Source organism: Prunus dulcis, chromosome 3, assembly GCF_902201215.1.
Source record: "Prunus dulcis chromosome 3, ALMONDv2, whole genome shotgun sequence".
Lineage (NCBI taxonomy): Eukaryota > Viridiplantae > Streptophyta > Magnoliopsida > Rosales > Rosaceae > Prunus > Prunus dulcis.
This window is the reverse complement of record NC_047652.1, coordinates 13,851,549-13,911,779: the sequence shown is the minus strand read 5'-3', so window position 1 is coordinate 13,911,779 and position 60,231 is coordinate 13,851,549. Positions and strand designations below refer to the sequence as shown.

The 60,231-nt window shown below is 36.5% G+C and overlaps 4 protein-coding genes across 7 annotated transcripts; 2 read left to right on the top strand and 2 right to left on the bottom strand.

Moving 5' to 3' along the window:
- Positions 1 to 6,967: 6,967 nt before the first annotated feature.
- On the top strand, positions 6,968 to 27,890 carry LOC117620692 (THO complex subunit 2). 2 transcript variants are annotated; one of them, XM_034350844.1, is made up of 32 exons: positions 6,968 to 7,318; positions 7,411 to 7,536; positions 8,873 to 8,914; positions 9,266 to 9,325; positions 9,451 to 9,513; positions 10,234 to 10,314; positions 11,395 to 11,463; positions 11,543 to 11,590; positions 11,893 to 11,961; positions 12,057 to 12,190; positions 13,274 to 13,349; positions 13,845 to 14,038; positions 14,749 to 14,829; positions 15,094 to 15,304; positions 15,408 to 15,644; positions 15,737 to 15,817; positions 15,955 to 16,074; positions 16,192 to 16,251; positions 17,359 to 17,486; positions 19,939 to 20,035; positions 20,128 to 20,256; positions 20,474 to 20,577; positions 20,983 to 21,163; positions 21,435 to 21,616; positions 21,759 to 22,365; positions 22,537 to 22,641; positions 23,398 to 23,553; positions 23,639 to 23,719; positions 23,798 to 24,262; positions 25,100 to 26,221; positions 26,949 to 27,259; positions 27,484 to 27,890. In XM_034350844.1, the coding sequence occupies exons 1-32, from the start codon at positions 7,178 to 7,180 to the stop codon at positions 27,545 to 27,547; spliced, it is 5,625 nt and encodes a 1,874-aa protein (XP_034206735.1). In that variant the 5' UTR covers positions 6,968 to 7,177; the 3' UTR covers positions 27,548 to 27,890. The 2 variants fall into 2 exon arrangements, with proteins under 2 accessions (XP_034206735.1, XP_034206736.1); XM_034350845.1 differs by lacking the exon at positions 22,537 to 22,641.
- A 2,043-nt stretch (positions 27,891 to 29,933) lies between these two features.
- Positions 29,934 to 34,395, top strand: LOC117623194 (integrin-linked protein kinase 1-like). The gene is made up of 11 exons (XM_034354080.1): positions 29,934 to 30,197; positions 30,969 to 31,058; positions 31,178 to 31,264; positions 31,606 to 31,697; positions 31,833 to 31,953; positions 32,255 to 32,334; positions 32,711 to 32,773; positions 33,030 to 33,118; positions 33,197 to 33,285; positions 33,607 to 33,719; positions 34,131 to 34,395. The coding sequence occupies exons 1-11, from the start codon at positions 29,934 to 29,936 to the stop codon at positions 34,249 to 34,251; spliced, it is 1,209 nt and encodes a 402-aa protein (XP_034209971.1). The 3' UTR covers positions 34,252 to 34,395.
- Positions 34,396 to 35,082: 687 nt separating this feature from the next.
- On the bottom strand, positions 35,083 to 36,004 carry LOC117623029. The gene has a single exon (XM_034353865.1). It carries the CDS (start codon positions 35,826 to 35,828, stop codon positions 35,235 to 35,237), a length of 594 nt encoding a protein of 197 aa, XP_034209756.1. The 5' UTR covers positions 35,829 to 36,004; the 3' UTR covers positions 35,083 to 35,234.
- Positions 36,005 to 38,753: 2,749 nt separating this feature from the next.
- LOC117622801 (elongation factor Ts, mitochondrial) lies at positions 38,754 to 45,646 on the bottom strand. Of its 3 annotated transcripts, XM_034353575.1 has the most exons (12): positions 45,399 to 45,646; positions 45,266 to 45,311; positions 44,691 to 45,160; positions 44,350 to 44,445; positions 43,765 to 44,178; positions 43,496 to 43,668; positions 43,162 to 43,251; positions 42,329 to 42,503; positions 41,904 to 42,088; positions 41,211 to 41,336; positions 40,212 to 40,300; positions 38,754 to 39,137 (listed from the first exon to the last, which is right to left on the bottom strand). In XM_034353575.1, the coding sequence occupies exons 5-12, from the start codon at positions 44,126 to 44,128 to the stop codon at positions 39,092 to 39,094; spliced, it is 1,248 nt and encodes a 415-aa protein (XP_034209466.1). In that variant the 5' UTR covers positions 44,129 to 44,178; positions 44,350 to 44,445; positions 44,691 to 45,160; positions 45,266 to 45,311; positions 45,399 to 45,646; the 3' UTR covers positions 38,754 to 39,091. The 3 variants fall into 3 exon arrangements, with proteins under 3 accessions (XP_034209466.1, XP_034209465.1, XP_034209467.1); XM_034353574.1 differs by lacking the exon at positions 45,266 to 45,311; XM_034353576.1 differs by lacking the exon at positions 45,266 to 45,311 and having other exon boundaries at positions 44,350 to 44,401.
- Positions 45,647 to 60,231: the final 14,585 nt, after the last annotated feature.

Genomic DNA, 60,231 nt, shown 5'->3' with positions numbered 1-60,231 from the left:
ATGTATATGTTATATATGCACCTAAAGGTAATTCCAAAAGAAAACTGATATATTGTACTTGTCTTGGCAAGGAGCTTTCTATCCCATCATTAGATAGTCCAAGATTTGCTTGTGCCTACGAAAAAAGATGAAAGTATATTTAATAGATAGGCAATGACAATATGAGGAAGTAGATCAATATATGCCTTATGTACAGGAAAAAAATTTAAAGCATACCTTCTTTGGCTTCTTGTTATATTTTTTACCATTCGAGTTCTGATTCTTCACCCTTTTCGGGGCTCCTTTTGTATTTGAGACTCTTGGATCAAGCACATTGATATCACACAACACATTATTATTAACATTCTCTTTATCAACGCTGTGAAAATCATATGATGTGCCATTGAGAGAATGATTTATGCTTGCACATTGTTTCAAGGCTTTCTCCAATGCATGATTTACAATATCATAACTCTCTTGAGATAATGACCCCTCTTCAATCAATTTATTGGCTTTTCGAAACAAGTCATTGAAATGCTGTTTTTTGGGGTCAACTTCTTTTGACATATGTCTACTGGTGTATCCATTCCTTGCATCTTTTGTCCATCGTTTTAATATGTAATGACTTGGAATTCTAAAAACACCAGAAGATTGCAGCATAGCTATTGCATGCCTACAAAGAAACCCACTATATTCAAACAGCCGACATACACAACAGACTTCACATTTTCTTCCATCAAAGACAACCACAAAATCTTGCTTCTTTTCAAAATCTTGAACTTTAAAATTATTTTTCATACTTTCCTCCTTTTCTTTTATAGGATAACATGCCGATACTCCTAAAACTTGCAGTTGAAACTTCCTAAAAATTTCATGTGTGTAAATAACTGACATTTGCTTCTCAAAAGGTGATGGAGATTTTAAAGTAGGCTCTTTATGTAATGTCTTAAAATCTGCATGGGTTGCTGCTTCTTCTCTATCTTGTAAAGCCACCTTGTATTTCTCAACAAACTCTTTCAATGTAGTCTTCTTGTTTACATATTTATCAAAGAAAGAATTGATACTTTCAGATCTCTGAGTTGTAGACATTCCAGCAAAAAATGCATCTCTCATGTAAGTGGGAACCCAAAACTTGCGGTCTTCGAACAAAGATTTAATCCACTCATTGTTATCAAGCTCAAACACTTCAACCATATTCTGCCATTTTTGCTCAAAGTCCTCTACTGTCCATGAATTGTAGATGCAATTATTAAACATTCCCATAAAATTTCCATGCTTTCTCAAAACTTCACCAAGCTTTTGAGGGATCTTTCTCAATATATGCCATAAACAGAAACGATGACGAGCATTTGGGAAAACCTCCGTAATGGCTGCTTTCATAGCTTGATCTTGGTCAGTTAGTATAGCACTAGGAGCTTTCCCACCCATAGCTCTAATCCATGTCTTCATTAACCAAACAAATGTACAAGTAGTTTCATCCGCAAGTAGTGCACATCCAAGTAATGTAGACTGAGAATGATTATTCACTCCAATAAAAGGAGCGAAAGGCATCTTATATTTGTTGGTGATATATGTTGTATCAAACGAAATGACATCACCAAAAATTTTGTAGTCTTCTCGGCCTTTTGCATCGACCCAAAACACATTTACCAAACGTTGTTCTTCATCCAAATCCATTGCATAAAAAAAGTTAGGATTCTCTTCTTGCATTCTCGTGAAAAGCTCAAGCATTGCCTTAGCATCCCCGGATTCTAGTGCCAAACGACGTTCCTTATCTAGATGATTTCTAATGTCTTTTTCTAAAAACCCAATTTTCTCATATCCTCCGTATTGTTTGGCCATTGCAGCAAAAATTTTACTTGGCTTCACTTCAACTGAATGCAAAGCATTAATATTATACTTGTCAGCACTGTTGATTCTTCTATTACTTGGAAAGTAGTGTATATGCTCTGGATAGAGATCATGGTTATGCTCTCTGACAACATTACAAACAAACCATTTTCCATCATACCTTCTTTTGACTTCCAAGCTTGCTTTGCAATCTATTTTCAAGCAAGGCCGTGGGTTAATAGCATCAGATTTTCGTTTTTAATACCTCGTACAAGCAAATTTTGTATCAATCCATTCTCCAGATGTCTTTGACCGACAACAAGATACCTTTGAGGCAGCAAATCCTTTTTGTTTGGCATACTCTGAATAAATTCATACGCCTTGTCATCTGAATGGAATTCCATTTCACTAAAGTCTGTGTCTTCATTAATAAAGCTTGCACTCTTAAATATATTAGTGTTATCTTGACTCACACCATCAACATCTTCTTCGGGCAAATTCAAGTCAATCTCGACTCCCATGGACACCTAACAATATAGGCTTGAGATAAAATATATAGAACCAAAAGAATAAAAAATCACCAAAATCGAATTCAATATGAAAACCTAAATATATTACAGTTTAGATTAACAAAAGAAATACCCATCAACCTAAGAAAATACTTCCAACAGATATCAATTTTCAGCACAATAATACAGCAGAAATGAAACCATACCTTTGACCAAGACTTGGAGCAAGAGAAGCTGAACAAGATGCTTTAGCTTTTGTGGTTGAGCCTGAGAGTTGAAAGGCAGGAGCGTCTTCTGAAAGATAAAAAGCAAAGAGAAGACGATTTAGCTTCAAGGGCAAATATGGAAATATAATTTTTGTTTTTTCTATAATTAGTAGCATTGTTTAATGTATAAGGAAAGTGACACGTGTCAAGCAAAGAAGGGAGAAGGTCCAAAGGAGAAGGTTAGAGAGAATGTTGCTAGCATTCCCCTAAAAAATAAGGGGCTCAAATTTGGGAAAACCCAAAATTGGGGAGGAATATCAGTCCACTTATTGCTTGCATTGGATTTTTTTTTGGTGGAGCCCACTCAGCCATGATGAAACCCATGTGCAAGGAGGAAACAATGGCCCCGCTCTGCTAGTGCTGTAGAAGCTATTGCTCCAGGTGTTGCACGCTGGTGTAGGGATGGCAACGGGTCGGATAGGGGCCGGGTATGATAATATCATCTCCATCCCCACCCCCATCCCCATTTAACAGGTTTCGGGGAATCCCCGTCCCCGTCCTCGTTCCCGTCGGTGGACTATCTCCCATACCTGCCCCGAATCCCCGGATTTTTTTTGCATAAAAAATATTTATCATATATTTTAACATAAACTTTAATATTAAATTATCTTTCAACACATCCAAATTAACTATAAAGTCCAACTAAACTATTCAAAATCACATTAATACGAAATTCCAAAGAAGATAAGGAAGAATTAGAATATGGAGGTTTATTTAGGGTTAAACATAAATATTATAATTAATAATTTATTTATTTAAATATAAACATATATATTTTCGGGTTTGGATTTGGGGATGAGGATGTAAATATCATCCCCTCCCCATACTCATCGAGGATTTTTCAAGTTCGGGGATCTCCGTCCCTGATACTCGTTTTGTAATAACCCAAAACAAAATATCTAAAAAAGTAACAAAATATCTAAAAATTAGGATTTCTTTATTCTAGCAAAAAGACGCTTTTGCCCTCGCATTATTTAATAGGAAAAAAGTTGACTTTTTGATCGAGAAGGAATTTGGCAATTCCACTTACGCCATTGCGTAGAGCACGGCGAAACGAGTCCGTAGACACGGAGTAGACTCGAATCGGAGTTGTAACAAAGAAATTACGGTCAAAATACAGCGAAGGGCAAAACGGTAATTTGGAAAAAAGCCAGATTTTTATCTCTTCTCTCTCTCTTCCCCCGTCAGTTTTCTCTCCCCTCCCGCGCGACTCCTCCCCCACCTCCGCCCCTTCGCGTCGCTGCCCCGGCCACCACAGGCCGTCTTGATCTCCGTCGTGGGTACCGTCGGAACCGTGACACCCTCGCCGTTCTTCCCCTACCGATCTCAGCCACGGCGCCGCTCGGAGTTCGCCGAAAACTGGCGAAAACTGTCGGTTTTCAGTCGAAACTTCTCTCCTCTCGATCTCCTTCGTTTCTCCACCAAATCGTTCGAGTAAGGTAAGGATTCTCACCTATTTTTCGTGTTCTAGTTGATGGTTGGCTGGGTTTCGATCAATTTTGGCTCTAGAACACTCGATTTTCAACTTGAAAATCGGCCAAACTTCGGCCGCCGTGATCGGCCATTTTCAGCCACTTTTTGGGGTATGTCCAAGAACAAAAGTGACTCCAAATGGGGTGTTTTACCTAGGATAGGAGTTTAGAGTCTTGATTTCGAGTTTTTCCGGCAACCCGTAATCGCTTTGGACACCCAATACACCTGCGCGTGTGGCGGCGTGTGGGAGAGGGTGGTGAAGTGACTCTATATATTTTTGCGATCCTCGTATTGTCACTAGCGCATAGGATTTCGCGGATCTCGATTTGAAGTCCGTTTGAGCCCCGAACGGATTTTCCATATTGCGCAATCCTTGGGGGCAATGTCGTCGAGTCGTTGGATCGTACTCAATTTTGGATATGTCGTTCTATATGATTTCAGGATCGTGTAGGATTCGACGGATTACGAATCGGAGTCCCGGATACTCCGAAATCGCGAACCCTGGGGCTAGGGTTTGGATTTTAAGCGATAACGCGATTTTGGCTAATCCGACAGTCCGTTTCGGACCAAATTCGCAGAACGTGGTTCTTTCTCAGTGAGAAACCTTTAGAGAAGCCCAGATTGGCCATCGGAGATCGTGGACCTCACGGGGTCCCGGATCGGCCGGTCTGGCAGTTTATCGCTCAGTAAAACTTCGGGTCTTTCAAGGCCGTTCTAATTGTCTGAAAGGCTAAAGTGGGCCTAGGATTGACTTTAAAATGAGTGCACACATTTCTAAGAGCCGGGGCAGGGTGTTTAATTTAATTCTTTTATCAAGCCGTTTTATTAATTTAATCTTTATGGGTAATCGGGCACCAGATGCCCGACAGAACTACAGGAGGGACCTTCAAGAGGTCCAGCTAGCTCGGACCAACAGTGAGTGGACTTTCTTTCATAACTGATTTTATATAAATGAGTTATATAAATGATTTATATGAATGAGTTTACATAAATGAATTTATATTGATTTTATATAAATGAGTTTTTATAAATGAGTTTCTCTGAATAAATTTCATTATTTGATCTTGAATAAGTTTTATTATGGTTCCGAGCATGATTAGTACAGTAAAAGTTCTACAAATCGGTGCTGCTTATTTACAGAGTTATAGAAACAGAGTTTGAGGTTTGAATCAGACGAGATTGCAGCATAATTTGAGATTTCAGTTATTAATCAGATTTTTCTAAAGGAATTTATTTCAAAACCACCACGTACCCATTTTTATTTGGTGATTACCCACAGTTGGACCGATGTCTACGGACATCTAGTCTAATTTCAGTTTCGTCAGTGCACTTGACTTTGCCTCACGAGTTTCGGGGACGCTCGGACCGTGAGTGCCAGGATTTGCGGCTCGGCAGACTTGGTGTCCGGAGACCTGCCAGGATTGCGGCTCGGCTGACTCTGTGTCCCCGAGACCTGCCAGGATTGCGGATCAGGCTGACTACGGTCCCCTGTATCCTGCCAGAGCAGCTCAAGTTGACTTGGTATTATCGAGACCTGCCGGCGGATCAGGCTGACCATAGTCCCCTGTATCCTGCCAGTTTGCGGCTCGGATAGACTGCGTGTCGCCCGAGACCTGCCAGTGGAATTGACGGATTGACAAGGGTACAATTAGGTGGTAGTTTTAAAGGAATTTGAGCACTTTTATGCAGCTATTGATTTCAATCATTTTATATCAATTTTCTCATTATTCGTGCATGTTTTATATCTTCATATAATTGTTCAGTTTTACGAATTTATATACATACGATTATATATATATATTTAGATGAATACCTTATATTAAACACAGTTGAACTTTAGCTTTACTTATCAAGTTATTTTTACCATGGGGGTTATTATGATTGTAAACTGTTTTCAAGAACCTTATGTTTGGTCCACTCACATTTTCAACTTATTTTTCGCCCCCAGGCCGTAGAAGTGCGCAGGATCCACCACCGGGCCATTCCTAGCTTCCGCGCCACCAAGTAATGTAGAGTATTGTGGAAAAGTCCTTGAAACCCTGTAAACTTTAGAAAATGCTCTGATATCTAATTTTAGTGAGAAACCTGAACTGGTGAATGGTTGTTTGGATGTCTTCTGGCAGTTGGGTGAATTAATTTACTTGTTTCACAGGCGGAAGATTTTGGGTTTGATCAAAATACAGGGGAGACTTTGCCGAATTTTCGGCAGGAGTTCATAGGAAGTTTTAATCGTAACTGTAGCAGAAAGGGTAAAATGGTCATTTGTGCCCGACCGTTGCCAGTGTCGGACACGCACAGGGTTGGTTCGAATTCCAAAGTGGAATTGGGATCGGGTTCTGTCACGTTTGGTCCTGAAATCTCCTCTCGTTAGGGTTGGGGATCTGACGGGTACTCGCCCCTGCGGGAATTTTTGCCATCCCTACGTTGGTGTCGCAACATTAAAAAAAAAAAAATTATTCTAATAGTAATCCAAATCAATGATCCATATTAAATCCAAGCTATTTTAATGGTAAAAAAATCCAACAAATAAAATTAAAATTTAACTCTTAAAAAATATTTTAAATTAATCGAAATCATATCCAAACTCTGTAAATACTTACATATTTTTCAAATAAAATTATTTTTATGGAATTTTAATTTTTAAAAGTCAAATTGTTTAAAAAAATTAAATTATGAAGTTATTTAAAAATATCAATTGAAGAAAAGTTATTCATGAAGAAAAAAAAAGATTTAAATCATTCTTAAATAATTTAATAAAGTTACAGACTTCAAATTTGAGTCTGAAGAGTTTGGAGAAAAAAACAATTTAAGTGGGACAAAAATCCAAATAGTTACTTTTTGGAGGGACATTGGGTTTACGACCAAATTGGTTGAGAAAGCCCTAATCCATCGCTACTGCTATCTGGGCCGCTCCATATTTTCACACCGAGCCCATTATCGCACCACGATCTTCCTTCGTCGAAATCCCTAGGTTCCTCCGTTGTCGTTTTTTCCAGTTGAACCAGACCGACCTGCCCTCCCATCTCTTCTTCTTTGTCGTTGTGAAAAACGGGTACGCTAAGGTACTATAAGGTTGACGTTGAACTCGACTCACAGTGTCTGTAGGGTTTTGCAAGCTCTATGAGCATGTCTCTCCCACCCGTAGAGCGTGCATACGTTAGAGAGGACTGCGTTCGTGAATGGAAGAATGGCACCTCTAATTTCAAGCTCGCAGACCCCGTTCCCATGCTTCGATTCCTCTACGAGCTCTGCACCACCATGGTCAGCTCAAGATGCCCCCTTTTCTCTTTCAATATGATTTTTAAGCAATTGGTAAGGGTTTTGGTTTGAATTTTGTGTTTTTTGGTTGTTAGGTTTCTGGGGAATTGCCATTGCAGAAGTGTAAAGCAGCGTTGGATTCAGTTGAGTTCTCTGATAAGGTTTCGGACGAAGAGTTGGCTTCCAGTTTTGCGGATATTGTCACCCAATTGTCTCAAGATGTGAGTTGTTTATTATTTGCTTGAAGTTTGTTAGTTTTTCTTTTAAACAGTGAAATTAGATGAAGAACTTTGGATCTTGAACAATTGTAGTTTAAATCCTTAGGGAACTGAATCCTAATATAAAGGGACCCTACCGCTCTATGTAATATCGATGGGATTAATTTAGGGCTGAGTGTTTGTGAATAGCAGGAACAAACATGCCAGAAAACACTACACTTGAAATTATTTTTTGCATTTGATTGTCCTAACAACGTGTGGTGCAATTATGATCAGAAGCCTCTTTCTTGAAATGGGCTTTTGATGGCTTCCTTCTTAAGCAGGCAAGTTCTAGTGGCTTTAGTTTCAAGTGATTCTTACCCATAGGTATCATTCCATTGTTGTCTTTTTAGTATTAAATTGTACAATTTGGTTTAGCAGAACCAGTGGATACAATTTGCAACCCTATTCACTACAAGTTTTGCTTGTACTTCAAACTTTTGATTGAGAAATTTGGTCTACACTATATTAGCGTCTTATGTAATCTCTTGAGATTAGTTTAATTTGGCCACAAATGAGGTTGGTGTGGTAGATTTTGGCTGTATTCCTCCTACTACATGTGTGGGATCACTTGCAGTGCTTCTATAAAATATTCTTTTTGAAATGGATTGTTTCCATAAAGCTTAAAGCTGAGATTGTGCTGGAGAGAAGCATGAGTTTTGTTTAGAAATTGAAAACAACTTCTGTTGGCTGTTTTCCTACTTCATTTGTGGTATCGCTTACGGTGCTTTTGTAACATTTCCCTTTTAGAGTGGACTTCTTTCTGTAAACTCTGAGATTGTTCACTTAATGAATGGATGGGGATGTATAGTTTTGATGTCATTTTAATTGGATGCTAGTGCTTGATCTTCAGATGTTTGGATGCACATCTTGATATTATTTTGATGCTTTAATGTCATTGATCCTTAGTATCATTTGTAGGAGAAATTGTTGCAAATGGTTGATAATAACAAGTAGTATTACGAGAGGGATGTGGCTGCATGGGTGCAATTTGTCTCTCTTATAAATAAACTTTGTTGGAAAAGCAAGGTAAACTATTGAAAAAGAGGGCTTTGAGAAAGCAACTATGAGGAAGTTGGATTTTTAACAGTTTCTGCAAGCTACTGCATGTGTGGGTTCTGCTTAATTGTCGGAAGATAACGATTTTGGTGTTCCACTGTTGCCTTTGATTTTGTTTTTTTGTTTTTATGGCCTATTATGTTTAAGCTTAATGTTATCATTTTTTTAATCAATGACCCACTAATATATGATGTTTATCTGGCTGTTCTTGCTGACATGTGGAAGTTCACTTAATTTGCAGATTAGAATGCCTGGAGAGCATCGTGCTCGTCTTATAAAATTGGTTAGTACTTGGTTAAAAGGCACTACATTCGCAATCAAATTTACTTGGATTTGGAAGGCCAAGACTCCTCTGAAAGTGTTTCTATTCAAAAAAAAAAAAAATGTTTCTGGAAAAATGATCCTTACAATTTGAATGAAAATGTTTCTATTCAAAAAAAAAGAAAAAAAAGGCACTACATTCGAAACAGGAGTCTTGTACTTTATTGGTGTTCATTGTCTTCTTCACTATGCATATTGGTTGTTGGAGCATCTTTTCTATTTGTCCACCCTGCCCTTTCCTTTTCTGTTTGGGATTTTATCTAGATTTTTCTGAGCCTGGTTACTTATTGTTTAGTTGTTTTCTGTTTCTCAGGCTAAATGGTTGGTGGAATCTTCCTTAGTTCCGTTGAGACTTTTCCAGGAACGCTGTGAGGTGAACGCTTATCCTTGTCCTAGTTTACCTGATGGTTATCTGGTCATGGTTTTTTCTTCGTTGGCGCTGTTTTCAATCTTCTTGTATGAAAAAGAACTTATGCATATATACTTCACAAATTGTAGGAAGAATTTTTGTGGGAGGCTGAAATGATCAAGATAAAGGCTCAGGAATTGAAGAGTAAAGAGGTAAGAAGATTATTAGTGTGTAGCTATGTGCTCATATGATGGTGGCCTTGCCCAAAATATGAACCGACTTTGTGTTGTAATTGTCCTTTTTAACAGTATCATCCTGATGAGTTTGTGCAAATAGAATCTTGCATGCCATTGGTGAACTTTAAAATTTTCTTTTATCTGGTAAAAAATCCCTGTTGATGTCAATTCATATACTTTATAATGTATTATTATGGGAGACTTTGGAAAAAACCAAAGGAGAGAGAAAAATTTTAAAAGAAGCCAAAATGGACAAAATTGCCCTTATTTATTTTTTGATTTCCAAAAGAATCCTTTACATTTGCATGTCTTTGGTTTGAAAGTTGAGAGATTTTTCTGTCTTTTTTGAAAAAGCTTTGGCTTTTTCCAAAAGTGAAAGTTTTTTTATGGGCAAAACCTAAATTTACTTATTATTTATATGTTTTCTTGTCAATTGTTAATATCATTAGGTGTACATTAACGTTAGTGTCAACCTTTGCAACTGATTGTTATAGGGAGATCTAAATGCAATAGTTTGTTTCAACAAAGTGAGGCTTGGAATTGTGTATAATGATGTGCATGGTTCCTAACAAAATATGGCAAGCATAAGTTTGCCATGAAAAGGATAGAAAAAAAAGGTTTAGCTTGAAATAATCAATATGTTGAAGCAGGAATCTTGAATATGATCTAAGTTGGTGTGCATGCTTTTAATTTCAGGTCAGAGTAAACACCCGTCTTCTATATCAGCAAACAAAGTTTAACCTTCTTCGAGAAGAGAGCGAGGGCTATGCCAAGCTAGTAAGATTATTATTGATAATATCCTTTGGAAGTTTATTCAATGTGCTACACTAGTGGGAATATTATTGATAAAAAAGAAGAAGACATTTATCTTGTTAATTCTTTTGCTGGTATTTAGCTTTTACGTGCCCGCACTTTATTCTTGTTATGGAACTTTTATTTTATCAATTGATTCAACTCATTGTTTCCAAGATAAAGATCATCATAAGTTCAGAGTTTATAGTATACATAAGTTAAATTTTAATGCAACCAATTAAATCTCAATTCTTGTTAATTCTAGTTTTATTGAAAGAAATCCATTATTTGATGAGTTTGAGTGCAGCTGCTTTCAGAATCTCCTAAACTAAACTACTGCCTTTAGGCATTTTATGTAGTTGTGAATCTAGTGATTAGAGTCGGGTATTCAGGTTGGAGGTTTAGCATCACCTTCGAATTTATAGATTGAATCTTGATAAACTACATGTATCTAGAAGTGTGTAGTTGGTAGTCTGTGTACTATCTCCATATATATGATTGGAGAGATATAACTGTTCTGAGTTTCCACATAAGCTAGGTAATATGTTTATTTAGTTAAAGTCTGGTTTTACTGAGTCGGCCATCGGATTTTTGCTTGGTAAGTCATCACGTTTGCAACTTCATGAATGAATGCATTGCAAATGGGTAAGACTTCATTTTTTTAAAAACAATTTTTATTCTACTTTTTTAACTTTCTGATTCAGTCATCATTGCAACTATACGATGTTATGCAGAGAAAATGTTCTATTGTATTACATTTCCTTTTTACTTCTGTTTCAACATCATGGGAGAAGTCCTCGCATGTATTCTTTTTTATATTTTGTGACTCATGTTATAGTTGGTTGGATTTAGCTTAAGGTACTTTGTTAGCAGTGTGTTTTACCATTTTGTTTGCTTCCATGGTGAAGTCACATTTAAGTTATCACTTTTTCTTCCCTTTCATGAATATAAAGTTTGTCGTGTCCTCTCTATCTAATGAGGGACATCTTGGTTGAAGCATGTGGTTTAATTTCAGTAGGTTTGAGACATGTAATTATGTATATTTATTGCCTTGTTTATTTGTAGGTTACCCTTCTTTGCCAAAACTCAGAAACTTCATCACACAATGCAGCAGCAACAATAGGCATTATAAAGGTTTAGCTTTGATATATTTTTCTCCACTCTTTTTTCTTCTATATACTTTTCATCTTCCTGATTAGACTGATCCTTGCAGTCATTAATTGGACATTTTGATCTGGATCCAAATCATGTCTTTGATATTGTAAGTTGTCGCTATTTACCTTATTTGTACTTATTTTTCTGTACAGCCTGTATTTTCTTTTTGGACAATGCTTGGATCCTGATGCATCAGGAGGAACTGTTTGTGTTTGCTTCAACTTTTTTTATTTTATATTTTAATTGTGGACAGGTGTCCACTACTAGATGAGTCACATCTCCATATAAGGAGGAGCTCCTCCTGATCCTGATGCATCAGGAGCCAAGTATTGTCTTTTTCTATGCTTTTACTAAGAATTTGATGTTCTATGATTCACTATTTTCTCTTCAATACTTTTCTTCGGTTAGGTTTTGGAGTGCTTTGAACTTCAGCCAGATAGTAATGTATTTTTGGAGCTGATACCAATTTTTCCGAAGGTAAGGATATTCTATTTACCAACTTAAACTAGCATGCTATATTTTGATTATTTTGATTATTTTGATTTAACTCACTACTTCATCATCTTTTGCAGTCTCATGCTTCACAAATCCTTGGTTTTAAATTTCAATATTATCAGCGTTTGGAAGTAAATAGTCCGGTGCCATTTGGACTTTATAAGCTTACAGCTTTGTTGGTGAAGGAGGAATTTATTGATCTTGATAGCATGTGAGTTTTCCTTTGGTGATTTTTGTATTTGTTGGGATTTTTAGTTGAGTTTAATTATTTTGATTCAATCATGGATAATGTTTCCTCTTGGAACGGATGAAGTTGAAATGGTAATGTCATTGCCCGTCATGTGGGAGCATTGACTTAGCACCCACAAGCATGTGTTTAGTTAGGTAAGCGCAAGGGCAGACTAGTGTGCTGTATATTCTGAGATCATCATGGATAGTACAAGATTCATGGGTTTCTGTGGTGCCGCTATGGGCCATTTGTGACTATCTTGGTGTAGCTTGGATTCAGCCTTACTCATAATCACATCGTTAGCTGAGATGCAGGGTAATTTCTATTGAAAGGCTAGTGACTATTAAATTTCATAGTCTGCCGGCAATCACAATGTTTATCTAGCAACCACACTTATGGGTGAGTCTGTGTGCCTTGTCATGGGCTGTTTCATAGTGCTTAAGTACAGTAGCTGGTAAGCTTAAAGATTGGCTTGCAAATATAGAGTCCTTGGGGAGTGGTGAGACACATCTACAGATGCTAGTGATGCACTTCTAAGGTTAGGGATCAATGACTCTAATATTGAGACACATCTTGCTTAGGGATCAATGACTCTAATATTGAGGGAGTGCGGTGCTAACTTGAACTTGATTTTGGTAATTGTGTGCATGATGCACTCCTAAGATGCGTAAACTGTGTTTACAGTTTTTTGATTGAAACCTTAACAATGATCAAACCTAAGGGTGTGACAAGTTCTGGTACTGTGCTTGAATACAGTGAGGCAATTGCATAATAGCATGAGTGCAAGATTTATAATGAATATTTCTTAGTGGTAAATACTGGATGGAGCTACAGGAGGATTAAATTACATGTAAACCACTGCTGGAGTCTGGAATTAGTTCTTGTTTATACCTTTGACATCTTTTAATTGTGGTTGGTTAATTTATATATGTTTTCTTATCATTTTTATATGTGCTGTTATGCTGTTCATTATCTGCCCATGTATTCAGTTTCCTTGATGATCTGAATTAGAGTTCTATTTGTGCTGGGCCTCCTGGTGATTTTTTTCATTAATGTCTTTGACAGATATGCTCATCTACTTCCCAAGGATGATGAAGCATTTGAACATTATAGTGCTTTCTCTTCCAAGCGACTTGATGAGGTATAACTTTATTGTCTGTATAAAATATGGGTTATAACTTTGTTATCTGATCTGTAACATCTGTTATTGCGGGAGTTTTTCTGCATGGTTACTAATGTTTGAGGCGACAACTTATTTCCATTGCATATGCTATGTTTCAATTGTATGTTATGTGATGTGTAACATCTGTTATCATGGGAGTTTTTCTGCATGGTTACTAATGTATGAGGCTACAACTTATTTCCATTGCACATGCTATGTTTCACTTGTATGTTATGTGCTTCCCTTGCCCAGCCTATGGATTTTAGGGCATTGGTGGACAAGAAAATTGTGTATATTGTGTCAGGTGGATGCTATGTTATTTGATCATACCTGATTTTTCTGTAGAGAGCGTTTCAAGTATATTTCTTTTAGTTATGGTAGCGGCTTTACTTGCTTATGCCTTCAAAGTCTGTTTACTCTTATATGAAAGGCTATGCTTTCCATTTTTACTTGTATATCTGCTAATATTTGCAGGCTAACAAAATTGGTAAAATAAATCTTGCTGCTACTGGGAAGGATCTCATGGATGATGAGAAACAAGGAGACGTGACAATAGACCTCTTTGCCGCTTTAGACATGGAAACAGAGGCAGTTGGTGAGCGGTCTACAGAGTGTGAAAATAATCAAACTTTGGGCTTGCTCACTGGTTTTCTTTCTGTAAATGACTGGTATGTTTGCTTGTACTTGGGATCTTCTGGTTTCCAGCCTTTCCCCCTTAATGATTTCTGAGTTCTGTACTTATTTCTTCGTTTCTTGTTTACACTGGTTATTACTCTATAAGTGATTGCTGCTTGCTTAAATTGGTAATAGAGCTCTTGAACTGGTTGCTTTCATGTATGCACTGTCCTTTTTTGAGCCAGTTCTTTGTCTGTTATGCGGTCTTACCCTACAATATTATCTTTCCAGTTATATTATTTCTGTGATGAAATTCGTTTATGAACTAAAGGTCCTTTTGCTGCCTTCTTGATGATCATTCTAAATTTTTGTCATGTCAAAATTCTGTAAATGTATGGTTTACTATGTTTGCAACAATGATGGTGATCTGTTGAACCATGTTGTACTTATTTGATTTTGTTAACCTAGATGCTTTCAATTGACTGGAATTTCACAACACCAGGGCTTGGGAATTATGTGAAAAGGCTAGAATGGTTTATGCTTGTCCTAACCAATTCTTTGTCAGCTGTCTGCATAAAGATTGGTATTTGATTTTTGTTTGTCATGCATATATACAATTAGAGGTGGAAGTGTTCAAGTTCGTTTCAAAATATAATGAATTCAGCTTGTTTGAAGTTTTGAACTGATGTTCAGTTTTGTGCAATAGCCTTTATTTTGTGTAGATTTTAAAGATCTCATTTGTTATTGAATTTCCGCTCATCAGGTACCATGCACATTTGCTATTTGAGCGTCTCTCACCTCTACATCCTGTTGAACATATTCAAATCTGTAATAGCTTGTTCAGGTAAATCTAATGTATTTTATTCACTCTTCTTTTGTTTTATACTATGAGCTACTTGTGACTTGACTGAATGTGCTCTCATAGACATGCATGCACAAACTAAGTGCAGATGGTTGGATGATTGTGCATAGTTGTTTTTGAGTGCATTTGAAGAGTTTTAACTTGGCTTTCTCTAGCCTCCTCCTTTTGTGCATGCCCATTCTCAGCTTTGGCAGGGGCAGGGCATCTACTTTTTCTTTCTAATAATTATTTGATATTTGTGTCCAGGCTCATTGAAAAAACAATCTCTTCTGCATATGACACTGTTCGCCGAGCACATCTCCTAAGTTTTGGGTCTTCCTCAGGAACCAGTGTTGATGTAATTCATACAGAAAATTCGTCAGGACATGGATCATTTGTTGACCTTCCCAAAGAACTTTTTCAGATGCTTGCTTGTGCTGGACCCTATCTTTATCGCGATACTTTGTTGCTGCAGAAGGTGCAAATTTTATATCTTATCTTCATGTATATTTTTTTTCTTTTTGAGATTTTATCTCCTTATAACTTAAGGATTGACTGATTCTATCTCATTTTTGGTGTAGGTATGTAGAGTATTGAGGGGTTATTACTCGTCTGCACTTGATCTTGTAAGCAGTGGTGAACGAGTCGTGGATCCCAGTTATGTTTTTGTCGGGAATCCTCGTCTGCACCTTAAGGAAGCAAAGTCAAGGATAGAGGAAGCCTTGGGAACATGTCTACTTCCTTCTTTACAATTGGTACCTGCAAATCCAGCCGTTGGACAGGAGATCTGGGAAGTGATGAGTCTACTCCCCTATGAGGTTGGCCTTGCATCAAAGATATTTGATTCTTCACTTTTGAGAATTTATTTTGTATGGTAGACACTCTTGCTAGATAAATCTCGTCTGCTTAGGTGCGGTATCGTTTATATGGTGAGTGGGAGAAAGAAGATGAACGCATTCCTATGGTTTTAGCAGCAAGGCAAACAGCCAAGGTACAACAAATATTTTCTTCTTGAGTCTTCCCTGCTTTCTGAATATGCTTGGATTTACACTTTTTTCATTGTTGTATGTTGCATGCTTAATGCCCTAAAAGCATCACTGATACGTCTTTTATTTTTCCTCTTTATAGTTGGACACTAGAAGAATTTTGAAACGCCTTGCAAAAGAAAATTTGAAGCAGCTAGGTCGGATGGTTGCAAAGTTAGCTCATGCAAATCCAATGACTGTACTTAGAACAATTGTTCATCAGGTCTTGCCTTATTAGTGATTATACTTTCACTTTGTCTTTTGGAATCTTTGATAGTTTGTTTTTTGTATTTTAGTGTTTGTGCACAAGCAATTGCTAATCTGTTGATATTATGTGCAGATTGAGGCGTACAGAGATATGATTACTCCTGTTGTAGATGCATTTAAGTATTTGACTCAGGTATGAATTTCTATTTTGTTGTGTTAAATTTTTTTTCATCATCTTTTTCCTTCCCTTCTATGACTACTGTTAAGACTGTTGATTTGAATGGGTGTAATCGGGTTGTATACCAGCTATCTGTTTTGCCCCTCCTGTTATCTTACTCAAAGTGTTGTCCTCCATCATTGTAGTTGATTATGAGACAACCTGTGGTTCTGTAGGACAATTTGTATAAATTTTCTATGTTGGGCACATTAGGATACAGCACTGGTGTCCGTGTGTGCCCATCTGTATCCAACTTTTATACATTTTTTGTCAAAATTACTTATATTTGGTTACTATTTTAAAAATTATTTTGACACTGTTCATAAGCTCTTGATTGACAGTGAAACAGCTTTGACACGTCTTCATACTAGTGAATTTTTTGTCAGTGTATACGAGGCAGTGGAGGCCTATATTTTGGTCTATGTGTTCTACCTAAAAGATTATGTATGACGATTCCATGGCCAGGCATCCTCTAAGTGATCTTTAATCAAGCTTTTGATGGAAATTTTCTCTGCTCCTTGTAAACACCATATAGGAGTAGTTATTGTACTACGTCGTCATAGTTACCTTTTTGTGTTCTGAAAGACCACTTGGTGGAATTTAGAATTAGTTATGCTTATCATTTGGTGCTTAAGAATTACCAGGAAGATACTTGGCTGGAATAAAGTTCTGTTGTGATTTTATGAAGTAGTAGTCGTAGCCAGTAATTTAATCAATAATCTTTTAGAGTCTTAAGTAGGATCCTTGGAAATTACAATGAGTGCTTTTTTTTTCCTTCTCCAGATTTGGCCTTCTGGAGAGATGGTTTTCAAGTTTAATGCCCTAAGCATGATATTCGGTGATCTTAACTTTTGTGGTTGGTTCTCCGTTTTCCAGCATGATATTCTAGTGCATTTCTTGAGACTTTATACTCCAGCATGAGGCACCTTTCTTTGCAGAATAGCTTTCACTCTATTTTGCTACTTTATGATGTTGCTTCTTGGATTTGGCTTTCGTGTGTGGATGTATATATAAATGTTATATACATATTTTTATGCCCATGCTTTCTTTGCTAATATTTTTATATGCGTGATTTCTGTCCAGCTGGAGTATGACGTTTTGGAATATGTTGTGATTGAGCGTCTTGCACAAGGAGGGCGTGATAAGCTAAAAGAGGATGGCCTTAACGTGTCAGACTGGCTTCAATCTTTGGCTTCATTTTGGGGTCACTTGTATGTCTTTTTCGTCTTATGGCTTCTATATGTATTTTTGATATGCTTATTTGGAATTACCCTATTTGTTTATGCCATATAGTAGTTGATATGCATTGTCCTTAGTTGATCGCTTATTTTGGGTTTGTACGATTCGGTTACTCTCTTGAGCTTTATTTGTTTATTTTTGTTCATCCCTTTCCTTTTCCCCTTTTGACTTTTTGGCATTTATTTGAGTCATTCTGCATGTTTGCACCATTATACAAAGTCTAGATATATACTTTGATTCTTCACTTCAGTTTCCGGGTTGCAGATTAGCCTGGGATTGGGGGAAACTATTGAGGAGTAAAGCTTTGCTAAGAAAATGGCTTTGGAGATGCCATTTGGAGAAGAAATGTTTATGGTATTCAGTGGTCAGAAGCAAATATGGAATAGGCCAGGCTGGGATTCCAAGCTGGTGGAAAGAGGACCAAGTCGGAATCCATGGAAAGATATTTTTTCAAGTACTCCATCCTTTTTTATCATGTTGCGAGTTTGGTGCTGGTAATGGTTTAAGGGTAAGTTTCTGGAAGGATCTCTGGGTAGGGGAAAAGCTTTGCTGAGAAAACGGCTTTGGAGGTTCCATTTGGAGGAGAAAGCTTTATGGTATTCAGTGGTCAGAAGCAAATATGGGATAGGCCAGGCTGGGATACCAAGCTGGTGGAAAGAGGATCAAGTTGGAATCAATGGAAAGATATTTTTCAAGTACTCCATCCTTTTTTATCGTGTTGCGAGTTTGGTGCTGGTAATGGTTTAAGGGTAAGTTTCTGGAAGGATCTCTGGGTAGGGGAAAGAGAACTCTGGGAAGCCTATTTCAAATACTGTTGCACTTGACATTAAAAGATTCAAACATTTCCAGCCTTGTGATTTGTTTTACTTCTCCATATAGTTGGGACTTTGGTTTCAGGAGAAATCTGAATGAGGCAGAGGTGGAGGGGGCTATCTGCATTACTGCTGTTAGAAAGTGTGCACCTTTCACAAACTAGACTAGATTCTTGGAAATGAATGTTAGATCCTGAGGAGAATTTTGTGCAAGTACTTTGTCAGATTTCTTTATGACAAGCCTGAACATCTTTCCTTTCAGCCTTATTGGCAGTTTTAGAAAGCAATGGTCCCATCAAAAGAGAAAATTTTGGCGTGGCCTGTGGTGTATGGTTAGTCAATATTTGCGATATGGTTCAGAGGAGGAGGCCTAATTTTTGTTTTTCTCCTCAATGGTGTGTTATCTGTGAAGGAGGTGGGGAAAGTGCCAATCACATGTTTTTTCACTGCCCGCCTTTTATTACTTTAAGTCTATGATGGAGGTTGTTCGGGGAAATAACTTTGAGTTGGTTTGTCCCGAGAGATTGTTATTCCTTACTGTATGAAAAGCACAAAGTGGCTGGGAGGGGTAAAAAAGCTAAAGTGATTGGGGTTTGTATTGTGTTAGCTGTAATGTGGGTGGTTTTTTGGGGACAAAATAGAAGAATATTTGAAATTTTTGAAGGAGTGGGATCGGGGGAGCTCTGGGAGAAAAAGCAAAGTTTTCGGTCTTTCTTTTGGCCTTCAGTTCCAGTGGAATTCAAGGAGCTTTCATTTCATTCTATCTATTTAGATTGGAAGGCAACTGTGAGTTGATGGTTAGAGTTGTTAAACTCGGGTCTGTGGTTTAGTTGTAATTGTCTCACGTTGTAGCTTCTATTTGATCATTCTTGTTGAAATAAGAGTTTTTTTCGTTTCACCTGTTTTGCTGTCGACTGCTTGTTCGCAGATTGTAATTTCCTTTTCATTAATAAAAATTTGTTTCTTCTCTGAAAAAACAAGGCTGTATGAATGGAGCTAGGAAATTTGTGGACATTGAAAGGGAGACTTTGATTGACGGTCAGAAAATGTTACATTCTAGATTGTCTGAATAGACAAAATAGATTCAACAGATGATGCTTGATTCCTTTTTTCTCTTTTATAGTGATGTTTTGTCCATCTTTCCATGGTGTATGGGTGATATAATTTCTAATCACTGATCTGAGGACATAGAATTCTTTTTGCATAATTTAGTATAGCAATATGTTTATTTTGCATTTGAGATACTATTCATAGTCGCTTAAGGACGTCTTTTATTTTTTTTTTTCAATTTATGTATTTTCGTCAGAATTGTGTCAAGTTATTCTTAACTGTCACTTTGGTATGTAAATTTTTTGTTTCTTTTCTTGATTTATCTCTGTTGAGTTTGATAATTTCTCCTTTTTAGTTGCTTCTGAATTTATAAATGAACACTGATAGATTTAGGTGAACAATGTTTAATTGGATTGGTTGTTCTTTTTATTTTCCCTTTGGTTTTATGATTGTTGTTATTTTATTAAAATTTTAATTTCTTCCTGTTTTTTCTTTTTAGAGTCAAGTTTGTAATCTTTTAGCTTTTAAGAAAGCTGACCACCTCAGTTTTTTATTTTCTTAGGTGTAAGAAATACCCATCTATGGAATTGAGGGGCCTTTTCCAGTATCTTGTAAATCAACTGAAAAAGGGCCAAGGAATAGAGCTGGTTCTCCTTCAGGTATTTTCAAGGTTCAATGGTTATGCCTGCTATTCATATGATTTGTCCTCAAGCTTTGATAAGATTGAATTATATTTCTATGATTATATCAGGAGCTTATTCAGCAAATGGCAAATGTCCATTACACCGAGAATCTGACTGAGGATCAGCTGGATGCCATGGCAGGCAGTGAGACTCTTCGTTATCAGGCAACTTCTTTTGGTGTTACTCGCAATAACAAGGTGCCTTGTAATGTTGGATTATTTTCTGTCATTCAAGTAGGCAAGTAGAATAATCTCTTAGATGTTATTTTACCAATATTTGATATCTTCTGAATGTTAAGTATGTTTTAATCTTACAATGTTGCTTAAGTTGTTAAGTTTAAAGCAGTAATGCATGTTTTGGATTTTGAGTTGCCTAACTTTGAAGATGTTAATGTTGATTTTAATAATGTTACAGGCATTAATCAAGTCCACTAACAGGCTAAGGGACTCGCTGCTCCCCAAGGATGAATCGAAGCTGGCAATACCCCTTTTGTTACTTCTTGCTCAGCATCGTTCTGTGTAAGCTGTAGATCTTATTTGCTTTCATTTGTTATTTGATATCCATCATTATATTTCTATATGATTCTTTTCAAGAAACATTTATGTTTGTTTGTTCCAAAGATGATTGGTTGCAAGGTGTCTTGAAGTTGTTTATGGGCTGGTTCATTCTGTAGGTAGACCTGTTCTGTAGTCTCTTTTTTTTTTTTTTTTTTCCCTTGGTTTGGGTGTGTATTAAGAGGAACAGCCAATGGCATTTATCAGTCCTTTTAGGGGATTTATGCAATGCTTCTAATGTCCTGATAAAGCATCTGTCTTTTGTGTTCAGCCTGAAACAATTTTGATTCTGTGGATGAACCATGGGGGCACTGTTTTATCTGAGGCAAGCTCAGTTATGTACTGACGAGATTTGTATATTCTCTGCAGGGTCATAATAGATGCTGATGCACCTTACATTAAGATGGTTAGCGAGCAGTTTGATAGGTGTCATGGAACTCTCCTTCAATACGTGGAATTTCTTTGCAGTGCTGTGACACCGACATCAGCATATGCTCAGCTAATTCCTTCGCTTGATGATCTTGTCCATCAATACCACCTTGACCCTGAGGTCTCTCTCTCTCTCTCTCTCTCTCTCTCTCTCTCTCTCTCTCCCCCTGTTAAGTGCTTTGAATATCTAGTTATTTTAATTATTTTCTTCCATCTGTACTTAATCACAGCACCTAATTTGTAAATTCTCATAATAGTGAACTTTGTATCTATTTATGGTTAAGTGTTTTTTTTTCCTGAAAAGTTATGTCTACCTCAGTGGCTTACAGCTTTCACATAACATAAATTGTGAACCTGAATAGTCTGTTAATTGTATTTCCTCCATGACATAGGTTGCTTTCTTAATTTATCGCCCTGTAATGAGGCTCTTCAAGTGCCGTGGGAGTTCCGATGTCTTCTGGCCTCTAGACAATAATGACACTCAGGGTATCACCTCTGCAAATTCAGAGTCTGAAGCTGCAGAGCATTCTGGAAATTTGGTTCTGGATGTTGGCTCTCCATCGAAGCCCGTAACGTAATTTTTCTAAAGAGTACTGTCTGGTTTATTGCATTTAGACATCTCTTGATGTGAAGCTTATTCTTGTCTAGTTACTTTTGACATACCCTTTTTTCTAATTGTGTTGCATTTCTTTGCTGTTTTTGTCTAATTGTATTAGGTGGTTGGATCTTCTTAATACTGTTAAAACGATGTTGCCTCCAAAAGCCTGGAATAGCCTCTCCCCTGATCTCTATGCGACATTTTGGGGTCTCACGCTCTATGATCTTTATGTCCCTAGAAATTGTTACGAGTCTGAAATTGCGAAACAGCATGCTGCTCTTAAAGCTCTGGAAGAGCTTTCTGATAATTCAAGTTCAGCAATAACCAAAAGGAAGAAAGACAAGGAAAGAATTCAAGAATCCCTAGATCGCCTGACTAGCGAACTCCGAAAGCACGAGGAAAATGTTGCATCTGTTCGTAAACGTTTATCTCGGGAGAAGGACAAATGGTTGAGTTCTTGCCCTGATACTTTGAAGATCAACGTGGAGTTCCTTCAGCGTTGTATATTTCCACGCTGTACTTTCAGTATGCCAGATGCTGTCTATTGTGCCATGTTTGTGCACACTCTTCATTCCCTGGGGACACCATTTTTTAACACAGTCAACCACATTGATATTCTCATTTGTAGAACCTTACAGCCTATGATATGCTGCTGTACTGAGTATGAAGTAGGTAGATTTGGGAAGTTTCTGCAGGAGACGTTGAAGATTGCGTACTATTGGAAGGTGAGACAACTTTATGTTTTTTGGTGGTTTAGTTTTTTTTAATCCAATCATACATTCAATCACACTGATCATACAAGTCCTGGACATATAAGAGGGTCTAATGGGCATTTGAAACTGCTATACTCTTTCCCCATTTTTTGATTGTTCTTGCTGAACCATGCTTTTTTCCAGAAGGATGAATCTATTTATGAACGCGAATGTGGAAACATGCCTGGCTTTGCTGTATATTATAGACATCCAAATAGCCAGCGAGTTGCCTATTTCCAGTTCATGAAGGTGGGTCCATGGCCTTTTATGTCTAAAATTAACTTCTGCTATACCAGAAGTCACTAAGCTCAAACTGAATACTACAGGTCTTCATGTAGAGGTCTTTTAGTTTTCTTTAAAGGATTCAGCTAAATCTTGTCCTCCCAATTAGTTATTCTGTTTCTCTAATCTTTTGTTTATGTATAAACATCTGTTTTATCCGTGTACTCTGCGTTTCAAGTTTCAACTGTATAGTTCAGTTGGACACTTGAACCTTTCCCAAAGGAAGGGTACTTCATGATTGATCTTATAACCTCAACTATTCCATGGCCATTTCGTCCATGTCATGGAGCTCTTGCTTGGACAGACTTTCAATTTTCAAATCGTTTAGGGCATGTTTGATAACCATTTGTTTTTAGTGTTTAGTTTTAGTTTTAATTTTTTTGTTAGAGGGAGTGGGAAATATAAGGCAGAAGAGAGAGATGAACAAGGGTGGATGAATGGTAGTGGGAAGGAGGATGTGGAAGAAACGTAAATGGCACACAAAATGAAAACTAAAAACTAAATCTGAAAACAATTTTAAGTTTGTTTCTTTTCTTTCTAGTTTTTGTTTCATACATTCCTCTTCGTTTCTATCTCCTTCCTCCCATCAACCTTGCTTCACCCTTGATTTCCCTTTCCCCCATATACTTTCCCTCTATCCCTAGCAAGAAAAGTGAAAACTAAAAACCAAAAACAAAATTGTTTTCAGTGTCTGATGTTTTCATTCTTTTAACTTTCTTATAGGTTCACTGGAAGTGGAGTCAAAGGATTACAAAGTTATTGATTCAGTGTCTGGAATCAACTGAGTACATGGAAATTCGTAACGCACTCATACTGTTGTCAAAAATTTCAAGTGTTTTTCCAGTTACCCGAAAGACGGGTGTAAATCTTGAAAAACGGGTGAGAACTATTTTGAATAGTAATTTTTATTTAGAATTTCACTGGAATCATTATGCGCATCTTCCTTTTGACACCTCCCTTGCAGGTTTCCAAGATAAAGGCTGATGAGAGAGAAGACCTTAAGGTGTTGGCAACTGGTGTTGCTGCTGCTTTGGCTGCTAGAAAGGTTTGTCTTAAATTTTGGAGCTTGCTTTTCAGCTCAGATATGAAGGTATTTAATTGTTTTTATCTTTCCCATTTGCAGTCTTCATGGATTACAGATGAAGAATTTGGTAATGGATATCTTGAATTAAAGTCTGCACCACTTGCTTCAAAGTCTTCGGCTGGTAATTCAGCAGCCACACACAGTGGTTCTACCATTAATATTTCTCAATCTGAACCTATAGGAGGAAAAGTGGGAGCCCTTCCCTCCCAACACCCAGAATCATCAAACTCAGTCAAAGACCAGATTTTAAAAACCAAAACCTCAGATGGGAGGTTGGAAAGAGTAGAAAGTATCTCAACTGTAAAATCTGATCAAGGGCATCTAAAACTTAAAGTTGGCTCATTGGTGAGTGGCTCCGATGCTCAGTCACCGATGCCCTCACCTGCTTTACAATCTGGAACATCAAGATCTATGGAAAATAAAAAACAAGTGAATGAATCCTCGAATAGAACCTCAGATGAAAACATGGGAAAAGCTGCCCCGAAGAACTCTTCTGAATCTGAGGTATTATGTTGACCAAGAAAAAAGAACTTTTCTGTTTAACTTTTGTATCATTGGACATGCTTCATTCCACTCAAGCTGTAGCGTAATTAACAGCGGGATGACCACTTTTATTGGAAGAAACTAAGGGTATGGTGGCAAAATGCATTTTGCACTCGTGTGGATGTGTAGGAGACAAGCATTTTTAATTTAGTCTTATTTTCATTTCCTTCATTTAATCCTCCTCGACATCATTTTTGTCATGTTCGCTAAATCAATAAACGATATCAAAGTAGTATGTGGTATTTTGCATATGGGTGATGGAGAAGAATGATATTGAAAATACTTGTTAAACACTCGAGGCTGAAATCACCCCACAGAAGTTTGTAGGGTTCTGGAGTAGTCCGAAGCTCCAGAATTAAATTTAGATGCAACTGATAGAAGTCAGATGTTCTAATGATCTATGTAGTTTGTTTTTATATTGATCATTAGAGCATCTGCAATCATGTTGTATCCCTTCTACGGACCAAAACATCTACTACTTGAGTTTGGGATGAATGTTGACCTACAATCTCACTCTGTTGTGGTGCTTCTTGCAATTTTCTTTCCAAAGCCTGGTGCCTATTCCTGGACCCTGATGTTCACGAATATGGTATGTAAGTTTTTATGGCCAAAAGATAAAGAGCTAAATCTAATTTTTTAATGGTTATAAGAATGATATAGTTCCGTGGAATTAGTATCTCTGTTTGTCCCTGTTGGGCATTTCATTATGATGTGGTCAGTCATTTTCTTGCTACTGGCTTTTATCATCTTGCTTTTCTTTATTTTTTTCCTTAAAATCTGTTTTCCATTTGTTAACAGTTGAGAGCCCAAGCAAAACGGTCAGGTCCTGCTGGATCGCTTGCTAAGCCACCGAAACAGGATCTTGCAAAAGATGATGGTAGATCTGGAAAAGGAATTGGCAGAGATGTCTTGTGTCATGCATCAGCTGTGCCTACAAATGTTTCTCCTGCCATCGCAGCAAACGGTAATACAGTTTCAGCATCAGCTAAAGGTTCATTTGCGAAGACATCAGTAGAAATTCATGGTATTGATTCAAAGGTGGATGTTGGAGCTGCAAAGGCTTCCAATACAAGGGTTTCTGCTCCGAAGGAAGATGGTCCTGAAACTTCTGATGCACTGAGGCCCCATTCCTCTCGACTTGTTCATTCTCCTAGGCATGATAATTCTGCTAGTGCTTCAAAGTCTAGTGATAAGCTGCAAAAGAGAACCAGTCCTGCTGAAGAAACTGACAGACAAAGTAAACGGCGGAAAGGGGAAACTGAAATGAGGGATTTTGAGGGCGAAGCTCGATTGTCTGACCGAGAGAGGTCTGTTGATGCTCGACTGTTGGATCTTGACAAATCAGGAACTGATGATCAAAGTGTTTATAAGGCCACTGATAAGCCTTCAGATCGGTCCAAAGATAAGGGCAGTGAAAGACATGACAAGGATTACAGGGAAAGGTTGGATCGTCCTGATAAGTCACGTGGAGACGATTTAGGTGAGAGATCCAGGGACAGGTCAATGGAGAGACATGGAAGGGAGCATTCAGTGGAGAAAGTTCAAGAGAGGGGTATGGATAGGAGTGTGGATAGACTCTCTGACAAATCTAAGGATGACAGAGGTAAAGTAAGGTACAATGATATATCAACGGAAAAATCTCATGTTGATGAACGGTATCATGGGCAAAGCTTACCTCCGCCACCACCCTTACCTCCTCACATGGTTCCGCATTCAGTTAGTTCTGGAAGAAGAGATGAAGATGCAGATAGAAGGTTTGGGACCACAAGGCATACTCAAAGGCTTTCTCCGAGACATGATGAGAAGGAGCGTAGACGATCTGAAGATAATTCTTTAATTACACAAGATGATTCAAAACGTAGAAGAGAAGATGATTTTAGAGATAGAAAGCGCGAAGATCGTGAGGGGCTGTCAATAAAGGTATGTGTATCAGCACTAGTTTATATTTTCATTTGGGGAACTTCCTTGCAATATGTCATATTAAGTGGTTCCTTATTCAGGCATTGTTAACTGGTCCCTTTTCATTCTAATTAGAACAGCGTATGTTGGTAATGATGCCTGAAATAAATGTGATTAGTAATATCTTGGTTTATAGAAGTATTTTGGTAATAGTCGAAAAAACATGTGCTTACGCCCCATATATTTCATGGGGTTGGCCAAAAGGCCTGGCTATTCATGAGTTGTGCAAGTTTACTAGTGTGTGGGACAATCATCTGTAGTAGCTTCACTATCATGGCAGGGGCTCTGTAACGTTTAGAGCTTTTTACATGGCACTATTCTTCTTCAATAGGGATTTTATGCCCAGATAAGCTTCAGTATGCACATTGAGAAATAAACTTTCTATTCTTTCACCATGTCAAGTTGTGTACACATCCGCCACTTCTTCACGAGCTTAATAGGTCTATTATCAGTTACTTATCAGTCTTTTTTTTATTTGTTTGCATTCCACGTCCACTATTAATTTCTCAATGTCCCAGACTTTTTATGATTCGCTGCTTAGTAAATATCATGAGTGCACCTGTCAGAGAGGGGTTTAAATTTTCTCTTTCCAATGCATTTATTGAGCTCAAACTTCAAATGGATTTCTCATTAGTTTCATTGTATATTACGCATATGATGTTTATGCTTTAAGCTTTGCTGTATATAGGTGGAGGAGAGGGAGAGGGAGCGAGAAAGGGAGAAAGCAAACCTCTTGAAGGAGGAGACAGATGCAATTGCAGCTTCGAAGAGGCGGAAACTTAAAAGAGAGCACCCGCCTTCTGGGGAACCTGGTGAGTATTCACCAGTTCCCCCTCCGCCACCTCCCCTTTCTATTAGTTTGTCCCAGTCATATGATGGAAGAGATAGGGGAGACCGGAAAGGACCCCCTGTCCAGCGTGCAGGGTACTTGGAGGAACCAAGTGTGAGGATTCATGGTAAAGAAGCAGCCAGCAAGATGACTCGTCGTGACCCTGATCCGTATCCTTCATGTCTATTTTTCATGTCATTGTGCATTGCGTTTAATAGATAATTGCTAATTGCCGACTGAATACACACATGAACATATTGTCATGAAATTTTAAAAGAAAAAAAGATGCCCAAATATGTTTACGATGAGCATTGACATGCGTATATTGTTGGTCATTTCAGTTTCAGTTGTACAATTGTGTATTGGAAATTTGGACTCCTTAACCAGGTTGCAGGATGTACGAATGGGAGGATGAGAAAAGGCAAAGAGCTGAACAAAAGAGAAGACACCGGAAGTGATGTACTGAGAGTTTTCATCATCTACATGCTCTTGTTGTAGTTCACATCACTATCAAGTCTTTTCGGTTTGTAACAAATCTGTTGTAGTAAATTCTTTCATGGCCAATGGTCTTTCATCCGATGATCCCTTGATTGGGCAGTGATAGATTCATTCATATTCCGATGTACAATATTGTAAATTTCTTAAATGTGGCCACAGGTGTACAGAGAGTTGTTCAAGTAAAATTATTAGGTTCAAAGAAAAACTTAAGATATTTTTAGAATTCTGAACTTCAGAATTTAAGGGAATTTAAAGAATCCCAAAATTTTTGAATGGGAATTCAGAGAAATTTTTTTCGCCAAATACTTCAGATGATGCTTGGATCGTAATGGCTATCACTATGAATGGTGGTGTTTTTTTATTTATTTATTATAATATGGCAGGCACCCTAGTTAATGTTTTCACAAAATCCCTTCTGAGGTTTCAAATTATTTTCGTAAAACCCCTTTTGTTGATTTTTACTACAAAAGTTTAAGTCATAATTTTTTTAATAAAAGATAAAGTCAACCTCAAAGATTGGATTGCACATCCACTCTAGAGGTCTAATATTTGAGGACACTTTTGTCATTTTAAGAAGTTTTTTTAATTACACCAACAATTGTTGGACGGAAAATTATTGGAAGAGTTTTTGTGAGAACAAATTGAAATCTCATGTGTGTTTTAAAGCCTCACGGGTTCAATCAAAAACACCAAAAATCTCAATGTGTGTCAGTGGAAATATCTCATTCTTATTTAGGTTACTGTTGCATGCTCTCTAGGGGCCCGGAAAGCAACGTCTTCCTATTGATCGTGGAAAAGGGGTGTATTGTTATTGTTATAGCCAACAAATTCATAATATGAAGATATATGAATACTAAAAGGGGCGTATTAACCTAGCTTACCGGTGTATTACCCTGAGTTTTATGATTTATGATTTAATTCACGAATAAAGCCATTAGACACCATGAGTTCTGATTTATGAATCCGGATTCTCCACTTTGATTTTTTATGCTAGGATTTGCTTGAGTGCAAGAATTAAAGGACTAAACACGTCAACACTCCTTCCAAAATATGTACCCTCAAACCCCAAATTCTGAAACTTGAAGACCCCATTGTATTTTGATTCCCATGGTCATGAAGAAATTTGGTTGCTTTGGAGTCATTGACCGCATAAATTTTTTCAATGATCGCAACATCCTCCATCTTGTCACTACCGCATCTTACTTACAATCCCCATCGCTCTCGAGAAGTATTCATCAACAGACTCTTTTGGTTTCATGTGAAGAGTTTCAAAATCTCTCCTATGTGCTTGAAGTTGTGCATATTTCACCTTGGTTGAGCCTTGACACGTTTCTTCGTCGAATCTCAAATCTTCCTGGAAGTGTCCTTTGGAGAATGATCTCTAAAATGCAACAACCAATTGAGCAGTTGAGTCCTTAACTTATATATAAATTGAGGAATTCCTCATGCATCTGAGAAGAAAGAAAAAAAGAAAAACGGAGAGTTAAAAAGCTTAAGTAAGAAGAGAGAAAAATTCTATCAGAACTCTGAGTTGTAGTATCACAAAAATAAATATAATTCTACTATCATATATTGTGGTGCTTTCAGTTTATTTTAGAGATATTTAGTTATATATCTGTTCTTAGCATTAATGATATAGATAAATCCTACATCATTTTATTTTTATAAACAAACACAAAAAACACATAAAAAATGACAGTTGGCCCTATTGAATTTAATTTTGATTATTAAATTACTTTGATACCCTATTGAGTGTTTTGGGTTTTTTTTTATGAGGTTATGGGGTTGAGCTTGTTTTAAGAAATTCATGGCAGTTGTGTAATTTATAAGAAGTTAAAAACCTCTTTGTTATGTTGTAAATGGAATTTGATGTGTGTTTCTAAAGTCCATTTCATATTGAATTTTTTTATAATTTGAGTCTCTATATTGAGTATAATAATAAATCTCCCATCATTTTACAACAAGACAACCCTGTAAGACAACCCTTTTGTGGGTTCCGGGGTTGCTTGGATCCTACGGAGCAAATCAAATTTGTAACTTGGACAAACATGGAATAGTGGATACACCTTTTATCCAGCGCAAACCCGCCCATGCTCATATAGATAGATATAAATATTTAATATTCAAATATAGTGGAAAGGTGATCGTTATTGCCGAAGCCTCCATATCATCGGCATAACCGCCCATTTCTGCCACCAAGAAACGTCACTGGGAAAAGATGCTGCTGTGTCCTGTTGCTGTATGCCTCCCTATCTTCTTTCAAAGCCTCTGTTTGGTTCCTCAGATTCCGCAGGAAAACAAAAGAAAAAACAAAGATAGATTGTGTTGAGAAAGAAAGAAAGAATCATGAAGACGATGGGTGAGATTCTGAGTGCCTACTGCTCGGATGATTTCGATATGCAGCTGATAGGGAAGTTCTTGAGTTTTGCTTCAAGAGGTGACAGAGTTGGACTGAACCAGATGTTGATCAAAGGCATATCTCCTGATGTGCAAGACTATGACAACAGGACTGCTCTGCATCTCGCCGCAAGCGAGGGTCACACTCCCATTGTCGAGCTTCTTTTGTGCTACAAGGCCAATGTTAATCTCAAAGATCGATGGAAACGGACTGTAAGAACAACCAATAACTCATGTCACATTTAACTTCTCATTTGCTTTATATACCTAGACATTCTTTTCTTAATTAGCATACCTATATCGATTTTGACCGCTTAACTTGAAGTAGCTATAACTCTTTATCTCTTTATTTGGTCACATATCAAGAATATAGCATGTGATTACAAGTCCTTCAAAATGGATATTATGCTTGTCCAAAATTCATCATATGCTTAAGGATTTTGGAGCATGCAGCAAGTTTGGCTCTTGTGCTTGCCAAATTTCATCTCTAGCTCCACAAATTTAGATAGTGTCTGCAAAAAGTACCATAATTGGTTGAAATTATATGATCTTTGAGAAATCCCAGTAAATTTATATTGCTAAATGTCATTGGCAATTGTTTCCATACATCTGCTTTCCATGCTGGACATGTCTTGTCCAGGTGTTAATTGATTGGACTGACTTATCAGAAGAAAATAAATCATGTGTCAATAAAATCTGTCATGCTTTCTGCTGTATGTCAATCCAAAATGTCTGAGTGGTCTATATACATTATTACTCTGGTTCGTAAAGTTTACCTCATAATTGTAACTATATATACATAAATTTTTTAAACTGCTTTAATGGTTTACACTTTTAGTGATATCTTTCTGTAAGAGTCAAGATTTCTTCTATTCATAGTTGTTGACTGTTAACGATGCTACAATCTCTCCTCGCCGGTGTTCTTTGAATGACTTGTTAGGTATAATAGCTAATAATTCTACTTTCTTTTTTCCTGATGTGAAGCCCCTGACAGATGCGAGACTCTATGGACATCGAGATATATGCAGGATTCTTGAAGTAAATGGAGGCAATGACCTTACCAATGATCAATTCGTAAGTGAAATATCATTATAGAACACACAGATGTACAGTGAAAAGTCCTTCATGGGTGGAGTAAAGTGACATTTGTAGATATTCTGTTGTTGACTTCTCTTCATGCATTTTTTGCACAGACGGTTCGACATGAGCAAGAAGATTCGAATGATGTGAAGTTTGACATGTCAGAATTAAAAACAGAGCATTCATCAACCATTCAGCAGGTATACCAAAGTAAATGGGAGAGAGAGGCAGAGATCATTTTATGTGTTTAACCTTAAATTGCTTTCATTTACTAACCTGCAAATTTCCTATATATTCAAAGAAAAAAAAAAATCAAAAAATCTCATCTTTTGATGAACTTACAGATAAGGAACTAAGAAATCGAAGCAGGTATCATCTTATATATATGGTTTCTATAACCATTAAAAAAAAATGATTTCTTTAAGAGAAGCAGAATTTTATTATTGTAGACTATGGCATGTGAGATATTCTTACTTCTTCCACAGTGTGTCTACCTAGCAGCTTCTCTATCTGAAATACTCTTGTTTTCTTAATTTTTCAGGGCTCATTCAGTGAATCCGAAAAGGTCAAGTGGCGTGGAACCTGGGTCGTCAAAACTGTTATAAAGAGACACATATGCAATCCTGTAAAAATGTATGCTTGATATGGACTTTTTTTTTGGTCCCTTTCTTGGCCTCTAGGTTTAGTTATTGTTTAAACCAGTAAATTTAGGTTAAAACTTTGGACAGTGTTAGATAACAATAGCTTGCTTCTTCAATCTTGGTACAGGATTCTCTCTGCTAAGGACAACACTCGCCTCCGGGAACTTAGACATCCCAATATTTTGCAATTTCTCGGTTCAATTGTGCAGCAAGAAGAGATGGTTCTGATTACTGAGTATCTACCAAAAGTACATTGTGCTATGTCCCAATCATATGTTCTTATTAGATTTTTGTTAATGGTTCTGTTCCATCTTACATATTTGGAAAATTTTATTTATACTTTCAAATTCTCAAAAAAAATCTTTAAAAAATGTGATCTTTATTGAACAATTAAACTAAGAATGAAATGAAGGTCATCAATGTCAAATATTCTTTTCTGGATCATACATTACCATTCTGTCTGTCTGGAAATGGAGGCTAATTTTGAGAATCTTCGTATCTTTCTTGTTCTTTTTAGTTATCAAAATTTCTACTTTTGTGCTATTCTAGGGTAACCTGGAAGATATTTTGAGGCAGAGAGCTCGACTTGACGTGCATACTGCTCTACGCTATGCACTTGACATTGCTAGGTAACTGATTTTGGTGCTGTTCAGTAATTGGATTTGACATGTGAAGGAGTTCGTATCCCTTCCATGTATCAGAATTATTTCTATGCAATGTTCAATACACATGCGTACTACGAAGCATAATAATATTATTTGTATTGTTAGTATTGGAAATATTTTAACTCCTACTCCTAAAGAGTCTTTCCAAATCATTCTCCTCCTCTCTTAATCACACTGATAATGACTCATATACTTTGTAATTCAGTACTTGCTCTTCAGAATGCTCGTCTTGTAGCGTAGAAGCTTCTAATTCGTACACATGTTTGTGACAAATTTGTTAGAAGTACTTATCATATGAAAAAAGGTGCTTTTAGATTTTGACATGTAAAAGTATTTGCAGGGGAATGAACTATCTTCATGAGCACAAGCCCTGCCCTATAGTTCACAACCATTTGGATACCAGGTAGGCCCTATCCAATAGAGAACATCTCTCTCTCTCTCTCTCTCTCTCTCCCCCTTAGTTTCTGTAAATTCCTAATTCTCTAAACCCTTTTTGAGAATCCAATTTGCAATATTAAAGACAAAAATTAAATAGGTTAATGCCTTCAAAGGGTTATTTGTTCTCTTGGTCTGTTACTATTATTAATCATATATGCTTCAAGAAACCTTCCATCCCATATGATACTGAAACTAATATTGTTTTTTCTACTTCCGAGCAGAAACTTGTTGCAGGATGAAGGCGGACACTTGAAGATCGGCGAGTATTGGGTTCAAATGCTGCATGAGCAAATTAACCCAGATCAAAATGGTTGTACATGAACATCAAATTCCTTTTGACTTGGTTTTGAAAATCTCTGTTGTCCTTCTAATCAATTTCTTTTCACAGGGAAAAGAAGTGGCAATCCTGGTAACAGCACCAATCTATTAGATGGCACCAAGAAAGATATTCGTACATTTGGATTCATATATTATCAGGTACATGTTTTTGTTTGGATTTGGTAATTTACTTGACATGACATTCTTTTGAAGCTGTTTGCAGTAAAATCTTCCCGTAATCCAAACAAATCCATACCTCAGTAGTTAAGTTGCACGGGCCATATTGACAACTGCCTTACATCCATGTAACTTGTAGAATTTTTAATAAGTTGAAGTACGTTGGGAATTCATCTTGAGAGTGTGTTATTTGATATACAATGTTTTGTCCATTTCATATCTGTTCAAATTTTTGAGGCAACTGGTAGTTTAGGTTTTCTCAAAGCAATTGTAACATCATTTTAAGTTTGATGTAATCTACAGATGCTAGAAGGAAATCACTTCATGACCAACACGAACTCTGACTTCATCCATCAGGAACCGGATGATTTTAAGCCGAAATTCCACTTAAGTCGATGTTCATACAGAATTCAACAGTAAGTGTGGAATTCTTCTGATCTATTCCATCTTACTTTATTCTTATGAAAAATATAATTTGTAGTTCAATTTTTTAAAAGGGTGTGAAGCAGCAGTTTTGCTGCATTCTGTCATTTTAAACTAGGATTAAAACCTTACATTTTCATCCAACGTTGGAGATCTGCTGTTTCTCCTTTTCATAGAGAATTCTAGTTTAGGCAGATTGATTGGAAGATTTGCATCAAACATGTTGACAATCCTAAATCATAGGTAACAAAAGTATTTTATCTTGATGATAAATCGTACCTACCGATGTTATTCAAACGGATGCTAATTCTCGTGCTTATTCGATGATTACCATGAGCAGAAAAATTACTTGCTACAACTTTTGACATGTAATGTAAGTGGTTGTATATATTTCCATTATGCAGGTTGATAGAGGGTTGTACAAGTAATGATCCTTCCGAAATACCCACATTTGAAAGTGTCATAGGAACTCTAGAAGAGGAATCAGCGTCTTTAGGGAGACCTGCATGCCCAGTTATTTGTTGAGTGCATTTTTAGGGTGTGGACTGACGGAAGGACAAGAAATGCACCAAATCGATACGACTTTAGTTTGTCATGGACAAGCCTTTGTAATTTGAATTTATGAGAGATAGTAGTAATATTGTCTTGTGATATTGAATATTATGTGTGAGTTTGATTGATGCTATAATTTGTTTGAAGGGTTCACTGGAAATACTTTGCATTTAGCTTCTTGCTTTGTAAAATGAGTAATTTCTTTTTGGCTTTAATTTTTATTTATTTTTATACAAACGATGTGGTGACTTAAGAGGTGGTGGTGGATTCACCAACTACCCTCTGATGCCTAAGTCAGTTTTTTTCCTCATATGAGGTAGTTCAAAAGTATTCTACTCAGTTATGGAGGAGATTTAGATTACCTTTTTCAGGTGAAAAGTACTCCCTTTTATATGGGGAAGATGAGACCTTTTGGTTGTACTTTTCCGATGTGGGTCTTAGGAGTTGATACTATCGACATATAAAGTGTTTAAATGAGGTGTGGTTAAGATATTTCAAATGCAGTTTTGCTCATGAATTTGCGATAATGCTAGTCTATTATCATGATTGTTGTCTTTGTTGAAGTTTTTTGGCTCACCAATAATTGTTGCAAGGGAAGAAGAAAACGAGGTTTTTTATCCTATTTTTAATGGGCTTAGTTTTCTATTCGTTTAGGATTTTGTTTCCTATTCCTAGTAAACTTGTAACCCAAGTTAGAGAAGTCATGTTAGAGAACTCAGGAGAGAGAGATCTAATATGTGGCTGAAAGTGAAAGTGTAATATTCAGAAGGAAAAAGAAAAGGGTGCAAATGTAATTAACCCACGTTGAAAAACAACTGAAACTTCCTGCCTGTAATAAGTTTTGTAATACACACGCCACTTTTCTACAATATTAATATATATCTCCTCCCTTTGCTAAAATTTATAAAAGAGATCAGCTTAGTCAAAATTACATAAATAACCCTTCTGTGCTATGATCACCTGGAGCAAACAGAAACAGGCTCTTCTGCTATAGTCTCCAACAATGGCTTCTTTGACCTACACATAGACACCCTGTGCATGAACTCAGGCGCCGAGAAATCTTCAATATCATCCAAATTCAACTTCGGCTTCGCGGCCTCATGTTCAAGATTTTCCCGCCAATTCTCCATCCTTTTATTATCCTCCTCCTCCTCCCCATCATCATCATCAGCAAGTTCCCCGGACTGATCCTCAGCCGGCTGCACCCTCATGTTTCTGCCCGAAAGACGCTTGGCTGCCGAGCTGGCGGTGAGGAACAAGGCGCCCATGTCGGCTGGCGTCACGGTAGAGTTGAGCCTCTTCATGGGGAACATGACGTACACTTCACCAATCTCCAAGTCTTCATCAGCATTGAGAGCTGAAAATCTTCTTCCAATATGGAGAGACTTTGTGTTTACCAGGAAGAAGTTTGGGGTCTCAAGCATGAGCTCTGCAGCTTTCATTGGTACATAGAATTGCTTGATTTCGCCGGTCGGGACGATGACTTTGGTGGCTGCTTTGCTGTTCTTGGCTATTTGGGTTGATAGGGTGCAAGAAACGTAGTTGCCCATGTCTTGAGGGGAGAGAGAGAGAGAGAGAGAGAGAGAATGGGTTTCTGCTATGATGAGTTTTGGTTTGAGGAGATGAAAGCCTTTTGAGGACTGACTGAGTCGAGGAATTGTGGGAGTTGAATTTTATAAGGGAATGTATGAAGAGGTCTCTCATCTGAACTAGAAATGGGATTAGAAGATTCTAAAATAATAAAGAAAATAGAAAGAAAAAAATAATATTTGAGAGAGAGAGAGAGAGAGAGAGAGAGAGAGAGAGAGAGAGCCAGTTGTATGTGCGGTTGACATTGTTGGTATAGTCCGCGTTGGGCCAAAAAATGTAGAAAAAAGAAAATGAGAAAATGTAGTGGAAGGTACGCTACTACATTTCCGGTTGTTTTTTTATTAGTTAGTTAATCATGAAAAGCTATATGCTTATGTCAAACATGATTGATTCAGTTGATAAGGTACCACTTGTATTGTGTGTAGTTTTATCAGCGTTCGAGTTCCGCAGCTAATAATTCTAGTTGGTGCACAATTTGTAATTTTCTATGTAAATTCATATCGGTAACAGCTGACAGTTGGATACCACGCGTAAATCTTTCCGATTCGAATTGTAGATGTATCATAACGTTGGTAGTGAGAGTCGCTAATTTTCCACCTAATTTTTTTTCCCATAAAAAAATAAAGCTATATGCTTATAATGTGATTAATGAACAAATATACTCTGTTAAATAACGTGTGGGACCCCCTCTTCATTTGTCTTTGACTTCCTCTTCTTTCTTTTTCTTTTTCTTTTTTTTTTTTTTTTTTTTTTTTTGAGATGGGATTAAGAGCTTATCTACAACTACTTCAATTTTATGATTCTATGTCCTTAAATCATCAAATTTTAGTCACTAAAATGTGTCAATGTACATGTGAGCTTCGTACAAGTTAAAAATGGATTTAGAGTGAATTCAGACTTGACATAAAGAAATATTGCAATATTATAAACAACAGTTGATGAGTAGTCATTATTAGAAATATATAACTGAATTATTGATAAACAAATTTGATGAGTGTAGGAGTAATTTGTATAATTACATGACTGTTTGTTATTGTTTTTGAAGGAGGCATTTTTGCTCATAAGCTCTTTTATTAGAAAATTGTCGAGTTTTTGTTAAAAATTTAAATGCTTTTCAAAAAAACACTTGAAAGTACTTCCTCAAAAAGTGTTTTTACGACTTATAAACACTTTCAAATTCTTCGACCGAACGTAGTCAGAAGCATTTTTACTTGTTAAAAAACACTTTTAGCTTTTCTAGAAGCATTCACAACCATGCAAATCTATATATCTTCCATGAATTTTTATTTTATTTTTTTAATTTATATCTCTTCCTTGATTGATGGATGATTCAATGAGATAATATGAATGTGACATGAACCTTTGAATGTGCAATATACAAAAACGATATGCATGAGTCAATAGTAGGGTTGCGTGACAAATCTGGTTTTAAATTTTTCTCTCTCTCTTTCTGCCGGTGGCGGTTGAACGAGTCCGTGGTGATGAAGACTCAAAGAAGAAATCGAACAAAAGGAGGGTAGGCAGCTCATCACATTCATACATTCATTTCATATGCTGCTGCTGCTGCGTCACGGGATCGTTGGTGTCACATTTCCAAAAGTATCTTTCGCATAATTTTCCCTCTCTCTCTCTCTCTCTCTCTCTCTCTCTCTCTCTCTCTCTCACATTAATTCTTACTATATTCTATATAATAATATTAGAGACATTTTTATTTATTTATTTATTCTGAATTGGTTGACAAAGTAGTAATTATTTATTTAAAATAGCTACTTTCCATCTCATAAAACCACCTCTCCTCTTATTGGACTACATCTCATTTTTGCTTGAACCTTTTGTGCACTCCACTGGCAGTTTGTGGAATACATATCTGTTTTTGTGTGTGTGTATGTATGCCTTCAAAATAAAAGCATAAACTCCGTACTCTTTTTGCTGCTAGATTCCCTGTTTCTTTAAAATATATTTATTTTTTGTCCCTTACGCCACCCAAAATCAATGACGGAGTCAGAAATTCTATTAAGGAGGGTCAACTTTAAATAGGTTTATAATTACATTAAACTTAGTTTTTATAAGAAAATTTATTTAAGAATTCATTATAATGATTAAATTTCAATATTACAAATTTAATATCTTAGTAAGTATAATCCAAATTCTAGCAACCTAAAAATAATGAAGGACTATCAAAAGTTGATTTTAGATAGAATGAGAAAATCAAATAAAACCCATGGCACACGCATATAAATGACATATGAAGACATGCAAACAAATATAAATCATATTCATGTTTATTGTGGACAATGTACATTTGCGAGAAGGGTCAACAGTAAATATAGCTATAAAACAACTTGAATAACATACATAAATATAAGGTTTTCAAAATGTTGAGAAGGGTCAAATGACCCTTGTGGGCCTTGATTGGCTCTGCCAATGCCCAAAATTTTAATTTGATTTTAGTTTTTTTTTGTCATGTAACATGTTTACTTACCAAAAGTTGGTATGAGAAGAAATAGAATTATTCCAATTTCTCTTGGCCTCATGTTTACCAACTTAAAATCAACATAGAGCAATACCCTCAAAGCCAGGAGCTGAATCAACTAGGGGAGCTAATTGATCCAATTCCAATTTCTTACTTCCCCTATTACTACGTTCCGGCTTTTCTTACTTCCTTCGTTCCAAGTACATAAACATGCCATTAATGATTTCTGTTTTTGTCAATGCGATTAATGATTTCGGTTTAATCCTTTAAACTTTTTTTTTTCCAGTTAAAACAATGTGGCCAATCAGTCCACCATATTCACATACCTAAATCAACCCAAGAATCTGATCTATTGGGAAATACAAACCTAAATCAAGTGGATCCATTGGGGGATTCAGTAATAGGCACAAGATTGACGTACTGAATAGGTAAATGTATGCCAGAGACAGCATGAACTTTATTACTTTGTTTTGTGTTTGTTGGCAGAAAGTAAAGAATCTCACATCTGTCACAAAATTCATAAATGGCATTTCAAAATCTCATTACATCAGAACCTGCAAACATCAGGCAACAAAAATACCTCATTTCGACATTACTATAACTACCTCTAGCGAGTGCAAAGAACGCATGCTGTTTGTATGATCTCAGAGCATCAGAATCTGCAAAAATCAACAGGCACAACCCTGATTCATCTCTGGAGCTGTTTGGAACTAAACTCCACTTTTCTGTGGATGGAAGGGCAGCATTTCCTCAAATAGCCTGAGCCAAGTTTTCCGATGCACTGGATGCTTCCAGCCTGCAAGTATGTAATGTCAGTAACACTCAATCATCAGATGCGGCCTTTTTGTTGCAGACTTTTACCTTAGGCAGCAAATAAAAGGAACTCATATAGACCAAAAATAATTAGTAAACAGCATATAGACTATACAACTGTATACATCGACCAAGCTTAGAGTCAATCAACCATAAATGCAGCCTAATAAATATCAATAGTCGCTAGATTAACTAAGGTGTAGTTCCAGGAAAGCAAGCATCCATAAACATATTTCATTCCACCCTGGACATCGATTACATTGGACCAAAGAATGGTTTCTTGCATCTTTCTAAATATATTCTCTTTAATGCCGAACAGGACTATAAATTCCATTACGTGGCGAAAGGATAGAATAATATAAGAATTGTATAGGTGTTATGCATTGCGAGATAGCAGTAAAGTTCATTAAATAGAGGTAGAGGGCTTGAGGTGGCAAGGCTGGATGAATGATGATAATCCAACCAGAGTCACTTGCAGGATAACCTTGGCTCAATACCCACAGACAAGCATAGTCGGTGACATTATACAAGTCAATGTCTTTAATATGCACAAAGGAAATAGGGCCCTTTCAGCTCCCACCAAGGCATTTTCTATAATGACACAGTTAAGCCAATTTACATTTTCTATTTAGTGGGATAGAACACCAACAGGTGAGAACTTCTGATAATTTTCAGGATGCAAGTGCACCATAGAATAATTGTTGTGCACACCCATATTGATGCAGTTGTTAAAGGATGAAAGCAATATAACATAGTATAGTTCTCATAAGTTATCAGTAGGTAAACAACAATTATGATGATAATAACAGCAATCATGATTCGTGATCGTCATCCAAATGTGAGAGATATCCCAGTGGAAAAGTAATCATTAGAGTCGGTGTTTCAGATAAGTAGATAAAATGCAGTACAATAACATAAAGAAAGACATAAAATCGATAATAAGATAGATTAATATTGTTGTATGGATCTAGGAACCAATCAATTATGTAACTAGTATAGCACTGTAAAAATCATACTTAGACAAGAAAAGCATAAAGAATAAGCAATGGGTTTCTACCTTTGAATTCCTTCTCCCACTTCCATCCTGAAAAAGCTCTCAATCTTCACAGGTGATCCCACTTCCGTAGATAGATTCTCTAATAGTTTCTGTAGAATAGTTTGTAAAACACTAGTCAGCAAGTGCACCATATCGCTTGTATATGCATGTATCATTTTACCAAGGTCAAACCAACTAATATACTAAAAGCACGTCATACTAACTAATAAACCTAACAGTTACCGCACTCTAATTGCAATGTCAAAATATATTGAATGTGTGACCAAAATAGTCTTGATTCCTCTATAAGGGAGCGTGAAGTTCAACCCACAGAAATGAAGAAATTTCGGGTGGGGAAAGGCCACTAACCTGGTCTAACCTACCACCACTTTTTAGTATGTGTGCACACATGAATGAAGTATTTATATATTTATGCATGGATTCATGCATTAGGCATGAAAGATAATGAACGATAACAGTTTATTCATCGTATTTATAAAAATGATGTAGTATGCATGGATTACATACAATACATGGACCCATGCATTTTTGTATATACGCTTATAAATATGACAGTTAAAAATCCATGTATTAACATGAATTCACATATTTGACAGGCACGAATTCTCATTAAGATAGTATCCATCCACACACCAAAAAAAAAGTCTTTTTTTCCATATGAACATGGCCATCACAAGGAAGCCACTAACATTGAAACGGAGAAGTAGAATTATCTGCTGATCCTATGCTTATGTCCAAAACAACATTGAAGGCTGAAAATTTTGGGTTTAGAGTTTAACATTTCTGATTTCTCTTAGAAAGATTAAATGAAGTATAAAACAATAGTCTTAGACATAAGCCCAAGATTGACACCAAAAAGCTCAATAAAGGATCTAGGCTAAAAATGCACTGGGGGACAACGAAATTCTGGATAACAAATTTTATCTTCTCATTGAAATTCTTTAGAGTAGATCTTAGAGAAATTTAAATAAATTATAAAACATTACAACATTTGCGCACCTTTACAGTTAGGGTGTCGTCCATAATAAACTTCTGCTCCATAAGAACAACTTCCTCATAGTATTTACGCAAGCGACCTTCTACAATTTTATCTATGGCCATCTGAGACTTACCCGTACTTTCAGCCTGAAATCAAAATGGAACGAAAGTTATTATTACAGGCAGATAGGTGGTGACTACAAGCAGTAAATGGTGTAAAACACTTGCACGAAGATAGTCTATTTCTTTTCTCCATATAAAACAAATAACCGGGATCAATCAGCATAATCATTGCCAGAACATCACCATAAACGAGGAATGAGGAGCTGAACTGTGAAATAAAATTAAAAAGCATGCATGTTGATGTCCACAAATCTCTATATCTAATAAACGAAGAATGAGGAGCTGAACTGTGAAGTACAATTAAAAAGCATGCATGTTGATGTCCACAAATCTCTATATCTAATAACCATTTGAGGCTTCCTATTTAGCCAATGATGAAATACAAAGAAAACAAACAAGGAAAAAATAAAAAGTAAAAGAATCAACAATCCACAATGGCTCGTTTAATTAGAATCCTACATAGTGTCATAAACACTTGATTAAAGCATGTAACTAGATGAATTTCAATTTGCTTCACAGATCACAATTTGTTTCATGTTTATAACAGAGCCAAGGGACAACCATTAAAGAAAACATGATATTACCAAGTACCTGAGACTTAAGAATTTCACGTTCACTCTCTAATACATCAGAAGAAACAAGTTCCTTTGTTAAGAACAAGGGCTTCGCTGCCACTACATGCATTGCCAATTGCGAACCAACGCGCTGGATAGCATCCAATTGAGAATTTTTGTCCTCTACTGAAAGAGATAAAATTCCAGCAATACGACCTAAACCTGTAATTAGATAAAACAGAGAATGATGAAGACTAAATGAAAATATTCTTTTCAACTCAGATATTTAGTCCTGCAGGAGCTGCAGTGGTTGTGACTTTGCAATGCAACTTAACATCAAGGTAGTATCCAACAAGAGCAGAACATAATGCATTTAAAATGAGTATTTTTGTGCGCCTATGTTTGGATGCAAAAAGACTATCTCCAGTTAAAGAGGAAAGAAGCGGTTCAAGTTATATTTACCTGGTTGGGGACTTGTATGGAGGTAGGTAGAAACAACACCGTGTGAAGTTGTAGACATCACAATACCCCTTCTAAGTTTAACATTTTCCCCCATCACTGCAGCTACTTCTGTAATTGCATTCTGAACAGTTATTTCTCCACTAACTTTTGGATGTTCAAGATTTAACTTCAAGTCCTGGCAGGGATTCAATGAATTTAATACAACTCCTCAAGAAACCAAATTCCAATTAAAGTTCAGGAGGGTCTTGGAAATTAATTAAATTCAATAAATACGCTTACTACTAGTTCACAAATATAAAAAACTTGCAACAAATCATTAACATCTCTGAGTTTTAATAATTTCAACTCAAAACACACATAAGAGTACATTACTAATATCTACTTCTTAATAAGACTTTAGACTAAAGCTAGCAATCACCATATTCCAACTTTATGGACAACTATTCTGGTGTCAGCTTTCTTTTTCATTCTTTCGTTTTTGTGATAAGAGACAAACTTTTATTCAACACAACAAAAAATAAGATACATCGAGCGGTGGAGAAGGAATCCACCAGAAACAGAAATTATATGATATCTGTGTAGTCCATTGCAACTACCAATGCATGTAAAAGTCATTGTCAGCTGCCAAATATGGTCATAATTCAAGTTACTTTAATCATTATAGATTTTACTAACTAAAGTTAAAGATTAATTCATGGTAAATTCTTGAAAAATATTTAACTTCTTGGTGAAAGAGCAATCATAATAATGTAGACTAGGAAATTGCATGTTGCTTCTAAATTAAATATATGAAAACAATAACACTACAGAAACAAAGGAATGCATAAGCTTACCTCCAAATCCTCAGAGGGAACATGGAAGACCCCAGAACTGAGTTGAGAAGAGCTTTCAACTAGCAAAGCTTGCTTTGCCAAAGCTAAGGCCTATAAGAAGAACAAAATAGATAAAGTGGCTGCAGAATCTAACAAAATTACTATATTCAACATAAAAGACAATACAATAAAGGGTGAATGTCTAACAGATAAAAACTTTTGGAAATTAAATTATTCTTATAAAAATAAAAACCATTGATGAGACCGGTTCTAAATACCAATAACAACCGTATGGTTACAATAACACCTAATCAAATGGAACTCCAAATGGAGGAACCATATCAATCACACTAACCAAGTGCTGAAAGATATCATTTCGAGCAACAAAGTCAGTCTCGCAGTTAAGTTCAATGACAGCAGCCTTGCTCTCGTTATGGGCCAATGCCAGCAAACCCTCAGCAGCCATTCGAGATGACTTTTTCGACGCCAAAACCTTCCCTCTTCTCCTCAATTCCTTCTGTGCAGCCTCTGCATTTCATTCAAGAAACCAAATTTTTACAAGGGCAAAGACACAAATAAGTAATCTAAATTAGAACAAATAAAATGGAGAGAAGGGGTTTTAACCAATGTCCCAATTGCTATCAATGAGAGCAGCCTTGACGTCTTTGATTGGAGCACTGGTTCTCTCCCTCAGTTGTTTTATAAGGCTCATTTGGTCAGAAGAAGAAGAAGAAGAAGTTCCCACGCTAAACCTTCTTAGAAAAAGAGCAGACCCACATTGGGTATTGGCAAATTTGAGAGGAATTGAGGTTGGGATCTCTGTGGTTTGAGCAAATGAAGATCTTCTACTTGAAACCCAGGTTGAAAAACCACGTCCATTGGCAGCAGCAGAAGCAGTACAAGTACTTGAAGAACTATAACTAGTGTTAAGCAACCTGTTATACAGGAATGAGCCAAGAGAGCGATGTGCACCTCCACGAAATGCCATGCCAATATATCCTTATCCCCTCTCTCTCTCTCTCTCTCTCTCTCTCCAATCTATTACGTAAAATTCAATCAGAAAAGTGCTCTATTAAAATCGCATACAATGATACAAGTAAAGAATAAAGATACTCATTTTCTGCGAAATTTTCAATGAGTTTTCTGAGGAAACAAAAATGGATGGTTTTTTATTGTGAAAATAACTTGAGAATTGAAGCAAGAACTGACCTGACTGATAAAAGAGGTAGAGAAGGATCAAACTCTGCTGCTACTGTAAGAACTGCGCTTCGAAAATGGTCAGACAAAACCGTTTGATGAAAGTCTCTAAGAGTTCAATGCAGTTCAGAAAACAGATTCAGTGGATACACAAACAGAGCAATACAATTCGAATTCAATCATATACAAAAAACAGATTCCATTTCTATTTGTTTCCATCAATCATATTACAAATATAACCCAGAAAATCCACAAAAGCACAGAATATAATCATCACCTGAAATTGCCCAAACAAAAGTCATGAAATAAAACCCAAACAGAACTGAAAACTGAGAACGAGTCGACGAGTTTACCTGAGAATGTGGTCGGGGGCAGCGGCGCACGATGATTCACCTGAAGTTTCGAGACTGGCCTTGTGGGTTAGTCTAGTATTTACTAATTAATACCCATCGGAGGTGAAATCGTTACTAGATGGAGAGTGGTGAAAAGAAAAGGTTTTATGTCCACCTCCTTTTCGCTTTCGGGATTACTTAGGTAGCGTTTGGGCGTGATTAAATTTTTAAAAAAGCAGCTTTAAAAAAAATTACCAAAACTAAGGTGTTTGGTAAACATCAAGAATCAGCTTTTTTAAAAAATTGCGGTCAGTGACCGCTGTTTTTCCAAAGCAGGGAGAAGGCAGCTTTCAAAAGCTGCTTTAAAAAAAATTTAACCGGTGGTTTTAATGAAATTTTTTGGCTTTCCCATAATGCCCTCACTTATTTTTCAAATGGACAGTCATTGTCCCTCCAATTACACAACTCCCATCTGCACTCCTCGAATCAAACTGCATAGAGAAAGGAGAAGAAGATAAAATTTTCGGAAAAAAAAAAAAAAAGTGCAGAGAGAAAGGAGAAGAAGAAGCCCCATCAAATCAAAGAAGAATCCATACTCAAGCGAAGAAGAAGCCCCTACAACCTTGAAGAATAGTTCAAAATCTAAGATTTGAGAGCAAGAGAAAAACAGAGAAGTGAATAACTCTGTAAACATATAAATTATAAAATAAACGATAAAGCAAACCTTACCTTCAATGACTTTACCAACTACCAAACCATGCAACCACAAAAGATCCAAATCCCAGCTTCCCTCCCCACTCCGTCATGTCCAGCCAAAGAAAATCAAACCCCAAGCTTCCCACCAAAATAAAATCCAATCTTACAATCCCACTCACATACATAGAGCAAAGGACCATGAACTCAAACAATCTGGGTTTGGATTGAGTTTTTTGTTTTAAAATTCTTGATCTGAGTTTTTTTTATTGTTCGGTGTTTTGAGGCGATGGAGAAGAGAATAGGAGAGAGAGAGAGAGAGAGAGAGAGAGATGATGGGTTTGTTTGTTTTTAATTTTAATTTTGTATATATATTTTATTAATATAAAAATATTTTTAGATTAAATTTTTTGATAAAAAAGTGTAAATTAAAAAAAGACAAAAATTTATGTTGTAAAGTTGGTTTTTTTTTTTTTAAAGAAGAAAAAGAATGAAGAAAAAAATAAACAGTTTCATATTCATGTCCTTTTTTGTCATTATACACACTAAAAGCACTTCTGATAAAAATTTATCAAACACTTTGACTACTCACAGCAATTTTTCAAATACAATTTATCAAACGCCTAGCTGTTTTTTTTTTTCACAGCTGATTATTATCGCAACACAGCAAAAGTAATTTTTTTTAAAAGCACAGCAATGCCAAACTAGACTGGTGCCCGAAAATATGAATTTCATGACATATTTACTTATCAATAATAGGAAAGGGAAATCGGATAAACAACTTTCTCTAGTTAATTCCAATTCTGATTTTGAGGGTATTCAATTACGGAATTTATCGTCTAACTGATATAATCTTTTTATATATTATGTGTTAGTAAATACAGAAGAAACTTGAAAATTAAAATTATTATCATACTCATATATTAGTAAACACATGAGAAGCTGAAATTAGAATCATTCCAATACACATTACTATAAGTAAACATGTCATCAATATTTTAGTATTCGATGCATCGGTATTCAACAAATTCAACTTTCAAAATTTGATTAGAGTAACTATTTTCTCCTATTACTAAAGCATACATATAGTCATCTAAGACCATCTCAAGACATAGTGTCCCAAACCCAAATTTTAGGACCCTAAGGCCATCTCCAACCCAAGGACTTAAACTCAAAATATTGCCCAAAATTTCTCCCAACCCAAGAAAATTAAGGATTCAAAATTTGGGAAAACTCAAATTTGGACCCAAATAGGGATCCAAGTATTGCCTGGACCCAACACTATTCAATGAAGCCCACTGAACATCTCAAACAAGCCCATGTGCAAAAATTCTGACGTGGGGCCTTCCTCCAAAATTGCAGCTTTCTTTTTGTCTTCATGCCAATATACCATTATCCTCTCTCTCTCTCTCTCTCTCTCTCTCTCTCTCTCTCTCTCTCTCTCTCTCTCTCTCCAATCTAATATGTAAAATTCAATCAGAAAAGTGCCTATTAAAATCTCATACAATGATACAATGTAAAGAATAAAGATACTCATTTTCTGTGAAATTTTCCATGAGTTTTCTGAAGAAACAAAAATGGATAGTTTCTGATTGTGAAAATAACTTGAGGATTGAAGTGAGAACTGACCTGACTAATAAAAGAGGTAGAGAAGGATCGAACTCTGCTGCTATTGTAAGAACTGCGCTTCGAAAATGGTTAGACAAAACCGTTTGATGAAAGTCTCTACGCTTTACTCGGTGGGTTTAGGTATTCGAATAGATTTGATAATGGGTCGGGTTTTGACCCGAACTCAATTCAATCTTCCAAATCCGTCTCCTCGTTTTTTGGGGCTTTTTTCCCTTGACAAAAACTACATTCAATTGAATAAATAATCAAACATGTGGGGGAAATTACAATTAAGAGAATAATTCTTTATTTTCTCTTCCAAGAAGCACGTAGCCAATTAGTTTGACGCGACGATATCTCAATCTCCTCAAGTAAATTCAAGTCCAATGTGGTTTGACAAAGCCCATAAATCGATGCAACAGTACATCTCTTGACATGTTTCCCCCAAGATACAACAACCCAATTAAAATGTATAGGAACTCCAAAAGTCGTGAGATTATATGAGGAATAAGAAGATACGAGATAATAATGAGGGATGATTGAAATGGTGGAGAATGTGGTGTTATTTATAGGCTCGTATCATAACCCCTAAATTAATAGGGTGGAAACCCCAAAAGTCAAAAGTCTCAAAATTAATAGAACGTTACATAAGTTATAAGAATGTAAAAGCATAGAGACTCCATAATAATGTTCCACTAAATAAGCCACCATAACTCTCAAGCATTTTCTAACCAAAAGAACATTGTGAGTTTGATGAGAAGAAAAAAGGCTTTAAAGTTTATGAAGATAATCAAATAGCAAATCCACATACAATTTTCATAAATTTTTGTTGGGACAATCTTTGAAGGAGAACCTAAAAGATGAATGATTTCCAAGTCAATAATGCTAGGGATACCAAATTTTGTGGACATGTGACAAATGAAGTGTCATGTTATGTCAATGATGTCAATTATTTTATTACGTTCTTAAACCTTTGATCTCCTTCGTCTTCTTTCCTCCCCAACCATTTACCGAAAAACTTTTCCAGATATTGAACCTAAGAATTAAGAAACAAATCTAGAAAATACGTTGACAATTATTTACGCACCTCAATCAATTAACACTACACAACCATACACAAAATCCAAATTAAGATAAACAAAATTGTTGAGTTGCATCAGTTACCTTTACAAGAATCACAACACACAAACACAATATTATTATTATTTTTTAAATTCCTAATGGAGAAGTGGCTTTGATCATACACTATCATAAAATCAAGCTATTGGGAATAATTTTTATTAGGTCATCAAGACCATGAAGGAAGTTGAGATTTCACCCCAAAACCAATAGGTAATGAGGAGAGTAGCTCAACTCCTTATAAGCCCATACTAGGTCCCTTAACTTTTCAACAACACGACCTCGCAACTGTGGTGTACTTTCAAGCCTAACACTCGTGAACCCCTGATTTTATTTTGTATTTTTAGTTGGTGTCATTTGTGTGAAAAAATAACTAAATAAATTTGGGGTTCAATGTCATGAAAGTTTGTGAATTTTTTGAAATTAAGTTGAATTTTATAGCTCGTGGGCAGCTCCACCTACCTTTAACCTCACGATCTTTACAAATCACGGGGCGGGTGTACCACACCATCCCCTTGTATCTTGACGTTGTCCATCCACCGCTGAGAAACTCATGGTCGGCCCTTCCTCCCTTTAATCGTTACGTCTTTTTTATCGTCCCCAAAGATCCCCAAACAAAGGTCTTGGCCGATCTTGCCCTGTATGTCCAGAATTTGTATCCTTCAAATCTTTGGTTCCGAGGTCGAGTCGATGTAGCCGCTAATGTATTGGTTGAGGCTTTTGATTGGGTTTTTCCACAAGCTATTAAACCTCTATTAATGATGCTGCTGAGGTTTTTGATCGATGAAGAGAATGTGGTTTTCTTATGCAGCTTCATCAAAACCAAGATTTCTATGGCCTTTGACTTCACATTCTGGGTGCTATTTTGGCTTTTCAAGAGAAATAAGGTCTCCTCTCTAGTTTTTCGTTTTTGTTTAAATTACTAATTCCCATGTTCTTGAATTACTAAACCCTAAACCCTCTAAATCTTGATGTTCTTGTAGCTTGATGTGTCTGCACCAAACATGGAAATATTAAGAGGCAATAGGGAGGACGCTAAGTCTAGGTTCTTTCCTCATTCCTATGATCTTCATGTTTTGATATTCTTTATCTATCAAATTACTAAAATGTGCCAGGATGAATATTTTTGAGCAATCAAGTGGCTAGCAGTTCAAGAGGGAATGCAAGGAGCCTTCTAAACTAGAGAGACAATTTACCAATCCTTGGTCACATATTATCTTTTCTCATGGAAAGATAAGGAAAACAGGCATTGACATATCCATGAATTTTTCAAGAAAATGCAATATCTTAAAGGCTAAAAGTTCCAAAAAATAAAAAAATTGCTACAACAATAATTGTAATAGATGACGAATTCTCTATACACTGTCGTCTTATTTTACAATATAATAGTTTGTCATAAAAGCATCGTATAGTAGAGTGTAAAAGTGTTGGAGCAGTTGAGTTTTAAATCCTAAACCCTGTACAAATACAAAGAAAGCTAAAGTTGAAAAAAAAAATATATATAAACATTAGATTAAGGCTTCAAGCCTTGAATTTCCAACATAAGGGATGGTCATCATGGTCCACCGTCCATTTAATTCCAACTTGGTCCTGGCTTCCTCAAGTTTCAAAGCAAAGGCTGCTTTCGGTTTCTTTTCATTTTTCATTTTTTTTTCCTGGCCCCAAAACACTTTGTTTTTGCCATGATTTAAGAAAAGAAACAAATGGACGTGCAACACAGCAAATAAGAGGAAACAAAGGGTCTCTTGGGCATTTTTTTCAAACAGTTGGTGTGCACCTCCAAGGCAGAGCGGAATGGCAATCTCTGGCGACTCCAAACCTTTTTCCATCAAGGGGAGGTACAACTGCACCTTTTTGCACCTCTGCAGGTCCGCCACTGAGAACAGGCACTCTTATTCTTTCCTCGTTACTCCATCAATTTAGTAACCTTTCATTTGGAACTAAAGGTGAAGTTCCGAAACACCCAATTGAATTTTTCTTGTACAAACTATATAGAGTATAAGGCAATGTTGGAAAGCATAAACAGATAAGGGGTAAAGTTAGGTGCTACAAACCTTAACTAGATCATGACACATGATCGTAAAGAAGAAAGGAAGCGTTATGTACAATGGGTTTTACTTCAAGCTACTCATCCCGCTGTTGAGATCACATGCGATTTGAAGGTTAGTGTACCATAATAGTACAACTTTCCTCTAACCTTGTCATCGTCGACTACTAAGGACCTCATGGTCAACCCCACCTCCAACTTTCCTCTAACAGATCACTAGGCAGGTGCATCACATCATCCCCGTGTACCTCGCTGCCATCCACCATTGAGGAACTCATGGAACTCTAAATATGGAGGAACCATATCAGTCACACTAACCAAGTGCTAAAAGATATCATTTCAAGCAACAAAGTCAGTCTCTCAGTTAAGTTCAAACAGCAGCCTTGCTCTCATTCTGGGCCAGTGCCAGCAAACCCTCAGCAGCCATTCGAGATGACTTTTTCGATGCCAAAACCTTCCCTCTTCTCAATTCCTTATGTGCAGCCTCTGCATTTCATTCAAGAAACCAAATTTTTATTAGGAAGGCAAAAACACAAATAAGAAATCTAAAATAGAATGAATAAAATGGAGAGAAAGGGTTTTACCCAATGTCCCAATTGCTATCAATGAGAGCATCCTTGACGTCTTTGATTAGAGCGCTAGTTCTCTCCCTCAGTTGTTTTATAAGGCTCATTTGGTCATAAGAAGAAGAAGAAGAAGTTCCCACGCTGAACCTTCTTAAAAAAAGAGCAGACCTACATTAGGTATTGGCAAATTTGGGAGAAATTGAGGTTGGGATCTCTGTGGCTTGAAATGAAGATCTTCTGCTTGAAACCCAAGTTGAAAAACCACGTCCATTAGCAGTAGCAGAAGTAGTACAAGTACATGAAGAACTATAACTAGTGTTAAGCACCCTGTTACACATGAATGAGCCAAGAAAGTGCTTTGCACCTCCACGAAATGCCATGCCAATATACCCTTATCCTCTCTCTCTCTCTCTCTCTCTCTCTCTCTCTCCAATCTAATATGTAAAATTCAATCAGAAAAGTGCCTATTAAAATCTCATACAATGATACAATGTAAAGAATAAAGATACTCATTTTTTGCGAAATTTTCCCTAAGTTTTATGAGGAAACAAAAATGGATGGTTTCTGATTGTGAAAATAACTTGAGGATTGAAGCGAGAACTGACCTGACTGATAAAAGAGGTAGAGAAGGATAGAACTCTGCTGCTATTGTAAGAACTGCGCTTCGAAAATGGTCAGACAAAACCGTTTGATAAAAGTCTCTACGCTTTACTCGATGGGTTTTAGGTACTCGAATAGATTTGATAATGGGTCGGGTTTTGACCTGAACTCAATTCAATCTTTCAAATTCGTCTCCTCATTTTTTGGGGTTTTAGGTACTCGAAAGAGTTAGTGAAGAGTTTATGTGGAAATTGTAAAATAGTATTTGTAAGTGATTTAGCTGAACAGTTGGAAAAGTTCGAAAATATGGATTATGACTTTAAAGTTCGGTTTGTGATGTTTGCACTTGACATTGTACTTTGCCCCACATCTTCACTATCAATGACCAGGAACTATTTAACTTTCTTGACGATTCCAGGGAAGATAGAGAGCAAGAATTGGGTTGACCATGCATTCAACTTATTACATGAAGTTGTTAGGTCATTCAAAATGATTAAAGTTGCATATGTAAATGGGTCACTGCTTTTCCTCTAGCTATTCTATTTTGATTCAATTGTCCACGGTGGAGTATATGTTGATAAATCTTTAGATCAAATTGTGTCACGGGTCAGTAATTTGGCTTGTAAATTGATTAAATTGGTTAGAAAGCAAGGTGGGTTTGATAGTCCTACAGTTGGGGTTATTTCAAGGCACAATACAACGAATGAAATGTTCAGCAGTGAACATTGAAAGAATTGTTGAAGAGGTTGCTATCACTTTGGCGTCAATAATACAAGCCGAGCTCAAGCGCTTAGTGTTGGAACTCACTAAGAAGGTAATGAGTAAAGTGAGCTCCTTCATGAAAGACACAAGACAACATCTTCTTGTGGGACATATAGAGATGTAAATGAAATTAAAGGGGATGGGGCATTGAAAAAACTTAGGAAGGTGGTGAGAATGTTATGACTAAGAAGGATGAAGAATGTAGCAAATTAAATGAAAACTATGTAGTTGACGTGAACAATTCATCAACACCATTACTGGATGGACATAGTTGCATTAAACTTGAGGTATGATGAGCGATTAGGAGTTTGAAGATCGACAATAAGTTGGTTTCTTGTTATTGTTTATATTTATTAAGTATCCATTTATTTGGATAGTTGTAATATACTTAAATATTATTTTTTCCTACATGTAATATTTGAATTCATTTTTTCCGCACAATTCAAAATTAGCGTGGAAACTAGGAAGTCACGAAGTTGCCCCATGGTGATCGAAGTGGAATATAAACATGTCGTATGATCGAAAGGCATCCAGGACATCATTGTAAAGAGCCATGGGTTGAACCGACAATTGGAAAAGGAAAGACAGTGTAAAAGATAGGGTCTAAGATAGAAATTGGGTCATATAAATTAAAACTCGGTGACTTAGAAGATTCCGATTTTGAGTTATTTAGTTATATTTTTAGGTCTAACGACACTTCAATGTAATTAGTTACGACTCTTGAATTAACAAATCAACAAAATTCCTTCTATTTGTCTACATCAATTTAATTATAACAATTGATTTCTTCTTCTGGTGTAGTGAGGAAGTTATAATTGAAAATTGAAAGAGGACATCATGTGACCCAAGTGAGTTGATGCGCCTAAGGCCGGAAAAGTGGATTAATGACCAAGTGATTAACGAGCAAGTGTGTTATTTACAAGAAAAGGGATCAAGGAGTTGGTACTTCTCCACATATCTATCAGTACGCGTTTATATTTTTCAAAGTGTTATAAGTTGTTATTTAGTAAATAAATATAAATTTAAACTATATCTCAATATATGATCAAGTTAATGATACAACTAATGATAAGTTGGACCATTTGGGTGTCAAAATAAGAAGGGGAAACTCAAAGCGGTTCACCGTAGACCTTAAAAAGTGTAATAAGGTATTAATTTAAGTTGTGTTTGGCAACATCTTTAGCTAGGTTATTTATATGCATGTCTTTCTAAGTAACTCATTATGCTCCTAGGTGTTTATCCCCGTTTTGGATCGAATCGGGAGTCATTGGCATTTGGTAGTGGTACATGTTGGTGATCAAAAGGTTGAAATATGTGATAGCCTCACAACTGCTGAATACAACACATCTTGTTATAAATAAGTAGAACGAATTGTAAGTTTAATTGATTTAATTTTGATTTTTTTGATTCTCCTAACATTCTCACTAAGAATTTATTTTAATTTATTATTTTGTAGATTGCTCTTGACCACATTTACATTGACAAGATTGTCACGGATTTTCAAAAGGGATGAGAGTTTGCAAAATTAAAAATGTGTGAAGTGATAAGGGCTACAAACAACCAAGTGGATGGGATTGTGGTGTCTTCGTTTTGAATTGGTTAGAAGACGTTGAATGCACATCACATAGTTCAAACAAAATAAGTTGGCCTATATATCGTTTCACATTTTTGTCTTCCATGTCACATTTATGTTCATCATTTGTTTAATGGGTTGTTTTTTATTTTCAATTCCAACATGTAAGTGAGCGAGTTCGTGTTGCATTATCGTTGGTGAAGAACCCAAAAAATATGCGTCTAAAGGAAGTAACCGAGTCTGCTCGACAAGTTGTTGATGAAGAACTGAACAAGCTGGCCCAACATGGTTCCTTCATCCTTCAAGATAAACTCTAAGTTCTCCAACTTGTATCGAGGGTCAAGAACAAGAGCAACCATCAAAATTTGGTTCAATTTATCAAGGTCACCCCAATACTTTTTAAATTTCATCGTCATGTTAAGTGCCATGTCCTTCAAAACCTTGGAGGTTTGGATTTCACTTAATATTTCCTCCTCTTCCGTCAACAAATCCTCAATTTCTTATTCCATTGCAATCAAGTCGTGAAATGTGGTATGGGAAGTGGGATGTAAAGTGACACTCATCTTCAATGTAGTATCATAAAATACCATTAAAAAATTCACAAAGGTACGAGCATTGTTCCAATCCTCATTTGTTGGTGGCCCTTCCCTCTTTTTAGAGTAATGAGATATAACTACTCCATCTTCGAGAACCGGTTCATCTTCACCAAACCAAGAAATATACGGGCGTTCATCATCTTCTTCCATTCTCCAAAAGGCTTTTTCAAATGTTAAAACTGCTTCCAACATCATATATGTGGAATTCCACTTAGATGGCACATCCAACACCACAAGTCCTTTGCATTCAATTTGCTCATTCTTAACACAACCCTTAAAGTCCTCTAATCTTTTGGGAGAAGATCTTACATACTTCACCGCATTTCTTATACACAATATGGTTTTCTCTAATTTCTTCAACCCATCACGAACTATCAAATTCACAATATGATGACAACACCTAATGTGCATGTACTTTCCTTCTAATACAAGACTACCATTTCCCCAATGACCCATTTTCATCTTCAAGTAATCTATTACCTTTATGTTTGAAGAAGCATTATCGGCCGTGATAGTTAGTATCTTCTTCATATCTCAATCAAGCAAACATGACTCGAGGAGTTTACCAATTAAGTTCCCCTTATAATTGGAAATGACACAAAAGTTCAAGACTCTATTGTGCAAGTTCCAATCACCATCTATGAATTGTGCCATGATTACCATGTAATTTATGTTTTGAACACTTGTCCAAGTGTCCGTTGTGGGGCACACTCTTATGTGGTGCTAATTCTTCCTTCAATTTTTATTTCATGATATCATACATTACCATGAAATACCTCACAAGTGTCCTACGAGATGGCACTTGGAAATGGGGGTTCAAAGAATTACAAAACCGCCTAAACTATTTTCCTTCAACCGCACTAAAAGGCATCTCATCCATTACTACCATCTCTACACATGCCTTTAACCACTCTTCTTTACCATGCAATGTTGATGTACGAACCTCATGTTCTTGGTCAAAAGACAAGAGCCTTTGCCGTTTATCTTTAGAAACCTCCCCGGATATTTCTTACATAAGTTCTCAATATGCTTCCTCAAATTTGAGGTCCAATTTCTAGTGGAGTCTGCCGTATAGCTTATAAAGCAATACTTGCACTTAGCTCTCTTCTTAGTTGTTACATATTTGCTCACATCCTCCTTCACACTCTCAACTACATCTTCATATCTCTCAAAGTGATCCCATACCTCCAATTGTTCTTTTTTGGGCCGGAATGAGGTAATGGTGGAAGACCACTCGGTGGAGGTGGTGTTTGGGCATGAGGTGCACTTTGACTTGGTGTTTGAGGGATGGGTAAAATGGGTAAAGGTGTTGATGCAAATGCAGATGCGGATGCGGATGTGGATACAGATGAAAATGGCGAACCAACTTCATAGTGGCATGCACCTCTCCAAATGGGTTCGACTCATTCACGACTTCTTTAAGAAACAAAAAATAACAACTTAAAGTTTAAACATGATATTAACCAAAAACAACACCTCAATTTAAAAAAATAAAATAAAATAAACCATTATACAATCCAATTAAACTAAACTAAACAAAATCTTAAAACATTATTCAATCCCTTAGATTAAATTTGAAAATAAACAAACCACTTTCACAGCAAGCAAATAGGAACATTCATTAGTTCATAACATTAAAGTCATTGGTATAAGAAACTAAGCAAAACCCTATTAAAATCTGCAAAAGAAAATTATTGTATAATTTAATTAAGCAAAACCCTATTAACATTATTATCAACTAGTTTATTCACCATCAATAAAAAAAACTGTTCAATTTACAGATTATCAACAAATAAACACAGCAAAATAATATACTCAAATTTTGATCATTTTCAACAAATAAACACAGCAAATCAACAAAACAGACCTGCCAAAAATATTTTGCCATCAATAATATATGCAAATTTTCAATGGTTGATAGAGAGAGAGAGAGAGAGAGAGAGAGAGAGAGAGAGAGAGAGAGAGAGACATAGATAGCTATACGAGATGAAGATGTGGAAGTTGTGAATTGCGGGATCTCCGATTTGCTAAAGGACATAGAGAGTTTTCAGAAATTGAATGGGGAAAAAAAGAAAAAATAGAGAGAGAATTTGACATGCGTGATGGTGGTGACTAAGAGAGGCTGAGGCTGAGAGAAGAGCAACGGTTGAGAGAGAGGTTTGGTGTAGAGAAGGGTTTCGAGGGCTGCTGAGAGAGGAGAGAGGAAGAATCGAAATGGGAGGAGAGGAAAACGCAGAAAGAAAAAAACCTAAGTCAGTGCGTTAGAATTTTTGTGTGATCCTATGTGTACGCGCCTATGTTAGAAGCATACACAACCAATCAAACTTAGCCATGTATTAAAATATATATACAATTTCAAATATAAATATGTATAATATTAAAATATATAAAAATTAATTCTATTGGATCGGTTCGGATTAGACCGGTTCCTTAGGGTGGAAAACTGAAACCGAAACCAATCTAAATCGATCAGGTTCGAATTTGTCTCAATTTTAGACTTTTTTGGTCAACACAATTTTTTCTGGATTGGATTGGTTCGGTTTTGCGGTTCCAATGTCCACCCCTAATAGCTAGTGGAATTGCATTAGATGACTGTCAATTGCACATCATGTAATTGAATTCTATTATTTCATTACAACCATTTTTTTGTTGTTATTGATGAAATGGAAACATTTTACCTTTTGGAGGACGTAATCGTGCCAATCATTGGCGGAGGCGATTCCACTGAATGACGACGTGGCGGATTATTTTCCTTTAGAGGATGTAATCGTGCCATTATTTCTGTCACAAAACGCACCACGGGAACTGACTGCATGCATTGTTCATATCAGGATCCATGTGTATGGTTTTCTTCGCACCATTAAATGAACTACGTGTAGTGGTTTTCACTTTACAAGGTACATCACCCCTAAACTCTTTCTTCACAACACACTTATTTTTTTTTTTCTATTAACTTGGTGAAGATAGATAAGTTGGAGTGTGTATGATAGGATGATCGAAAAATTGTGGACAGAAGGAGTTGTTTTATAGAAATACGCAGAAGCAATAAAGAGAATAGTTGATTCAATTATACAAGCAATGAAGGGTGTGGTTGGTGGTTGATGCAATCATATAAGCAATGAATGAGGTGTAGTTGATGCAATCTAACTTACCCTTGGACAACACACATTGATATAAGTCTCATTTTCAAAACTAATTTCTAGAATATCTAAATTTTAAAAAATTTATGGATTTGCATTTCTAATAACCTTAAACCCTAAACCTTGAACCCAATACAGTTTTAACCTTAAATCCCAAACCCAACTCAAATTTAATCCAAAAGCCCAAACCCAATACAATTTGGGAGCTTCTATAGTGAGTGGAAAGTTATAAGGGGTGTTTTTGAGGGGTATGTAAGAGCCGTTGGATTTCATCCAACGGTGAGTTTTTAAAAGAGGGTGCATGTAGAATCGGGTTGAAATCTAACCCGTTAGAAACCCAACTTCAGTTGAAGATCTTCCCCTCTTTCCCTCTCTGTGAAAAACTCAAGAACACAATCCTCTCTTTTTGAATGTAAAGCAAACCCACAATTAGAAGGATCCAAATCTCCCAAACCTTATAGTCACTCGATTGTCATTAGCTCGTTGGGAGGCCTGCGATCTATGGTATCCTGGGTATTACGAAGAATGGCTCTTACCTAGCTGTTGCCCTGTTTTGATTCTATGGCTCAAGTGAAAACCCCTTCTCTTTTTCATTCAGCTGACAAGATTCCAGATGAAAGCAAAGTAGCATATCTCTCTGATTGTAGCTAGAAGCCACAGCAGCAGTTGTTCCTCGATTTTGGTAGAGATGGAGTCTCAAATACCAAAGAGTCTTCTCTAATGTCCACCACATTCTTTCCAGCTGACTGACTTCAGAGGTCCCGATTGATTTTGAGAGGTAAGTTCACTTGCTTGATTGATTTTATTGGGTTTGGTTTATTTTTTGTGAGGGTGGGAAATTCGTCATTTGTGGCATCAATAATGCGTCATTTTTGGAATCAATAATGTGTCATTTCCTTATGAATATTCAATATACTTAGTTGATTGTTTTTGGTGGGGTTGGAAAATTATGAAATGTAGGTAAAAGATCCTAAACTTAGGCTTAATGACATTAGGAGTAAGCATTTGGAGAGGATATTGGGTGAAGTTCTGTAATTGGTGGTTTGAATTACATTTGTGTTCTTAGTTGAACATGTTGGTTCTAATGTTATTTTTTCCAGATTATTTCACAAGAGATGACGTAACTATTATTAAATTTTGCTTGCGTTTTGTGTAATCGAAATCCAACAAGTTAGGCTATGCGTGTTTTGTGTCAATTTGGGCAATGTTTTGTGTAAGTGGAATGCATTGATATGTTGTGATGCAGTAATGACTGATTAATGAATGAATAATTGCTATGCAGGAATATAGAAGTGGATCAATAATATACGTAGATAAAATGTCTGGGGGCTCAGAGAGTGATGAATGTGCAACAGCTAATGGGAGGGTTTATATTCCCGAAGTAAGAAATGAGGAAACACCAGCAGTTGGGATGAAGTTTGACTCGCTTGACCTCGTTTACAATTTCTATAATAGATATGCATTCTTTGCTGGCTTTGGTATTCGACTTCATTCCAGCTTTTGGGGGAAAAATAAGAAAGAGATTTTGAGGAAAGAATTTGTATGTTGCAAACAAGGTGCATACAGGAGGGATGAAATTCGGGAGAGAAAAAGACAACGGGGAATAAGTAGATGCAATTGCAAAGCTAAGATTGTGGTTGTGAAGACAAATGGGAGCAAGAAGTATACCATATCTCTTTTTGCAGAGGGCCACAATCATAAGATGACACCCTCAGAAAGAATGCATTTATTGAGATCACACCGTCATATTTCAGATTCTACAAAAGTACTCACAAAACAGTTGGGTTCAGTTAATATTCCCATTCATCAGAAGGTAAGTATTTTTGAGGTGCAATCCGGAGGAATGGATAAAATCGGTTTTATCAAAAAAGATATCTACAATCTTGAATGTAGTGTGAATGGGAAGTTGAGGAACCACGATGTTGAACTAGTGACCGAGTATTTTATGGCTGAACAGAAAAAAAATGAGGCTTTTTATTTCAAGATTGAGGGAGATGGCCATGACAGGTTTAGTCGATGTTTTTGGGCAGATGCAACTTCTAGACGGGCGTATGGGTTTTATGGAGATGTTGTTGTATTCGATACCACATTCAACACGAATCGATACGACTTGACATTTGCACCAATGTTGGGAGTTAATAACCATGGTCAGACAATTGTTTTAGCATGCGCATTTTTGAGCAAGGAAACGACTGAGTCGTTTGTTTTGATGTTTGAGGAGTTTAAGAAAGCCATGCCAGGTGGGGAACCTAAAACGATCATTACAGATCAAGATGCGGCAATGGCCATAGCGATTTCAATAGCCTTCCTGACTACATTTCATCGACTTTGCATATGGCACATCACATCAAAGTTCTCTGTTAAGTTACCACATTCTGCTTATAAGGAGTATTGGCGTGAATTTTAGAAAGCCATATGGGATACTGACAATAAGGATGAGTTTGATGCAAAATGGAATATTGTGGTTACAAAGGCTGGTTTGACTGACCATCCATGGCTAAGTTCAATGTTTGATTTAAGGGAATCTTGGGTTCCAGCCTACGCACGACAATTTTTTGCCGCTGGAATGTCAAGCAGCAAAAGAGCGGAAGGTTCTCATGGTTTTTTCAAGCAATACATATCAAGGAGAAATTCGTTGATGGATTTCATAATACGATTTGAGAGGGCACTTTCTCATCAACGTGAAAAAGAGTTAGTTGTTGATCACGTAGATGCATTTGAAGTGGCTCAATGTCTTCTACCGATGCCAATGAACAAACAAATGGCTACCTTGTACACAAGGACAATGTTTCAAAAGTTTGAGCAAGAACTAATACAAAGTACAGCATGTTTCCTAGAGCTCAAAACAGAGGATGCTT

What these genes read in the sequence shown, in the direction of transcription:
- LOC117622801 (XM_034353575.1), bottom strand. Translation starts at nt 44,128, where the DNA reads ATGGCATTTCGTGGAGGTGCACATCGCTCTCTTGGCTCATTCCTGTAT. An exon ending in TGATAGCAATTGGGACATTG is followed by an intron (nt 43,669 to 43,764) that starts GTTAAAACCCCT and finishes AATGAAATGCAG; the next exon opens with AGGCTGCACAGAAGGAATTG. An exon ending in ACGACACCCTAACTGTAAAG is followed by an intron (nt 40,301 to 41,210) that starts GTGCGCAAATGT and finishes ACTATTCTACAG; the next exon opens with AAACTATTAGAGAATCTATC.
- LOC117623194 (XM_034354080.1), top strand. Translation starts at nt 29,934, where the DNA reads ATGAAGACGATGGGTGAGATTCTGAGTGCCTACTGCTCGGATGATTTC. An exon ending in TATGCACTTGACATTGCTAG is followed by an intron (nt 32,335 to 32,710) that starts GTAACTGATTTT and finishes AAGTATTTGCAG; the next exon opens with GGGAATGAACTATCTTCATG. An exon ending in CACAACCATTTGGATACCAG is followed by an intron (nt 32,774 to 33,029) that starts GTAGGCCCTATC and finishes ACTTCCGAGCAG; the next exon opens with AAACTTGTTGCAGGATGAAG.
- LOC117623029 (XM_034353865.1), bottom strand. Translation starts at nt 35,828, where the DNA reads ATGGGCAACTACGTTTCTTGCACCCTATCAACCCAAATAGCCAAGAAC.
- LOC117620692 (XM_034350844.1), top strand. Translation starts at nt 7,178, where the DNA reads ATGAGCATGTCTCTCCCACCCGTAGAGCGTGCATACGTTAGAGAGGAC. An exon ending in CATTTAAGTATTTGACTCAG is followed by an intron (nt 16,252 to 17,358) that starts GTATGAATTTCT and finishes ATTTCTGTCCAG; the next exon opens with CTGGAGTATGACGTTTTGGA. An exon ending in TCTCCATCGAAGCCCGTAAC is followed by an intron (nt 21,617 to 21,758) that starts GTAATTTTTCTA and finishes TAATTGTATTAG; the next exon opens with GTGGTTGGATCTTCTTAATA.